The sequence below is a fragment of the Cyprinus carpio genome, chromosome A5, assembly GCF_018340385.1.
Source record: "Cyprinus carpio isolate SPL01 chromosome A5, ASM1834038v1, whole genome shotgun sequence".
NCBI classification, from domain to species: Eukaryota; Metazoa; Chordata; class Actinopteri; order Cypriniformes; family Cyprinidae; genus Cyprinus; species Cyprinus carpio.
Window position 1 is genome coordinate 30,849,214 of NC_056576.1, and position 72,089 is coordinate 30,921,302.

Below are 72,089 nucleotides of genomic sequence, written 5' to 3' on the forward strand. Positions count from 1 at the left end.
TTGTGTTTTTTTATTAAATTGTTGTTTTTTATTGGTGTCATTTTTTTTTAGTAGTGTTTTTTATTGGTGTTGTATGATTATTTGCTTCAAAAATAAAAGTGTTTGTTTACATAATATATATGTGTGTATTGTGTACAGTCATGGCCAAAAGTTTTGGCAGTGATATAAATTTTGTGTTTTGCAACGTTTGCTGCTTCAGTATTTGTAGATTATTTTTCCACGTTTCTATGGTATATTGAAAAACAATGATAAGCATATGATACGTTTTAAAGGCTTTTATTGGCAAAAAAAATAAATAAATATGAATCAATATTTACAGTGTTGACCCTTGTTCTTCATAACCTCTGCAATTCACTCTGGCATGCTGGATATTAACTTCTGGCCCAAATCCTGACTGATGGCGATCCATTTTTGCCTTATTAGTTCTCAGAGATGATCACAGTTTGTGGGCTTCTGCTTGTCCACTCGCCTTTTGAGGACTGACCACAGGTTCTCTATGGGATAGAGATCCAGGGAGTTGCCTGGCCCCGGATCCAAAATTACAATGTAATGATCTTCGAGCCTCTTCTTTATCACTCTTGCTTTGTGACATGGTGCTCCATCACGCTGGAAAATGCACAGATCATTTTTTTTCAAATTGCTCATGGATCATTGGAAGAACTCTCTCTTGCAGGACAAACATGGATGGTCTTAGGATGCGTCACTGTTGGCACGTCACAGGACTCATGGTAGCGTTCACCTTTTCTTCTCCAAACAATCAATTTTCCAGATGTCCCAAACAGTTGGAAGGGAGCTTCATCAGAGAAAATAGCTTTGCACCAGTCTTCTGCCATCCAATCCTTGTACTTCCTGCAGAATTTCAGTCGGTCCTTGATGTTTTATATCAGTTATATAATAATAAAAATTAGAATAAGAATAAAACAGAAGAACTTTATATCAAATAAAATACTTTTATCCGAAAGTCATCCAAGCACCCCTGAACTCCCTGAAGACGCTTTTACCCGAAGGGACTTACATTGCATTCAATCTATATATTTATCAGTATGTGTTCCCTGGGAAATCCTTTTGCATTGCTAACGCATTGTTCTACCAAATGAGCTACAGAAATATAATATACACTGATCTTTCTTATCTGCCTACCACAAAACATAACAGTGTTTACTCACAAGCTGTGGCACTCCAAGAAAAGGAAACTGCTCCATTACTTTAGCTGCAGGCCTCTACATAATCTGTACTCTTTGGAAAAGAGTGTGTTTCATTCGGTTCTTGACCTCAGAGTAACTGGGGTTGCTTTTACGCAACTCCTGGGTGATGGCATTAATGTGTTCCAGGAAACTTGTCTCCAGGGGCGTGTCTAGAGCATTTTAAATGGGGTGGCCAGTCTGGGGCAACGGCTCAAAAGGGGGGGGGGGGGGTCTGGTTATGGTTTGCGGCACGATGTATGAGTGACAGCTTTTTTAGTGGTAATGAGCACTCTTTGCAAGCTTTCTAGTCTATGATCCATTTAAAATGTAGAACTTTGTTTTTCAGCCACATACACGTTGCAAAGTTTCGGGAATGACATCTGCATATTTATGTGGGATTCACTCTCGAAGTAGCAGTGATTGACACAATGATGACCACAGCAATATGGGAGAAAATATGTGAAAATGGACATTAAGACTAGATTTCACACCCACACTAGAATCCACACCCTCACTAGAAGCACCCTCAGTGATTATTTCTGGAATACACTTTTATTGCAGAACTATAAACAAAAACAACAAAATACAAATGCACTTAATAAAACAATTGAATAAATGCATATTTATAAGTTAAGCACCTAACTAAAATAAGTAGGCTATTAATAAAATAAATAACTAAAGAAGGCTGACTATAATCAGCTTGCTTTCATTTAATGAGATAAGCCTACTCCTCATCTGAATTAGAAAAAAGGTGCTTCTAGTCTTCAGTGATGCAAGAACGTTTGAGCATACACGTAATCTCTGAGCAAAAGCAGAGCCAATTCATAGAAGAACAATGTATATTTAAAAGCACACATCCAGTTTTGTGTGAGTGAAGGAAATCCACTTGCGAGTGGAGATTCGTGCTCGCGCATTATATGGATCACGTAACATAATGCGCTCTAGATATCTGTCAAATATCACGCTATAGAAACCGCCTAAAATTAAGTATAAAGAGGAGAAGAAAGCGGCCCTAGGCAGCTACACATGCCAGGATCTGTCACTGCCAGATGCAGTTAGAAATTTACTAAAAACAAGTCTATCGCAAGACATCTGGTGGGGGGTGGGGGGGCACCTGGGGTGGCCAGCCAAATTTCAGGGGGGGCCGGTGCCACCCCTGGCCACCACGTAGACACGCCTCTGCTTGTCTCATCCTCACCAGTTTCTTCCAGGTCCAAAACAATCTGAAGGCGGAAGATAGTATTGTGCAGTATGTACAGTGGTGGGCACAGTTCTTCTGGATTTAGTCTGTCTCAGTTTGTTTCATTCCTTTATGTAATTCCAGACAGACTGGATGATGATGTGATCAGATTTATGTCTGGAGCACTGGCTGTTGTCAGACTCCTTGTGCAAACAAAAATCTGACTGGATTATTACAATTAATAGCAAAATGAATGTTTGTAAATCTAAACTGATATTTCCTACTGACACACTACAGCAAAAGAAAGAAATAACTGATTCAAAACCATTTTTTAGCTGGTGAAAATACTAATTTTTGGCCACCACTGCACATATGAATCAAAGTCACAGAATAAAATATTTAAGATTGAAGCATCAATCTTAAAAACTGATGCATCACTTAAGGAAAACTAAACCAAACACTTCCTTTGAACAAGCAGCATCATTATATGCCATTGTATCCCATGGTTCTCTTCTACATTTTAAAACTCTGAAATAATAAATTATTTATAGTTTCATGTTAAGACAAATGTAATCTGCCTTCGACATAAAATGTATTGAACTGAACTTGCCTTTTGTTGTTGAACAAGTTCTTCAGAGTCTGTTTGTCCAGCACACTTCCTTTTGATTCCATACTTCTCCTTCATTTTTTCAGGATGATTGATAACCTAACCAAGAGAATCCATTCTTTTTTTAAATTTGTTTCTAAGGCATTCCAACAAGGTATACTGTAGACACATTCATATTTTCTTTCAAAATAGACTTTTTTTTTTTTTTTTTTTTTTTTTTGGATTTTTTAATGAGCAATGACCTCAATATGTGCACACTATTAAAAGAGCAGCAATACGTGCATACAGTATCTAACCCTAACCAGAGGAGCTGTCATCCTTCAAAAATGAAAAGCGTGTGATCAAACTCCCCAGAACATCTCCATACATTTTATGATTTGGGTTCCTAAGAAATATAATAAAATATATTACATTAGATTACCCAACAACCAACAAGTTTGACATTTTATAAAAACAATGAAATACAATACTGTACCAGGTGTGCTTGGTGATGCTGTCAAACAACACTTAAATCAGTAATGCATGGATGTGAAACTTGTCCTTCTTCTTAACGCCTGGATCCTTCCTCTGCAAAGCTGCTTGCAATTCAGGGGGAAAGACAGTCAGGTTGTATACTGCTGGCCAAGGTTGGGCAACAACTAAGACACAGGGTTATCATCTGTAAAAATGAATACAATGTTGAAGTCTTTTATACAGTATATTCATTTTACTTGGCACAATACAGTCTTTCTAGACTTCAAAACAGTGATGCATATTGAGTACAAGATATCTGAGGCACTTCAGTTTCCAGGCTGTTTGAAGAAAAATAAAATATAAATTAAGATAAGGACTTTAAGCTTAGTTTGCATAAATTTGTTTTATATTTAACGAAAAATGTTCAATATTTAACAACACAGACTTACTTTTTTAACTTATTAAGCTGAATGTCACCTGATGTTTCATTACAGGTAAAAGTCTTTCCATCATCCTTTCTGTGAGACCCAGCAGAGTCTCCCCATCAATTTGCTGCTCTGTAAAAAAAAAAAAAAAAAAAAAAAAAAATATTACATATTCCAAACAGGAAATAACTGATAAGAGAGAAGACATGCCACAGAAATACAATATATTTACCTAGAAGACTGCACTCTGTGATATAATGCAATGTACTCAGTATCATCATGCACATATGCATCAAGAGGATGCAATTCTTTCCCCTCCCCTGGCTTAACCAGAATCCACTCCTTCTGGTCCTCCAATTTGAAAGCATGGTAACGTCTTTCAAATGTTTTTGGTATCCACAGCTTGCCAAAGTTCATCCAAGCACCCCTGAATCACAAAAAACTTCTCAGTATTTATAAAGATTGGGATGTCCTCCACCACAATATCTATAATTAAGTTGTCTCCCACACAGTATTTCACGTTGTTGCTCATAAGAGAGCTGAACACACCAAGTCTCTCGTCACCCTGAATATCATCTGCCTCACTTCTTCCAGTCACACCTTTCTGTATCTCCAGTGGTAATGCTCGAAAAGGTACTGCCCATTCACCCTCCGTGTAATTGTTCTGACGCAGGGAAGTCAGTTCCCAGGACTTCCTTAACTGGTGCCTCCTGGCAAAGGTGTAGCTGAGATTCTTGAAGTTACACGTGTTGTGGGCTAATCGCTTGAAATATTGGTGCTTCCCCTCGAATCTCAATCACTACAGCTGTTTCAGTGGGCCCAACTTTAGTATCAGTTGAGGATAATGAATGAGATAGTGTAGTTTCAGAGTGAAAGTCTCAGGGAATACAGACTGGAAGGAGGACAGGAATTCACCTATCTGAAGGCTTAGGAAAGGGATGATTTTCCTTTGTATGGTGGGGGACTAAATCACATCTCCTACATCCCTACACTTCAGGTAAATGTCCTAGTGCACCTCACCTTCTGGAATGCAATGTCCAATGAGAAATGGAAAAATCCTGAAGAGGCACCAGACCTGAGCAGCAGACCAAGGTAGTGTGTTTTGCTTTAGCACACTGTGGAAGTTTCTGAGGAAGGTTATCCGGTCATTCCTCCCTATGTTAAATGCATCCAATTCAGCATTTATCTGACTTAGTGAGACAGTGTGCAAAAAATGTAATGCCTGGATAACTTTGGTAATCACAAGAGGCACCACACCCTCCAGAAAATCATTCATTAAGTCATTAAATAATAATAATAACAAAATGTATTCAATTAGCAGATCCTTTTCTCCAATTATTATTATTATTATTATTATTATTTGATTATACTTTCATTTAGCAAATGTGCCATAAATATTTATATAATACAATTTAGCTGAAAGTCTATAATAGTTTATAATGGCAGGTTGTTATCACCAGATCATAAAGCTCAACTTTTCTTTTTTCCTGGCTGATAATGGTAAACATATTCAGTAGTTATTTTCATAGCCAAGGCTTTAAGGTCTGTACCTCTACAGAAATTGACCATAGGAGCCAGAGAGGAAATCAGACAAGAAGCTTGAGTTATAATCAGCTCTCAGATCTCAGCTAGAGCCGAACACTCTGTTATCAGAGCTTGAAGTGTGTCGACTGTCAAAGGTGGAGCGCTTGTCTTTTCTCATACACTGCATGTGTCACCATCACAGAGAAAATCAAGTATTTTTCTGTCTTTTAGTACAGCACAAATCCAGCAACACCCGGCGTGAGGGTTGGCAGGAGCACTCGGGTCCCGCTGAGCTTGGGGATGTTCATCTGGGCACGACGTCTCCTGTTCCAGCGTCACTGACGTGTCTGTCTATTTTAGCACGAGACGGTTTATTTGAAGGGACAGCGATTCTTTCCATTTAGCTTTTACCTCAGTGAAATCTCAATGTGTTCAAGAAGTGGAAGAAATCGGGTGCCACTAAATTCTTTCTTAGCCTTCTTGTCAAACTTTCAAAGTTCTTTTAAAGACTTCAGGAAATAAACAAACAAAAAATATTTGCACTTGATGCCATTTAGAATGTCTGTTAGGTTTATGTATATTCCGGAGCTATCTAAAAACTTTTAGCAGATATACCGATTTAAAAGTCTTCTCAAAGTCTTGCTCTTTCAGGAAAACAGAGCAAAAATATCATAATATAAAGACTCTATATCAAAAATAAAGACTCATCTGTACTCAGGGGCATGTACAATTTTTGTCAAATCAAATGCTCTGAAGACTGAGAAAGCTCCACCCCCAATCCACCTGCCTCTGACAATTACACATGACAAATCATGGTTCACCTTTGTAGCATAATCTGCACTGTATAATGATGCTAATAATAATAATAATAATAATAATAATAATAATAATAAAATTTTTGTCATGATTAAAGAAAAGAAAAAATTTTAATTGGTTAAGCGCCCTTACTATAAATGGTGCAAAAGACTGTAATATATCTAATGGGTAAATTACTGATCATCATATAATTTTCAGTGAAAAACAGTAAAAATACATTCCCAGAATTCCCTGTGTGAAATTTCATATTTGGTTGGTTTCCATTTAAATAACTGTTTCTTCTCTTCTCTTTTTTTATTTTATTTTATTTTTTATTCTCTCTTATCAGGTACATTAGAATTTTATGTTGCATCTTATGTTGTTCAATTAATGATTATTGCATTATATTAGAGTGATGAGTGTTTACATGATGGTGTCTGTGTTTGACACTTCTTCTATATTTTAGAATTTAGGACCATATAATTTTATAAGTGGTATAAGGTTAATATACCTACCTCGACAATCTGCTGTTTACTTTACATTTATTGATAACCACCATAATAATACAGGTGCTTCAATAAAATAAAAAAAAAACACGTGATGAATCAGTTCTTCACCACATGATTTTCATGTAAAGATGATGCACAGGGTCATGTAAACAAAGACAAAACTTCATCTGAGTATCACTTGACACTAAAACCTATCTTCCACTGATTATAAGTAAGGTAGTTGTTAAGTTTAGGTATGAGATCGGTACTTTTTATTCAGGAAGGACACATTAAAGATTTATATATATATTTTTTTAAATGCTGTTCTTTTGAACTTTCTATACATCAAAGAATCCTGAAAAATAAAACGTATCCACAAAAATGTGAAGCAGCACAACTATTTCCTGCTCTGGGGAAGTTGTGGCCTAATGGTTAGAGAGTTTGACTTCTAACCCTAAGGTTGTGAGTTCTAGTCTCAGGCCGGCAATGCCACGACTGAGGTGCCCTTAAGCAAGGCACCGAACCCCAACTGCTCCCTGGGTGCCACAGTATAAATGGCTGCCCACTGCTCTGGGTGTTTGTTCATTGTTCACTACCGGCGCGACTATAAACAGGCACCGGGAGAACACGTCATTCACTTCTTCGTCTGAAGCTTGTGTCCGAAGCATGGCAGGGAGCTAGAGGACGCAGTGTCTCGTTCCCTACTCAAGGAACCATGGTTACATACATAAACTGAGACGTTCCCTTTCAAGGGAACTTCGAACTGCATCCTCTAGGGGTCGCTATGGGGAACAGTATACCCACGCTGCCATGCTGAAGGGAGTGCAGGCCAGAATCATGTCGAACACTAAGTATCAACTCTACCATTTCCATGGGAGTTGCCCCTGGGACGTTTAGACGGCTGTCTGTGACAGTACCCCCTATGGCCAAAGGCCTAAGCTACATACCCAACTTAATTGTTAGGGCCTCGGCCCGGGGTAGAAGGCTTGGAATCACGAAAGATTCCTTTAAAGGGATACGGCTAAGAACCTAGCATTTATATTAAGTCTTGTCTGTCACACAGGGGCTACCGCTTGCAGCATATCCAAGACTTCTGTAACTGCCACCTTCACTTCCCGCTGGATGCGACAGCACAGCTAAGCGGCCAGGAGACCCCCCAGGGTGACCTGGCCAGACATCCATGAAATTCCCTGCAGTGCGGTGCCAGGCCTGATGATCAAGGAGGCTCCCGCAGAAACCTGTGATCTCAGCCGCCTAATACCAGAACCTAAAGCCGGATGGCTGGTGCTGACGAGTGTTTAAACCCTCTGGAGTCTAAGGGTATTTTTGGGGCCTGGAGAAGTTTTGTCATGCCCTGACATTTGTGCTTTTTTCAGTTTCTTATAAATATCTAAATGGCTAAAGTCTAATCTCACTGTAATCAGCACAAACTGGGCTATAATAATATGTGAGCAGCATGTATGTACATGATTGTGTTTTTGAGAAAAAAAATGTTATGCATTGGTTAGTGAAAAACTAAAAATGTTAAATCACTTGAATAAGGCAATAAAACACATACAGAAAATTGGTTCCCAGGAATTTTGAGAACTGGAGCTTGTAGCCTAGAATTTTTTTTTCTAAATGATGTGAAAATCATCTTGTTTAGTCACTTACAGAAAACAATATATTGATTTAAAGTTTCTAAGACACTTTTTGTTGGTAAAAGTCATATGCGAGTAGGCGTCAACTATCATGAATTCACACCTGAGAAGACAAAGACCTGCATAATGAGCTGCATAATGAGCCATTCAGTCAGCTGTGTCACTGAGAGGGGTGAGTTACAAGAAAAGAATGTGAGGACAAAATAAATGTATATCATTTTATGTTTGTAGTTTATTTAGAATATATTTAATTATCCCACAACATAATTTAATATTCACTTGTGAGTGCAGTTAAACAGTTTTATTAGGAAAAAATCAAAGCTGACTTTCAAACTGAATTTTTTTGCATCTTACTCCAGTCACACAATCCTTCAGAAATCCTTTTAACAATCTTATTTTCTACAAAAAAACATTTATTGTTATTATTATCATCATCATTATTATTATTATGATATTATTTTATTATTATTATTAATGTTGAAAAGAGCTGGGAATATTTTTTTTAGTTTTTTTAGGGGGGATAAATTGAAAGAACAGCAATGATTGTTACATTTGTTACAGTTACATTTATTGTTACATTTATATTATTTACATCAAGCTTTTGGATGGTATAGTAGTGTATATTGTTATTGAAACTTCATAATATTTCACTTGATTATACATTTAGTCAGGAATTATAGTTTGGAAAAAGTCTTTGGAAAAAGTCTTTGAAGAAAAAGTCGAACTAGTAAAATGTTTACACGTTATGTGAAAACTAGTACAAGGTATATAAATAAATAAAAAGAGACTTACTCATGTTTATGATCTCTGCTGAATAAAGTGCTTCATTCTTTTTTCTGAGGAAATCCAAATCTCAAATCCTCAACCACATCACATCTTTTTGGGGTGAATTATGTCTTATTCCTCTCATCGAGAAGCAAACAGTAAAATAATAAAAACTTGAAGAACAATCTCGCTGCGTTGTCTTCTGTTGTGTGGGCGTATTCAAAAGACGCGCGCTTCAGTGAAACATTTGAATCTCAAAGGCGCGCTCGGCGCGGAGGCGTGGTCGCATTAGAAGATAATGAAGGGAGACGTGAAAAAACGGACATCGCGTTGTTTTCATATGGATTACTTTATCACAGAATATTTGTTTTCAGCAGCACTTGTTTAGTTTAAAAGTAGACATGTCAGGCTTTCTATAGATATCTCTCTCATGTCTCTTCGTTGAGTATTCACAGAGTTACAGTTCATTTTAATGACGCATTTGTATCTGAAGATCAGCGCAGACAAAGGCTGCAGACAGCACTCCTTGTTTGTTATCTTTATTTTATAAGTGCACAAAGTTTTGTTGTTATATGTCTGTATACAAAAAAAAGTAGACCCTTTACAGATTCGATTGATGTATTGCACTTATCTGTACGATCAAAACTGAAAGTGTAATTTAAGTTCTTTTCGGGGTTATCAGGAGAAAATACCCCAAAACGCGTATACGCGTTAATCGACTCCAGAGGGTTAATAAAAATTGTAACTGAGCACTGCAAAGGAAACTCACAGAGTTTATTAGGAGACACATAACCACCAGCAATTTACACATAAGTATATACAGAAAGGGTTATTCCCACCCTCCTCCACTGGAGCCCCGCTCAAGGGGCGCCTCCTTTTAGTCCGGACCATCAGTAAGGTGGTTGCTATGAACATAGAACCAGCCAAAAACATTATAGGTCCAGCATAGGAGACTGTTATGCGAGAGGTTTCCACCTAACCTTGATCAGGTGAAGAGCTGGTGGTCACAGGGGAATTAGGAAGGGGAGGATAAAAGCAGAAGTTAAAAATCCCTAAAGGGAACGAGTAGATACCTCGGTATCACTATGATTCAGACGACAACGCTGCCTCGTCTGGATCACATCCCTTAGGTTCTGCTTACCTCCTTGTGACCCACAATTTATCTTACCCCTGCCCGCAGGTGGGGGAGGAGCGCGGGTCATGACACTAGCCTTCTGTGCCCGTCTTTGATCCTCAGATCGAGACAGGCCAGGACCCCTATGTTGTTCGGGCTCAGACCTGGACCTTCGTGGAATGAAGGATCTGAAAGCAGCGGAGTGCGCCTTCATCTCCCCGAACTTCTCGATCACCGTCTCAACGGAAATACCGAAAAGTTCAGAAGGCGAAACCTGAGCATCGAGAAGAAAGCCTTTTCTTTCTTCCCAATGTCTGCCAGGTTCATCCACAGAAGTCTCTCAGCTACCACCATGGCCATATAGTCCTGCGCATGGCAGAGGCAGCCTGCTTGGTAGCCTGGAGAGAGATCTGTGGTGCGGCGCAGCTCGGCTACCTGATCAGGAAAAAGGCCTTCGCCTCTATCCAGGTCTCTTAGCAGATCAGTCTGATATGCTTGAAGCACCACCATCGTGTGTAACAAAGCCACAGCCTGACCTGCTGTTGTGTATGCCTTGCCATTTAAGCGAGATGTATTTCTTGAAGGGGCTTAGATGACAAGGAGGGAGATTAAGAGAGGATGTCTCCCCCACAGAAAGAAAGCTCTTTCTACAGGGGACGTCCTCTCATAGCCGTTTTCGTGCATCGCCTCGATGTCGGCAAAACTCTTATGCCAAAACCGATGGATGCGAGAAGAAAACGGCCTCTTTCATTTCGTTTGGATCTCTGGAGATCAGGCAGATATGGAAGGCTCTCCTGAGCTGGAGGGCTATGGTCGGAAAGATAACGCTCATCGAGGCGGTCTCACGGCGTCACCTTGTTAACGTACTTTCATGGCAAGTCCAACTTTGCTGTGGCACAATCCATAACCTCCAACAGCTCTACATACGCAGGGCAGGAGAATTGAGAAGGCTCAGCCTCAGCTTCTTCACCATCCTCAAATATCTCCTGCTTTTCCTGGGTAAAAATCCAGCAGAGCACTAACCTCAGTATCAGAAAGTGTTAAAGATATAACATCATCCTCCCGAGGCTATCTCTCGTCCGCTGCCATTATGAGCCCGAAAGGGAAAGTCCCTCTTTAAACCATTCAGACAGATCCACCTGAAATTCTCACAAGCTCATTCTCCTCCGTGCCTCAGCAGCGGCGGGTCCTGAACCGCGGGAAGCAGATGGCTGCCTTTTTTTTCTCAGAAAGAGAGACGAACGAGAGCGGAGCTTTTTCCTTGAAAAACGCTCACAATGCACGCAGATTGCCTCCTCAAAGACATCGCGTGCGTTCTCTTTACCCAAACAAATGACGCAAAGATCGTGTGTGTCATCGGGTGTAATAATAAATAACGCCGACACGGATGCACACATTGTCTAAACGCTTGCTAGTAGTCGCCATGATAGACAGAGAAAAAGCGCTCTTATTGGTTCTTTCAGATGCACGCTTCAAACAAAACAGTCAGTTTTGAAGACGAAGAAGAGAATGACGTGTTCTCCCAGTGCCTGTTTATAGTCGCGCTGGTAGTGACGTCAGAGGCTGTCGCCGGCCAACTCGTTGGTGTTTTTTCAATGTATGCTTCAGACACGGGTCACGACGAGGTGTTCCCCATAGCGACCCCTAGAGGACGCAGTTCGAAGTTCCCTTGAAAGGGAATTACATTTTACATTACATTCACATATAAAACAGCTATTTGAAATTGTAATAGTATTTCACAACGTTGATTGATTGATTGCAACCTTGGTGAGCAGAAGAGACTTATCTTAAAAACATTAAAACATTTTCGTGACCCCAACATTTTTAATGGTAGTGTACATGAAGAATGTGACACCCATTTGGGATTTCACAGAAAAAAAAAGTTTTTCAGCAAAATACCAGCTAGCTCCTCACAAAATGTCATCATATGAGTTCACAAGTCTCGGAATTTAGAGGCAATTTGCAGGGACCACTTATGATGGAGCTTTTGTTGTCCTTTTTGGTGTTTTTCTTTCCTAGACACTGATGAAAATAAATGGAGAGAAAATGTTTTCTGCTTCTGGTTTCTGAGAAGAATTCTGCTTCTCTTTTGGATTTTCCTGGGAAGAATAAATCTCAACAATATCTCGATTTGCCAATATAACAAAGTCTGCATTCAAATGACAGAGATCTCAAAATAAACTCAAACATTTTTATTACAGTTTACTCAGATATGAGCTGCTCTCCACATTCATTTCATATTCGTCTTTTGTATGCTTCCTTTTTGCTCCCTTCATTATTATAAAAAAATATATATATAAATAAAAAAAAACTTGCTACTCTACTCGTGCAGAATAAACGGACAGATGAGTTGCGGGGAGAAGCATCTGAATGACAACAAACAAGACCAGTCCCTTTAGTGTTTACTAACCTGCCCTTCAACCTATTCAGTCTCGTCTGAGTGACAGTGTGTGTGTGCTCAGCGCGTGAGCCTGAGGCCATTTCATTTGCACATAAAAGCAATCACAGAAGGGATGAATGGAGCACAAGTTGAGTTTAAACGCCACAGGAAGCCAAGCTCTCTGCTGATTTCTTCATTTGCACGCAGAGTGTTGATTATGAGCCTCATCAGCTCTTTCTAAACTTCACAGGTGTCAGTGTGACTAGCAGCCTGAGGACACAGAAACACAGCTTCATCTGTCACTATCACACACATCTACAAAGCAGTCAGATTTCACATCTCAATACTTGCAAACAGAGGTGAAATTTGTTTACTTTAGCTCATGATTTATACGGTCAAAATGTATGTTGTTATCAAGAAGGAAATCATCACATCTATTCAACGTTACTAAAACAACTGGGTTTAGTTTCAGAACTAACTGTACAGTACTTAAGTACTGGGACGATTTTGCGCGAACTGTTACCCAGTACCATTTAAAGGGTTGCATTCGCACCGAGAGTGTGTACTAGGATGTGATGTAAGCCGGTGTTACGGTTTAACTGGTTACTGTGTTATCTGGTGACCAACTTCCTGGTTCAGGTCTCCGTTCCAGATGTGATGGAACGACCGCAGCAGATTCGCCGATTCTGAAAGCACAAACTGACGTGATATTAAGCTGTCTAAGACCATGTTAACTTGTGACCTGTGTTTACCTATTATGAAAATAAACCATAGTAGAATACTGACTACATTTTATGGTTTATGATGGTAAAGAACATTTCATGACGTCTCAGACAACTGTAAATTTGTGGCTACTGTGGTTTAATTATAAACGCTATCGTTAACTTATATTTACCATAGTAAAAACATGGTACATTTTCTTTAGAGACTGTTCATGTCTCATTACATGAATGTAACAACATTTTTTTTTTTTGCACCAAAATTACAATCTGTTATGTCTTTAGGAAGCATTTAGCTAAACTTTACCAGCCGCCCTTTACACAAACCTTGTTACATTAGTTAAAAGTCCAATGCCCATAAAGATACTAAATGATTAGTAATCGTTTATAAACATTTACAAATAATGAATAGTTTCCACTTTAGATTGGCTGCTGCAAAAACATGAACAAATAATTAAAGTGGTCATATGATGCGATTTCAATTTTTCTTTCTCTTTGGAGTATTACAAGCTCTTGGTGCATAAAAACGATCTGTAAAGTTGCAAAGACTAAAGTATCAAATCCAAAGAGATATTCTTTATAAAAATTAAGACTTGTCCACGCCCTCCCAAAACGCCTCGTTTAAACACGCCCCCACGTCTACATCACTGTGTGGGAAGATTTGCATAACACCACCCAAATGTTCACGCAAAGAAAGAAGGTGTAACTTTTATTCTCGCTGTAGTATTGTTGTTGCCGCTGCCGCCATGTTGTGGAAATACTGTATGTTTTATTGTGAAACCAAAACTACTTAGTTTGGCCTTCCAAAAGAGGATGATATCCGCTTCGTCACGCCTAGAGCTGATGCGTGTTGGTCGCTGTGGAAATTCATCAACTTCATGCTGTGGATCGCGGAGTCCAGCCCAGGGTCATCACATGTGGTTGCCACAAGCCCGCCGGCAACTCCTTTGCCGAATACAGCGGCAGTTCCTTTCTCAAGCCCGCCGGCCATTCCTCACTCAAGCCCGCCATGTATGACACTGTGTGTTTCGTTGTGAAAGTGAAACTATTTTATTTTGCCTTCCAAAAGAGGGCACAACTAGAAATCTGTGGTTAAGTTGTATTTACAACACTGTTCCAGAACAGTTCAACCCAGATATTCAGATCTGTGCTGCACATTTTATGGAGGACTATTTCCTGAACTTGCAGAGTAGCCTTCAATGCATCTGTGATCAAAGGCTGTTTCTATAAAGTGGGGCAGTTCCAACCTTGCAAGGACAGTCTGTCACTTCTGACTCAGCCTGTAAGCAAATTTTTTTTATATATATATTTAACGATTTTGACACTGATGATTCAAACGCGAGTTTTGAGAAGTGTAGAGTAATGCTTGTTGTTTGTCGTTTCTCTGATCACAAATGCAGACATGGTTTTATCTTTATGCGAAACAATATGCAACGCGATAGGTAAAAACACAGTATAAGTCATTATAATCAGTAATTATGTCCCCACTGGATGCAACAAATGCCTCGTTTGTAATGGGTTTTATTAGTTATGTCTCGCGGTGCCGGAAGATGGCATCACAGTATGGTGATTGTGTTTAGATTTGCGTGTTGGTTGTTTGGCAGTTTGGTATGCACTGGATAGCTGGCCAATCAGCGCACACCTCACTCTTCAGAATGATGAGCTTTGTAAAAATTGACACGTTTCAGAAAGTCTGGGCATAGAGGAGCAACAATAATGTAAAGTATGTGGAAAATAATGTGTCTTTTGAAACTTAAACTGAATAAACACATTGCATTACACCAAATACACAACATAATGTTCTTTTTAGCAACGTCACAAGACCCCTTTAATAGATTATTTGTTAAGATGTGCAAATAGAGATCTACACTACAAACAAAAACCAACAAAATAAGATCATATGAACTGAAAGTTTACTGACATTTGTACGCATTTCAATTTACATCAAATAACCATAAGTACATCATTAGGTAATATTTAGTCATTTCATTAGTAAACATTAACAAGAACATCATCGCATATTTCTAGCTATGTCAATATATATTAACTAATGATCTGTTAAGCATTATATAATGTTTGTTATTGATTTATAAATGAAAGTTAATAATTTGTTGTTTTTATCCTATTGTTTACTATATTTCTTTGCTTGGTCAGTGCCATTGTGGATTTTGGTTATTTTGATGTTTTAGGCTGTTAAAGATCTTTGAAATAACTGAAATCATCTGGTGAAGTGATGTGGACATATAATGCGGTCTAAGCCTCGCTGGAACAACTTTAGTCGTGTGTTTCCATGAAAACAACAGCACATCTTAGAGCACTCATCAGCCAATCAGATTAAAGCATTCAATAGCCACGTAGTATAAATGTAAATGTGTGTGTGTGTGTTATTTGGTTTTATGCATTAAATTGAAATGTATTATTAATGTTGTTAATTGGTTAACTGTAAGTTATCTTAACATACAGTGAAAATTGTAAAAATTAAACTGTAAAAATCTAAAGTGTTAACAAACTGAATTCTGAGTCTATTTACAGTAAATTTACAAATAATAATAATTACAATAATAATAATAACACCGAAAACAGTAATTGCTGTAAACAAACAATATCATCCAGTATTAGTATAACTGTACACATATGAATAAATTATGTGGTTGCCTTTTTTACCTCTTTTTTAATGAATGAATGAATGAATGAATAAATAAATAAATAAACAAGTAAATACATAAGCACAGAGAACAGAGATTTAAAAATAAATATGCATGGCATGAACGTTTCAAGCTAATTGGACATTAATCACCATAATGACAAATACAGATAAAGCTATTATTATCATGAAAACAACTGCATTAAATAGTGACAAAATATCATTAACGTATGCATTTAGCAGTTCTTTAACTTCTGTGCATCTGTGCAGCCTCAGCATCATCACTGAGGAATCTACATTTCCACCTCAGAATAGAACTAAAAAAAAAAAAAAAAAAATCCTTACTAGCAATTCTCAGTTGATATCTCAAAAAGAAAAGTCAGAATTGCAAGAAGAAAAGTCAGAATTGCAAAATATAACGTTGTAACAGCAGGGGAAAAAGTCAGAATTGTGAGATTCAAAGTCATTTTTCAACTCTGTAGCAATAAATAAATAAATAAACTCAGAAATCAAAAAAAAAAAAAGTTTATTATTATTATTTTAAATTTCATGGCTAAAATGAGAAATCACTGGACATATTTTTTTTCTGACCTTGTTATAAACAGCCCATAGAATCCCCTAGGAAAAAAATCACAGATTTTATATTTCTGATAGAGACAGACGTGCCAAATGCTGCAGTGATCTGAATGATTGACAGCTGTAATCTAGTTCTGATGTACCCTAGTGAGCAGCACTATAGCTCTCCTGTGTCCCTAACCAGCTTCACTCTATCCAGTCTTAAAATACAGAGAGAACAGGTATTTCAATCTGCTGGATACGCGCTGTATGATTGGTACAATCTGTTTCTCATAGCAGTTGTCATCTCATTGTTCTGGAGAGTCAGATAGTTACATAAGCACATTAATATAAGATCCAGATGCCCACTGTCTCTCTGTACGCTGTTATTTTTTCCTTCTCATAATTGGCTCCTGTCAAAGTGTCAGACCAAGCTCATTGTAGGCAATAGGACAGAACAAGTTTGGCCCTTATTAACCAAGTCCTGCCGAGTGGGCTGCAAGATTAGTCAACAGGAGGAGTCGTCTGTTCTCGGAGTGTCTCTTGTTATTTCTCAATAAGCAAGACAGAAATAGAACTAACGAGCTGAATTCGAGCACATGCACAACAGACTGATGCGATGGGGAGTGAAGACACAATGGGACCGGTGTATATGGACACACCTCAGAGACAGAGAACAGAAACGCTTCAGTTGCTTAATGTAAACTCGGTTCCCTGAGATAAGGGAACATGTGTTATGTATGGGAAAACATTTTTTTTTCTCCTTTCTGCTGAAGCCTGATTTGTTCACGTTTGTGTAGCTGCACAAACCAGTGGCGCTTCAGCCCACCAAAAGGGGCAGGGCCGACCGCTATATAAGTCGATCCGTATCGCCATTCATCAGATCATTCGACTGAAGCGATGATCATCGATTCATGCAGCTAGTAGTGCGGCAAGCGACATAACGCTCGTTCCCTTATCTCAGGGAACCAAGGTTACGTTAAGCAACCGAAGCATTCCCTTTCGAATGTTCACTCTTGTTATGTATGGGAACGAATCCAATCACGCCGCACTATGAGCAACAATTGCATGCTGCTCTGTGAGCCCAGTGTTAGAGCACTAATAAGGGCCCCAAGGGACTTAAGCTTAGCTGAGGGCATGAGAAATCACTACCCACATGGGAGGTTTAAACAGATAGAATCCGCGCCTGCAGGCCAGGGATGTCTAAGTTATAGAATCTGGCAAAAGCGGATGGCGACGACTACCCGGCAGCTGCACAGATCTCATTGATAGATATGCCGCTGGACCACACCCATGAGGAGGCCATTCCCCTTGTGGAGTGGGCTCTCACACCAATATGGTATTCCAGTCCTTCTGATGCATAAGCCAGAGCTATTGCATCAACCCTCCAGCAAGACAGTCTTTGCTTGGTAACCGGCATCCTTCTGGCAGACTTCAAAACAACAAACAGTTGTTCAGACTGCCTAAACAGTTTAGAACGTTCCACATAGACTCTCAGAGCCCTAACAGGGCAGAAAGCGTTTGGTCCCTGCTCGCCTTCTGCAGGGGGGGCGCCAATAGGGATATTACTTGCACTCTAAATGGAGTAGAGAGCACTTAGGAACATAGCCGTGTCTCGGTTTCAAAATGACCTTGCAGTCATTGAGCCCAAACTCAAGACACGAGGCGCTGACCACCAGTGCTTGTAAGTCACCCACATGCTTAACCGACGCCAAAGCAAGGAAAAGGGCCGTTTTAAGCAAAAAGGGCTGCAAGTCAGCCGAACTGAGCGGCTCAAATGGAGGCCTTTTTAGGGCCCCTAGGACCATGGATAAGTCCCAACACGGCACAGATCGAGGGTGAGGAGGTTTCAGGGAGCATTTAGTTTCCTTGACTCGCCTGATGATCTGGGGAATCAGGGCGATAGGAGGATGCAGTGCCCAATTGCCCGGGGCTACCTTGCCTCTGGACAGCATGTCCACTCCCAGGTTCATCTTGGCCGGCACATGAACTGCCCTTAGCGAGAGGAGTTCTTTCTGTGCCCAGAGAAGGAGGCGATGAACCAATCTGTATAAGGTGTGAGACCTGAGACTGCCTTGGTGATTGATATAAGACACCACTGTCATGCTGTCTGTATGGACTAGGACGTGGTGGCCTTTGATGGCCGGAAGGAAGGACGCCCATCCTCACTCCTGTCTGAAACAGGCGAGTGGCCCTCCAGGGGACCGCACCTTCGTTACAGCGGCGGTCCACCCTGACCGGAAATATCTTCAACCGCCAAGCGTGGGGCAGGACTCAGGCTTTTAGCCAAATTGGATGGGCCACATGTGGAGCAGGCCCAGCCGAGTTACAGAGGCAGCAGTGGCCATGAGGCCGAGCAGCCTCTGAAAAACCCTCAGGGGGCATGTCGTCCCCGGTTTGAGTGAAGCCATCAATCACTGAATTGTCAGGGACCAATCCGGCAAGATCCACGCCCGCATTAGGGCGGAGTCTAGAACCATTCTTAGAAAGACAGTCCGTTGTCTGGGGATAAAGTTTCTTTTGTGTGGTTTTTTGACATGACCAGGGAGCTCTGAGCAGCTGCTCTTTGTGAGTGTTCAGTTCCTGTTCTGATCTGGCTACAACCAGCCAGTCGTCGAGGTAGTTCAATACATGGATTCCCATCTGCCTGAGAGGGGCAGAGCCGCGTCTATGCACTTCGTAAAAGTCGGATGGAAGGACTGCATACTGATAGATGGGGGGCTATGTGGATGTGAAAGTAAGCATCTTTTAAATCCACGATCAAAAACCAATCCTCGGGGTAAATACGTGCGAGAATTTCTTGACCGTCATCATCTTGAACGACCAGCGCATAAGCGAGCTGTTCAGATGTCTGACATCTAGAATGGGTCTGAGCCCGCCGTCTCTCTTTGGTACGAGGAAATAGCGGCTGAAAAACCCTGAATCGGTGTTTGCTGGGGGCACTATTTCCACAGCGCCTTTTGCAAGCAGTGCTTGCACCTCCTGCCGGAGTACAATAGCTTCGTTGTCCGGGACAAAAGTTTGAACAACGTCTTTGAAGCGGGGCGGTCTGCGAACGAACTGCAGCGAGAAGTTTCTAAAACCCATCTCGAGATTCCCGTAATGGCTGCCCAAGCCGTGTAATGGGAGGCGAGAGGTTTTATTTTCTCGAACGAGAGCTCACCTTGAGAAAGCGGGGAGTCTAAGTTCATATATGTGATTGAGAGAGGATGAGGAATTTTGCTCTTTAAAGCATGTGGGTCCACTATCACAGCGGTAAAATATTCGGGCACGTGCTGCACCTGCAGGACATAACCCGCTGAAAATGAAACTCCATCTCTCAGAGGTGCTCGAAGAGTTGAGGAGTGAAGGCGAGCTGTTTTGGGGGGGCGTTCCAGCCGAGGTGAGAACAGGGCCTTTCTTTTTCCTCTCTAGTGCCTCAGGACTGCTTCGGCGGCTCAGGGTCCAGCACAACTCGTGGGTGGGGATCTTGACGCTTTGGGAAGGGGAAGCGTTTTGCCAGCCTGGATTGCTGTTTCAGCCCAGTCTTCATCTTCCACTGAAGCTGATGCTGCGGTGACTTTGCAGGCTGAGCAGTGGGGCTCTTCTGGCGGCCCGCAGCTGCAATGCCAGGGTGTTTAGGGAGGAAGCGACCAGCACCTGCAACGTCTTCTGAGCCTCCAAAAACCGTTCAGTGAATCCGTGAACAGCGGAGCCGAATAGCCCTTTCGGTGAGACTGGCGAGTAGAGGATGGCCATTTTCTCAGTGTCCCTGATCTCTGTCAGCGTTAGCCAGAGGCTGGCCATGGTCTTGCCGATCGCTTGTGCTGTGGCCTTTGCCTTTGTAGCGTTAGGGGGCATGTTGAGTTTTTTTGGTGTGGGGTGATATTTGTTGGTGTGCTGGTGTTCTTGGTGGCCTCCTGGTGCTCTTAGGAGGAGTTTGTCTAGAAACACTTGAAGGATCGTCATTGTGTGCAGCGCTGAACCGGCCTGTCCGGCTGCTGCATAATCCCTGTTGGCGATAGCCAAGGAGGTCCTGCAGGGCCTTAGATGGATATCCTGCATGGCCCTTTAAGCCGAGGGCAGATGGTGGGCACAGATGTGCGCCAATCGCTTCTTCCAGTGGGGGGAGTTTGGTGTATCCCCTTTTGTCAGCGCCGTCAACGGTGGTGAGAGCTGCTGCAGTAGAGGGGTTCACCCGTGCCGAGTAGGGGGCTCGCCACATCTTGGTGAGTTCATCATGGACGGCTGGCAAGAACAGGGCTGGGCGCTGGCGGAAGGATTGCTGGCGGGACTCTGGCCGGAAACATTCATCCAATAAGCCATAGCCGGTCTGGAACCGACCACTTGAGGCCCAGATCCTCCACAGCCTTTGTGAGGACGCAGATTAACTCGGCGTCTGGCTTTGGCCTCTGCACTTGAGGGGGAGGGGCTGCTTCAGGCTCCTCGCCGGAATCACCCCATTCCTCCGTTTCTGACGCCACCAAGGACACAGAGTCGTTGGTGGTGATGTCATCGATGATGATGTCATCCTAGGAAGTGCTAAAATGAGACCAGTCTGCTCGCAGCTGAAGAGGGGCGCTGGTCCTCATGTGCGAAGCACACTGGCGTGAGAGGACGCAGGGAGGGGTGGGAACGCAGGCGCTGAGCTGACGTGACACTGCCCGGGCACTCTGGAAAAGATCCGCTGCCCACTGTTTTTTCCTCTTAGGGGAGGAAAAAGACAGGAGGGCCTGGTGAGGGGGATCGCCTTGATGAATGAATGAATGAATGAATTATGCATTTATATAGTGCTTTATTGTGTATTGTTGTACACCCAAAGCACTTTACAATCATGTGGTGGGTCTCTCCTCAACCACCACCAGGGTGCAGCATCCAATTGGATGATGCGACGACAGCCACAGGACAACGGTGCCAGTGCGCTCACCACACACCAGCTACAGGTGGAGAGGAGAGGGACAGAGCCAATCAAGTGGTTGGGGATTATTAGGAGGCCATGATTGACAAAGCCCAAGGGGGCAATTTGGCAAGGACACCGGGGTTACACCCCTACTCTTTACGAGAAGTGCCATGGGATTTTTTTTAATGACCACAGAGAGTCAGGACCTCGGTTTAACGTCTCATCCGAAAGACGGTGCTTGTTGACAGTATAGTGTCCCCATCACTACACTGGGGCGCTTTGACAGTATAGTGCCACAGGGTAAGCACCCCCTGCTGGCCTTACTAACACCTCTTCCAACAGCAACCTAGTTTTCCCAGGAGGTCTCCCATCCAGGTACTGACCAGGCTCAGCCCTGCTTAGCTTCAGTGGGCAACCAGTCTTGGGCTGCAGGGTGATATGGCTGTGGCTCATCTTTGATGGAACAAGGCGACCCATGAGCGTAGATGGGAAAGGCTCAAGCTCTCGCAAAAAGAGCACGAGCCATCAGCAAGCGCAGCCTCTGCGTGGGCACGGCCGAGGCAGGTGGCGCACTCGCTGTGCCCGTCTTCATCGTGCAAGAATCCCTTAGACGAACCACACTCGCGGTGCGACATTTGAAGCAACATGCGCTGAAATTTGCTCTTACTCGGATGCCGGATGCCTGCAGTGATGCTTACGTCACTGCTTTTGGCTTCTACCATGGCAGTGAGCAGAGTTGGAGCTTCTTTTATGGCTTCTTCTTGCAGAAGAGTCAGCGAAGAGATGATCCTCGTCGATGAAGGAGAATGATCTGATGAATGGCGCTACGGACCGACTTATATAGCGGTCGGCCCCTACACAAACGTGAACAAATCAGGCTTCAGCAGAAAGGAAAAAAAGGAGTTTTCCCATACATAACAAGAGTGAACATTCGAAAGGGAACACTTTATTTTTAATGTTTCTTGTTATACGTTAATCCTTTGTGAAAAAGAAGTACACTTTAGGTGTGAATTGAATGTAATGTTTTCAAACACTTAATTGGACATTAATTGCAGTAAAATGAAAATGTAATATAGTCTAAAATTGTATTAAATACAATTAGCAGAACTTAATTACGTTAAAAAAACACTCTAAAATATGACTTAAGTACATCTTTATATGTATTTAAAAAAATAATAATTTAATAATTACTTATGTCGTATTTAAATTTACTGCTGAATGTACTGACAAGCATTTATTGTAAATTATATTTTAATATCACTTTAAATACAAATTTGTAATTGTTGCAATTTAATACTTTTATTATATTTTAACTTTAATTGTAATATCAAATAACACACTACAGCTAAATTAAATATTTTAAATGCACTTCAATGCACTTTAATGTTAGTCAACACATCAAAAAGTGCAAAAAGTTCACTTTTTAAAATGTGCCGAAGTGTCTCTTGTTAAGTGGCCTTATCAGTGGTGACTTATTTCATCAATATTATATTGTCTGCAGGTACAGAGGGTGTGTGTGTACAATATATATATATACATGTGCATCTCAATAAATGAGAATGTTGTGGAAAAATTCATTTATTTAAGTAATTCAACTCAAATTGTGAAACTCGTGTATTAAATAAATTCAAGGCACACAGACTGAAGTAGTTTATGTCTTTGGTTCTTTTAATTGTGATGATTTTGCAAAAAACCCACCAATTCAATATCCCAACAAATTAGAATACTTCATAAAACCAATAAAAAAAAACAAATAAAAAAAAAAAAAAAAAAAAAAACATTTTTAGTGAATTGTTGGACTTCTGGAAAGTATGTTCATTTACTGTACATGTACTCAATACTTTGTAGCTCATCTGCATTTTTTGGTCTCTTGTTTCTCATTTTCCTCTTGACAACACCCCATAGATTCTCTATGGAGTTCAGGTCTGGTAAGTTTGCTGGCCAGTCAAGCACACCAACACCATGGTAATTCAACCAAATTTTGGTGATTTTGGCAGTGTGGGCAGGTTCCAAATCCTGCTGGAAAATGAAATCAACATCTCCAAAAGCTGGGCAGCAGAAGGAAGCATGAAGTGCTCCTAAATTTCTTGGTAAACGGGTGCAGTGACTTTGGTTTTCAAAAAATACAATGCCACACTCTAACCTAATTAACACCAGCAGATGCCATTGCACCCCAAATCATCACAGACTGTGGAAACTTAACACTGGACTTCACGCAAAACTTGGGCTATGAGCTTCTCCACCCTTCCTCCCGACTCTAGGACCTTGGTTTCCAAATGAAATACAAAACTGGCTCTCATCTGAAAAGAGGACTTTGGACTACTGGGCAACAGTCCAGTTCTTCTTCTCCTTAGCCCATGTAAGACACTCTGACATTGTCTGTGGTTCAGGAGTGGCTTAATAAGAGGAATACAACAACTGTAGCCAAATTCCTTGACACGTCTGTGTGTGGTGGCTCTTGATGCCTTGACCCCAGCCTCAGACCATTCCTTGTGAAGTTCACTCAAATTCTTGAATGGATTTTGCTTGACAATCCTCATAAGGCTGCGGTTCTCTCGGTTTGGTTGTGCATCTTTTTCTTCCACACTTTTTCCTTCAATTCAACTTTCTGTTAACATGCTTGAATACAGAACTCTGTGAACAGCCACCTTCTTTGGCAATGAATGTTTGTGGCTTACCCTCCTTGTGAAGGGTGTCAATAATTGTCTTCTGGACAACTGTCAGATCAGCAGTCAAGATTTCCCCATTATTTGTGTAGCCTAGTGAACCAAACTGAGAGACCATTCTGAAGGCTTTTGTAATGAATGCTCAGAAAACCTTTGCAGGTGTTTTGAGTCGATTAGCTGATTGGCATGTCACCATATTCTAATTTGTTGATATAGTGAATGTTTGTCTGTGTGTGTGGGTGGTTTTGTGTAAATGTGTGTGAGCCAAAATACCTTTTTTAGGTTTTTGATACCAATGAAAATTAAAAGAACCAAAGACTATTTTTAAACTACTTTCAGTCTGTGTGCACTGAAGTTGGCTGAATCTTATTTTATACACGAGTTTCACAATTTGAGTTGAATTACTGAAATAAATTAACTTTTCCACAACATTCTAACTTATTGAGATGCACCTGTATATATATACTGTATATAACAGACTGTCATCAGACTCCTCCTCTTTAGTAACTTCATCATCCGATCCTTCATCTCTGGATGTGAAATAGTCCAGTATAACATCTTTTAGGGCACTGACATCACCAAGATTAAGCAGACTGAGATGAGCAAGATCATCTAAGTGAGTAGCTTCAGACTGCATTGTTTTCTGGCACTCTGCCATCTCACGGTATAAAAAAAAAGAAAAAAAGAAAAACCTTTGCGTGCCATAGTTCACAAAGGATTGGTGGGTAATGTCCACTGATACCCCTTTATTATATATGTTACGTGGTTTATTTTGATAGGTTAACTGTTTTTGTGGTGTTAAGAGAAAGCACCTCCGCAGCGTGTTCTTAACTTGAGAGAAAGACACAGTCTTTTCTGCTTGTTGCAATAAATCGCTATTTTTCTGCACTAAACAAGTGAATTTTGAGAAGATAGAAAAGATGTTATAGAATAATAATTGAACAGACCCTAATTTTGACAAAAAAAAAAAAAAAAAAACTGACATTCAACCTATTTTTCGAATTTCCTGAGAACGTCCCAGCACGACATCCGAGGGGTTTTTCCAGATTGCTTAACATATGCATATATATATATATATATATATAACTGACATTTAACCTATATATATATATATATATATATATAATATATTGGCTAAACAAAAAAAAAAAAAAAAAAAAAAAAAAACCTTGTCTGGGACGGCCCTCGGGGGTGCTTTGTTGATTATGTGGAGTGCGTGCTGGTATCTTGTGGATTATCACTGAGGGTTGGACTAGCAGACAACAATGCCAAATCCACTCTCAATCCAGTGCCTAGCCAGATACTATCTCACTGTGAGAAGCTGCAGCATAAGCCCAAAGCAGACAACGAGTGCACCTCTGTTGCGATGTTTGTGTCAGCGCCAATGGAAGCAACTGAGCAGAACATTGCCTCGGAGCCTGAACTTCAAGAGTCTGAACAGGTGTTTGAGCTGGGTATATCCTCCATAGCAGTGGCAGTTCTCATGGAGAATGAGGGTATGGAAGTAAGCACCATCCACCCTCCCGCCAGTGAGTATCCACTGGATTTAATGAACAGATGTTTTCGTTTGGAGGAGAGGATTCCCTGCCTCTTTTGATCCCCCCCAAAACAGAATCTTCTTCATCAAACCTCCTGGCCCCTTCCATCCTCCCTCTTCCAGCCTCCTTCTCCCACCCCCTCGCCAAACTACTACTATGCATCTAATGTGTTTTGTCAGTCACTGTGTTTTTCTTCAATCTCTTCTCCAGTTTTCACCCACTCTTGCAATTCAGTCATCAGTCTCAAATCAGCCTCTTAGTTCCACCTCAGCCTCCTCTCAGTGGTGTGGCTACACCTCAGATCTGCTGGGAGCCACCTCTTCCTGGGTGTGAGGAACCTGTGGCTCCACCTCCAGCCTCAAGTGCACTCCGCTCCACCTCGATCCGTCATCCTGGCTCCTACACCTTCCTCCCTCGACTCCAGGAGTAACCATCAGGCATTCGGCCTCGCCGGACTCTCTCAGACCGCTGCCTCCACCTGGGTCAGATAACACCTTACCTCTGCTACGGACTTTTGGGCCATCCGCTGCTCTCCGGCCTTCCACCCTACTGCTCTGGCTAGATCCGCCTCCTCCCTTGGTTGCTCCAGCTCCATCTTTACCCTCCGGAGCCCTGCTTCCATCTTGCTGGTCATGTTGTGGCCGCCAAGGTCTTCATGTTGCTCACCTACTTCAGCTCCCCATCTGTGAGGTGGGCTCCATCTCCAACGTTGCCAATGCTTCCAGTCATCTCCATGGTGGCATCTTCATTCATTCCACCATGGCTCCATCCTCCAGTGATTCCGCAATGGGTTGCAGTTTGGCTGTGTTTTGCCTTATGGTTTTGGCCCTGGATTGCCTTCCATCTATTCCTGCTCAAGGCCATTTTCTGGACCATTTCCTTTTCACACCACCTGCACCACCCTGGATTTATTTATTTATTTATTGGTTGATCCCTCTCCCGGACTCTCATCCTCAGACTCTCAGCCTTTTCCTCCATTTGTCTGACAGTGTGAGGTCATGCCTTTCCAGAAGGGGGCATAATGTCATGTTACCTCTGTTTGGACTTTGTTTGAGGTGCTTCTCCCTGCCTAGTTTGTTGTCATATAGTAACAGATTTGATTTCATCATTTAGTTCAGGTGTTTGTGTCTAATCATCCTTGCTTGCAATTATTATTATTTAAGTTTATGTGTGTTAACCTTTAGTTTGTCACGACTTGTCTATGGTTATGTTGTATCACTTCGCGCTTTTGTACTTGGATTTACTTTTGGATGTTATTAAACACAATTTTCAACCTGAACCTTCTTCTTAATGCTCATAATACTATACAATCTAAGCCATCATACAATATCAACTCAGAAGTCTTGAAATATAGAGTCATATGCATCACTTTACCTTTATTTCTGGTGTTTATTGTCACTTGTTTTAAGCCTGAGATACAGTCTCATGAACTGCTGCTGTATGAAGAAGAATGTTCATTTCTGACTGAACTATTCCTTTAATAAAATATAAATGCCAGTGAAAACTTGAGTGTCCAGGTGGGCAGGTGGTCTGCTGCGCTCTATAAGATGTTATTGGATCAAGCTGTTATGTGTTAGGTGGCAAAAATGCAGATTATGTTGCCTTAAAACAAAACGAATGTGATCCGTGTAGTTAATGTGTGATTCATGTTTCCCAGAATCACATCCTATGAAAGGATTTATTTATTTATTTATTTTTGTTTGTTTATTTGTTTATTTTATTTTTTTTTATTTTTTTATTTTTTTTTTTGTTTGGTTGTAATGTAGGCTGTACTGGACAGAGTGATTATATGTGCAATAAATGTTGCTGGTTAAGACCCCGTGGACTGACTACAGATGGCACTTCAGTTTCAACACCTCCACTCTAATAAATGAGTGCAAAACTAGCAATAATTTTACCTCTCTGTCTCATAGCAGTGCGAAAAGACTTGTGTGATCATGTCTGTGTAAACTGTGCACAACTACAGTGCATACTGAGAAAATAAGGCTCAATGATGACATAAGTGATGGTCAATGGCATGCTTTACCCTTTGTATCCAGTCCTGGGCACTGAAAGTGGGCATCTGTTCTTTTGGACCTGTTCACTGTTGCACAGAATTTGAATACCAGATCTGCAGGAGCGACTGTGGTGAAAGATAATTTGGTACTTTTTGCTATGAAGCCCAAATGTAAAATACATTATAAGAGTATGCTTAAGGCATTATACTGAATGCATATTAAAAACCTATATGTTGTATCATCTCAAGAGTAATCATAACAACAGTTTTAATGAATTATAATATTTACTTATTTGTGGTTATTGCTTTTAATAATGCACAATGAACACAATGCATCAACTTAACTTACAATGGTTTTCCCATTGTATTGTATTATAAGTCTCATATCTTGCCATTGTTAATTTGTTACTTTACTTAAAGCAGACAGACCACTTATAAAAAATACCAAAAAACGACAACAACAATAATAATACAAAATTATCAACAAACTCAGACTCATCAAAATTATGTTTGCAGCTTAAAACATTTAATTAAATCAATAAATTTGACTTTTCAACTTCCAGCCATGCATTTATATAAGTTGTTGCAATAGGACAATGTGGTAATACTGGACAATTAGGAGACCAGTTGACCATTCTGTCCTATCCATGTTATATTCTAGTGACTAATATTAAAATCAGAGACATCAAACCATATGTATATTTGTCAACATCATCACTTAAATCAATTTTAATTAAATTTGGAAAATGTTAAACACACATCAGACTTTGGCACCTGGCTATATATAACTTAAGACAACAGATTACATTTTCATTGATGCTTTCTGAGAATCAATTGCTCATCCTTTTAATAAAACTGACTAAGTCTTCTAATTACTTCTGAACACTCAGGTATGTCTGAGCATCAGACATTTCAAACTTTGGTTACACTTTATTTGGTAATCACTTTATTTTGTCTACTTTAGACTTTCTACTAATTATATAAGTAAATGCAGCTACATGCCAACTAGCAGTAATTAAAGTATTTGCAGACTGTCTGTGTAACATCTGCTATCACTTTATTTTGATGGTCCCCAACACACATGAGTAGATTTGTAATTGCATGTCAGTTTACTCTACTAACCCTAAACCTTACCTTACAGTCTACTAATACTCCAATGACTGCTAGTTAACATGTAGCTGCAAAGCTACTTACAGTTATTTTAATTTCTAAAGTGGAATATAATGAAATAAAGTGGAATATAATGAAATAAAATGTAACAGGCACTTTTTTTTTCTTTTTTTTTACCTGCAAAAAGATGATTCACTTATGTCATCATTATAAATTGTCCTATCACCCAGTCCTAAAACGTATTGTAGTATAAAGCACTAAGGCATTATAAACATAAGAGTAGGACTTTATGTAAAACTGCTTTGAATGATTTATATTATGAAAAGCGCTATATAATAGGTACTGGGGATACCACTTATTTTGTTTTCGATACAATACTGATACTTTTAAAGGCCAGTATTTTCTATATCGATACCGATTCGATACTTCTAAACTGAACTTTTAAATTATGAAATTATTAAATTTCTAAGAATAAAATGGGTAATGATATCTTCTTAACTTCATATGTGAAATGCATTTTAGGATTCAATAAGCTTTAATTGCAACTTATTAGGTTATATTTTTGTTTACACATGGTTAAAATATGTTGTTAATCACGGAAATCTACAAATGCTATAGATGAACTATGGTCACTTCAGTAAAGCCATGCTTCATTTTCATAAGGAACTGCCAGTGACAGGCTGTTGCACGGATAAAATGCAACTTTTTTTTTTTTTTATTCTGACAGTGATTTATACTAACATTACAGAATAGAAAATGATCAATATGAACTTGTAACATCCAGTTTAAATAAATGTCATTTCGCAAACTATGTAGTCTACAATTATTTTAGTTTATTTATTGTGAAATAACTCAAACATGTATGTTTTTTGTTGTTGTTGTTGTTGTTTGTTTGTTTGTTTTTTCTGTCATCTGATAAGCAATGTTCTGGGCAGCCGTTCCCAAAAGCATCAATGGTTTCTTATGATACTTTTGGGAAATGCAGCCCTGTTTGCACTGTCAGAAGTGAGTGAACGCTGTCTGTGATTGATTGGTTCTGTCTTGCAACATTTTCGTGTGTTCAGATGATCAGGAAAATAGCTCTATCCTACACAATTATTCACTAACACAGGTTATTCTTCCAGTTCAGTGTGCATATTGTATACATTAATTTATTGTTAAATAAACAAAATTACTGGTAAATAAAACACCTTAGTATCTATCTATCTATCTATCTCTCTCTCTCTCTCTCTCTCTCTCTCTCTCTCTCTCTCTCTCTCTATATATATATATATATATATATATATATATATATATATTTTTTTTTTATCTATACTTTCACATCAGGATCGATACACCCATCCCTACTATACAAATACATTTGACTTGACTTGATGACTAATATTTAATAATTTCAAAGCTTTTCCTGATGTGTGATGTTTCTCAAATGTGTGTATTTGTTTTTGTTATTTTGACAGAATTTATTTTATTTATTTATTTATTTATGTATTTATTTATTTTCAGGCAGCCACCGGTTACTACTAGTAATATTTGCAAAGTTTCCAACATTGTGTGCCCAAAACAGGTCAGTAATATCTGGAGAGAATGAATCCCATTCCCATTCACCTGCCCCAAAAAAAGGCAGCAGATCAGGAAAACATCAATATCACAAATTAAGAACTCTGCCATTGACGTCACCAGCAATTTTGTATAAAATAAAATATTTGCCATTTATATATTGCCTTTTATGTATTATTTTTGGTTTTTACCAGAATACACTGCTACACAGAAATTGCAAGGTTTTTTGCAAGTCAATTGCACCATTTACACAGTGTTTTATAGCATAGACTGTACTATGGCCATTTGCATTTTACATGAAAATCTCCAATCACACTAAACTAACCAGATTTCCTTGCATTTTGAGATCATTTCAGAGCAAGTGCTTCAACCCCTAAATATAACAAATTTTCATCTGTTAAAGTCAGGTGATTTTATCTCTAAAATTCCTTGTGTCGTGTGCTTTAATTGAAGCAGGAGATACAAGGGAGTATTTATCTTTTTGCATCCGATACCTGTTGATCTCGTTGCCTACAGGTACTATGATGATGAAGACTTGTAACAATTCACTTTATGAAAACCAGAGTTTGCTCAAGCTAAGCTAAACTTAACCAGACAGACACTTATGTAATCCTGGAGGCTAGTATTGGGTCCAAGTCCACCTTGTTAAGTCCTAGGCTTTAACCAATTGAGCTTGAGTGGTAGACGTTTATATTTTTTTATTATTTATTTATTTTTATTTTTTTATGTTACACTTGGTATAGATTCGTCTGTACTAAAAAATTGCTGCGTCCAAAATGACGAAGTTAGTCTGAGTCCAAGTTCATTCACAATTGCAAGTACCACAACTCTACTGGAGGCCTCAGAATTACAACTATCAACAATAGAAAATTTCATATTTTAAATTGTAAAATTTCAAGAAACAGCGGGGGCTGGAGTCACGAAAATCTTCTGTAGATTGGAGATGGGAGATAAGAAAAGTCTTTCAAGAATTGCTATTAGTAACATTCTTATGAACATTTTAGAACATATCTCAAATATTTAAATATATAAAATATTCAATATATCAAATATGATTTTTCTAAAAATTAAATCACATTTTTAATGTGCTATGTATTTTAAATAGTTATTTTTATAGAGCCATTCTCAAGATGTTTCCTTTTTTTCATTAAATTGTACTCCATCTTTGCTGTGCTCTCTCTCTCTCTTTAACGTGTCCATTTGTAAATTGAATGTGTGAGGCTTCCGGTGTCAGTTGTTTTGTACAAAAACAGTCCATTATGCTGCTTGATATTGCAAATTGGTAGTTGTTTTCATGTTATTTAATTTATTATCTTTTTTTATTATTATAATCATAATGTATTGTCATAAACACTGGTTGGAAGCACAAACTGTTTACTGTTGTTCTTCTAGTTATTTACCTACAGCAGCTGAATTTTGAATTTATGGCAGATGGAGTATTCTGACGACGACTTTCATACCTTTTATAGACCTTGACACTGTTATTAACTTGGCAGTCTATGGGGCAGTCTATGGGGCAGTCACAGGCCTCCCGGTTTTCATCCAAAATATCTTAAATTGTGTTCCGAAGAAGAACTAAGCTTTTACAGGTTTGGAACGACATGGGGTTAAGTGATTAATGACAAAATTTTAATTTTGGGGTGGAGTATCCCTTTAAATAACTTGTGCACATCCCTAGTTACAAGTAAAATGTACTGTATAATATGTAACTGTAGTTATGTTGCAATGCTTAATATTTGAAACAAACCAACAAATCAATTAATTAAACAAACAAACTAACAAACTGGAAGGAATACAAATTATTATTTTGTTTTGTCTATATAACAATATTAAGTTTTGGGGAATACAATAGTCTCCACTTTATTCTTAAGTTTATTCTTTATTTATTTATTTATTATTATTATTATTATTTTTTTTTTTTTTTTTATGAATCTGGCCTTGGGTCTCTCCAGTGAAGTGAAAACTAAACTCAGTAACACACACACAACACCTTCTGCCCAAAAGACACAGACCGTCTGTTCTGTATCAAACAGCTGCTTAACCAAACCAGAGCAACACTCTGAAAAACATGAATCTTCTTGTATCCAGGTGCTAATGTCTGAAATCTCTTTAACCCTGTTTCCAGCCTTTCATAATCGCTCATGGGGTGCCATAAGACCGAGTGTGGTTTTGTTTTGTTTAGGTTTTTTTTTTTTTTGTTTATTTTTTATTTTATTTATTTTTTTACTATTTCCTCTGTTTATGCTTTGGGAAATAACTGAGTGAGGTTTTGTTAGTGATCTCATATAGCCCAGGAAGTTTGTTCGACTACTGTTTTTGGAAGAAATTGCTATGGCTGTTGTCGCTACATTCAGAACAGACAAATGTGAATTTGGCAAAGCTGCACAGACACATTAACAAAAAGAAAGGGATTGTGGGCATAACAATCAGCTACAGATGTGCTGCGCTCAATTGGCTCGTGTAGTAGCTCCTCCTACTGATCTGATGCATGATGATGTTTCATTTGGTCTTTGAAAGACAGCCTCTTCTGTGCACTACTTTTTACTACAAACTACACTTGAAGTCATTGCTGTGAGAGCTAGTTTGGTTTTGCTACATGTGGAACCAGATGGGGTAGACCACCCATTGTCCCATTTCTCAAAGAGGTTTAATTGGCCTGAAGCTAATTATAGTACATTTGAGATGGAGGCACTGCCATTGCTGTTGGCACTACAACACTTTTAGTTGCTTTGGCCATGTTTTTTTTTTTTCTTTTTCCTCCCTGACTTCTGTTTGCTTCTGACACTGTTCAACATATAAAGGAACAAAGAAAATGAAACTGTTTGACTACTTTTGCTGTATTGGATTTGCAAAATGTAAAAACTGTACTGTAAACAATCATGCATTGTTGGTATATGTTAGGAATGGGGAGAAAAACTGACAGAAAATATGCATTGTGATTCTTTCCTTAGCCATTCTAATGAATAAAAATTATTATTCAATACATCATGATTTTTCCTCAATGATTCTGAAGAATTTAGGCATGGAAGGAAAAGAAAAAAAAAAAAAACTGACTCCAATGCTTTTCAGTTCTTTCCTTGATACTGATTTGATTATGAAGAATTTTGGCATGGAGGGGAGAAAAAATATTCTCTAATGCATCAGATTTTTTTCCCCCTCAACAATTCTGATTCAATTCTGAATAATTTTGGAATGGGAGTAATAAGTAAAAATGCATAGCAAATATTTTTCAACTATTTTAAGTCAATCATGAAGAACTTTAGAATTCATTCTAAATTTAGATGAAATAACAGCCCTTTACAATGTTGTCACAGTTCTGGTGTGTTCTAGTCACAACACATGAGAAAGTCTTTAAAAAGAAATCCAAAACGCAAATAATGCCTAGTTCACACTAGAGGATTTTAATCCTGATTTAAGCCCAATTTGCAGGTTAAAGAGATTGCTCACAGGTCAGGTGGTTATCGGGGGAAAATCTGCAGGTGATCAGCGCTCAGCAATCTTTATGTGTGACCTACTGAACAACGCATCAAAGAGGCTCGCTGAAGCGTCGCTGATGCCTCACAGATGCCAAATGAATATCTAGCATGCTAAATATCTGGACCGGTCAGTTGACTCAACATCACGTGGTGTCAGGTGTCACGATGAGCTACAACCAGTGAGAGAGCAAGGCATGGGTTGAGGTCAACAGAAGAAAAACAGCAGCAGCAACACCCTTGTGCGGTCTTCGGTCATTTCTGACCTGAATATTTTACGTTTTGAAATGTTAAAAATCACAGCTTCATCGGAATGATATGAAATGCGGTGACCTTCATGGCATTTGGGGTGTGAAACACACAAAAAAAATTGAGGGCATGATTCGAACAGTCTAAGTGGGCGTAAAAAAAATAGTAGGTAACACTCAGGGGTCTTCGGTCAAAAATGACCGGCCATAGGAAATGAATGGGAAATAGACAAAAATACAACAATTCAGAGAATATTTGTGTACACAATCTACAAATCGTTTACAAAACTGAAAAAAAAAAGTGCACAGTAGTGAAGGGATGACACTATAAAACATCAAGAGTGTGATACTGACACATCCAATCACACACAGATGCACACACACACACATACTTACACATAGACACCTATGAAATACTGTGTCTGTAACACAGAGAAAGGTTTGAGAATGTGAAATCCATTCAATAATTCAGTCATAATGCAGAAAAAATCTCACAGAATTGAAGGTATGATGCTCTAAAATGCAAAAATCCAGTTTGCAAGAGACATTCTTTAGTTATCTGTGACCTCTGCAACAGTTAGGCAAGCTGTTATGTAGAGTTAGTATGCAGGTAATATACAGTTATAGTAGTTAGTATACACAGCAGTTACATAGAAGCCTGCATAGGATAAAGTTAGAATAGTATTTATAACTCTTATTTTATTTTATTATTTCTCTTTTTTATTTACGGTTTCATTTTTTAATGCTTCCTGTTATTTGAGCGTGTTTGTTATCGCTGTTTCCTTTTGATTACTATTCCTTCTTTTTGTTAGTGTTCATTGACATTTTACAAAAATAGACATGTTCATTGCAAAATATTTACAAAAACTGTTATGTTTGAATGAATTGCATTTTTAAAATTAAATTCTAAATCAAAAAAGTTTGACAAAATGCTTACTTGTGTTCTCTTTCTAACATAATGTTCAGCTTTGATTGTAATCATAATGCAAAAACTTTAATGCAAATAATGAATGAAATCATTATTTATAACAAAAAAAAATCTAAAACTATACAAAAAGTACTCTTTAGAATGTATTAATATATATATTCAAGTCCACTACTTCATATGAGTCAGCAATTAGTCTAAAATCAATAAAGGAATTCACAAGCCTCTCTATAGATTCCTATACTGGCAATAAGTGGCTGCACCATGCACTTACATGTTTTTCTTTCTTTGCTCTGACCAGGTGGTGCTAAAATTTTTTCAAAAAAAATGTTTTTGAAAGGCCTAGTCTCTGGTTTAATCTGAAATACAACATTAATTTAAAAATAATTTTGAAAAATTCGAAATAAAAATTATGTACTATGTTCTATGAGAAAAAAATTGTTCATAATTATTGCATAAATATTAATTAATACCTTAAAATTTTCTCAAAATACAAAATAAAAAAGAAAAAATTATTATTAAATAAAAATATATTCCATTGATTTTACTGGGGGGCAAAAAAGTTACATTTCAGGTATCCGGTCACTTTTGACCGTGAAGACCCTGAGTGTGACTCCCAAATGAGGAGGGTTAAAAAAAGTTTGTATGAAAAAGTTTGGACACAAAAAATTTAGCTTTTTTTTTTGTCATCGTACAAACAGCTTGCAGCACTTTTTTTATTCCAGATGTTCATTTTCAAATAAACAACTCCTATTTCACTTGTTGTTTCGTGTCATTCCTGTTTAACTTGTGACAAAACATGTTTTGGGGACCTTGTAGAGTCGTTGGATGACAGAGTTGTTGTCAGCTCGTGTAGTGTGTGACTCCCTGTTGTGGATCATTTACATAGTGTGAACACCACAACTTCTTCAAGACAGCTAAAAAGTCCTGTAGTCTGAACAGCACAGCGATCTGCCAAAGTTGTATAGTGTGAACTAGGCATAACAGGAAAAGCCAAATTAGCATGAACACACTCTACATAAAGACAATACAGGACAAAGAACTAATTCAAACTGAGGGCTTATATATACATAAAACTAAGCAATGTATTAAAGGGATACTCCACCCCAAATATTTTGTCATTAATCACTCACCCCCATGTCGTTCCAAACCTGTAAAAGCTTCATTCCTCTTCGGAACACGATTTAAGATATTTTGGATGAAAATCGGGAGGCTTGAGACTGTTTCATAGACTGCCAAGTAATAACAGTGTCAAGCTCCATAAAAGGTATGAAATTCATCGTCAGAATACTCCATCTGCCATCGAACATGCAATCTGGGTTATATGAAGCGACGGGAACACTTTTTGTAAGCGAAGAAAACAAAAATAATGACTTTATTCAACAATTCCTTTGTCAACATTCTCCTCTGTGTCTCTCCATATCACCGTATGCTTCGTATGCTCTTCTGTATCATCCGCACCACAAGTATGCGCTGTTTCTACTTGAATTTAGCTTTGATTTGAAAGAAAACAGTACATCCTTGTGACGCGCCTGAACAAATGGACAAACGAAGAAAGCTTTTACGGGTTTGGAACGATATTGAAAAGTTTATTATCCCTTTATTTTGGGGTGGAGTATCCTTTTATGAGGTCTCTTAATTTGTGAGAAACCATAGAGACAAACAGGCAGGGATCAAAGGAGAGTAGAACCAACCAATTACCAAACTAAAAAGCTGACCACGAGACCATAACAGAAAACAAGGCTAAAAAGCTGACCACGAGACCTGTCCCGCAGTGACGGTTCCCAGAAGCACACGACTTTAGCGGGTCTGAGCGGTCACTGGGACGCTGCTGTCTGCCATAACAGAAAACAAGGAAAAAAAAATGTAAAAAGATTTAAACAAGAACAAACAAACTCAGAGTGTGACAAATGTACAAAACAATGAAGCCACATTAATGTTAATATTAACCCTCATCCGTCCCAAATTATAACAAAAAAAAGTTTCCCTCGCTGGTCAAAATGACCCGAAGGCCAAAAATGACACTAATTTGTTTTTTGGTCCTGAAAGCTTATAATGGTCCATTTTTATTTTCATAAATGGTCCAATTTTTTTTTTTTATTTTTTTTTTTTATTTTTTTAATGTAGGTTTATTATTATTATTATTATTATTATTATTATTATTATTATTATTATTATTAGTGTTTTTGGTGATTTCTATTTTATTCACATTAAATTCTGGAAATTTGAATGAAAATGATAATATTTTTTTTGTTTTTGTTTTTTCTAAATCTTTAAAACTATACCAACTTGAGGCTTCATTAAGCTTTCAGATATATCTCAAGGCTTTCAAATATATATCAAAACATCAAAAAACGTCTCAGGTTACTTATTTAACCATGGTTCCCTGAGTAGTGAAGGAGATACAGCATCCTCTAGGGGTCGCTATGGGGAACACCTTCAGTGTGACCGGTGTCTGAAGCATATATCTAAAAACAACAATAACATTGGCCGGCGACAGCCCATGATGTCACTATCAGTGCAACTATAGTATAAATAGGTGCTGGGAGAACACATCATCCACTTCTTCATCTGAAGCTTGTGTCCAAAGCATGGCAGGAAACCTAGAGGACACAGTGTCTCATTCCCTACTCAGTGAACCATGTTTACATAAGTAACCTGAGACGTCCCCTTATAAGGGAACTTCGAACTGCGTCCTCTAGGGCAGCAGTTCTCTATTCCAGTCCTCGCGACCCCCTGCTCTGCACATTTTGTATGTCTCTCTTTATTTACACACCTGATTCAGATAATCAGCTCATTAGAAGTGAGCTCCGTGCATGAACTGTGTTCTGATTGACCCTACACAATGTTCATTGCTCCCTACTCCCTGAGCAGGGGAAATCTGTTGAAGTTTACCTCACTTCGGAACATTCATTCACGGATTTGCGCTGCACAACATCTTCACACACGGACAAGTGTGACATCATATGTCACAAAATTAAATAAAAAATAATAATTTTTTGTTAATTGCATGCTTTTCCAGTGGTGGGTCAAAATGACCTGGAAGGACACTTTTGGTACTTTTTATATAGCACCAACTTAAACTGCACGAATTCACTCTTTTTTTTTTTTTTTATATATATATTTTTTGTGTGTGTGTGTGTATTCCCAGTTCAAGTGTGACAAAAGTACCAAAGTCTCATACCATCAATGATCAATGCTCAATTAAAAAAAAAAAAAAAAATATTAAATATTGATGGTTTATGGTGTTAGGAATAGTCTTGGAAGGTTGTGGTTTTATGTTCTCTGCAGTGACGGATGAGGGTTAATGTTCTCTGCTGTAGTTTTTTTTGCTAAAAACAACTGATGTTATTATTGTTGCTGAAGATTTTTTTTGTAACAAAATGAGAGCGTGAGTCTGTGGTGTTAAATGAGAGAATTTTAACGCAATATGGTGGTCAATCCACAGTACATGGGGGGTATTTTTATCATGTTTTAAAAAACAAGTGGACCCTAACCATAACGCAATATTGGTCAATCACAGATTCTTATCATGCAAACAATGGAGATAGCGACACACAATCTGACGTCAAACAAAGGAGATAACAGCACTGCAACTGGAGTTTCTGAAATTCTTCACCCTGGCAGGAGTTTTCAAAAAGTTTTGTTTTCAGTGACCTGATACTGCATTTGAGTGTGGATGAATGACCAAACCTCCTAGAAAATGCTGCAGTTTTGAAAATACCCATGTTTGTGTCGACGGGGCCTTCGATAAGGAAATGTCAGATCATTGAATCTTGACTAATCAATCAGAATCAAGTATTCCAGAAGCGAGTTAATGGAGTCATTAAACACTGAGGGGAGGACAGCCAAGTCCTAACTCTTACCAAAATTATTTTGCCAAACAGTTTGCCAATCAGCATTAAAAGAATCCAGATTATTATTATTTTTTTAAAATTGAGGTTTATTTTATTATTTATTGTTTTTTATAAAATTAATTTTACTCCTTTGCCTTTCATTTGGTTTTCTTTTTCAGCTGTTCATTATTTGCCATACATTTTGTACTTGAAAAAAAAAATAAAAATCTGATTGAATAACAGGTATTAAGAGAAAATTATTAACCTCAGAGTGGCCTTCTGGGTTTTTGTGAATTTGTTCTCAGTATGTTGTCAGTATGATTATGCTTATATATATACTGTATATGCATTTCAGTTTACATAATGTGTTTTACATACTTAAAATGACTTGTGAGTGGAATAACATTGAACAGACCCTGCACTAAATGATGAAAGCATGACCCTGAAAATGATTAACATTATTGGCTAGTGGTATGCTGTATGTGAAAAGGAAAAATAAATCTTACTACATGGCTCTACATATATAATTTACCTGATGTTATACAACTTTTTTTTTTTTTTTTTTTTTCTGGCTGTTGACAGCATTTTCTAATTTATGGACTGATACAAAGAGAAATCCAAATTCCCCTCTGTGAAAAATTTAATATTTCAAAAAAAAAAAAAATAAAAAAAAAACAATAATAATAAATAAAATAAATAAATAAAATAAATGAATGAATAAAAAATGAACTAATCTTCAGATTTTCTTTCTAGAAATGTATCTAAATTAGTACATATTTAATTAGATAATGGCTCATGTGCATGTCTAAATATAAAATTTCAGGGAAAAAAATGTGATTCTTAATATAATTAATGAACTGGGAAAGTATGGTCATGTCTATTTTCTTTTTACCCCATTCACTTTGTGTCTTGCCTTAATTTTAAATGTTTCATTTATGTTAAACAGACAAGTTTGATTTATCTTTATTTTCTCTCCACATTAAATTGGTACACCAACTGAAATTACTAACTAGCCTGAAATCAAAATGATTTGAAAGACGTTTGCATGGAAATTTAGAGAAAAATCTTGTTGTCATGCATTTTCAAAGAATCTTGTTTAGGTTTTTTTTTTTTTTTTTTTTTTTTTCACAAAAATAAAGGATCTATTTTTTTTTAAATTTTTATTATTGTTATATGTTTCTTGAGCAGGATATTAGAATGATTCCTGAAGGATCATTTTTGGTGAGCAGAAGAGACTTCTTTCAAAGACAGTATACTGTATTTGAACCAAATTAAGTTTAAAATTAACATGACTTCAGAACGGACTTGTGAACGGTACAGGAAACCTGTTTGATAACAGTAACTGTTTTTGCTGTTTCATGCAAAATTACACACTTAGACAATAAAGTTCACTAGACCAACATGAGCCAGGTTTCTAGCCAAAGTTGTGAATTTAACTTAATGCGCAAAATTGGAAGATCGCACAAAACATTTGCGAACAAGCAGCGTTTCCATTCGAGTCAAAGAGAACAAAATCGCCACTTCCTGATAAACTGGCACTAACTACATCACTAAGAAAAGTAGGAGAAGCTTTTCTTTATAATAAATTACTTGCACCTCATAACGAGCAGACAAAACACTATGAATGTGCTTATTGCTTTCGGAGGTGGATACTGCTGTTTGGGAACGCAGTCGTTTAACAGTTCTGGGAGGCAATTATACAGAAATACCTTGATGACAGACTTTACTCGGGCATTTCCGAATGACCATATAACAACATTTCAGATGCTGTGGTACAAGATCGGTCCGCTGGTTAGTCAGGATTTACCATCCCATAGCGCAAAGTCACATGAGTTTTCTGATGCGCTTGGAGGAATTTATTCACAAAATGCATTTCCATCTCCCATTATTTGCATTAAAGGGATACACCATTCCAAAATAACAATTTTGTCATTATTCAAATACCCCCATGTTTTTCCAAACCTGTAAAAGCCTTGTTAATTTTCATAAAACAATTTAAGATATTTTGGATGGAATGAGGGAGGCTTGAGACTGTCCCATAGACGGTCAAATAAATAACAGTGTCAAGGTCCAGGAAAGTATGAAAAGCATCGTCAGAATACTCCATCTGCCATCAGTGATTCAACTGTAAAGTTATGAAGCGACTGGAATACTTTTTGTACATGAAGAATACAAAAATAATGACTTTATTCAACAATTCCTCTCCTCTGTGTCTCTCCAAATCAGCGTAGCGCCATTTTGACAAATCTGACTAGTACGCAAGCGACGTACTCTCTTCTGTGTCAGTCGTGCCACAAGTATATATTTTTTACATGTATTTACACTTTGGTTTGAAACCATACAGCACATCGGCGCAGCGTGGCTGACACAGAAGAGTGTAAGCCGCCTGCGTACTGCTCAGAATTGCCAAAATGGTGCTACGCTGATTTGGAGAGACACAGAGGAGAGGAATTGTTGAATTAAGTCGTTACTTTTGTTTTCTTCATGTACAGAAAGTATTCTTGTCACTTCATAATGTTACGGTTGGATCACTCATGGCAGATGGACCATTCTGTTGATGCTTTTCATACTTTCCTGGACCTTGACACTGTTATTTATTTGGCAGTCTATGGGACAGTCACAGGCCTCCTGGTTTTCATCCAAAAAAATCTTACATTTTGTTCCGAATACGAACTAAGCTTTTACGGATTTGGAACGACATGGGGGTAAGTGATTAATGACAAAATTTTCATTTTGGGGTGGAGTAACCCTTTAACCCTATTTTCGCACAAGTCAAAAACCACAAGTTAATTTTTTTGCGAATTACGGCATTTTTATTTGAAATTCACGCTTCCATCACTTGATTCTGATGCGATATTTTAAAATGCGAATAAAAGCAGGGTGATGGAAACCCAGCTACAGTCAGTTACAAATTCACTCACCAAGTAACAGCACAAACTGAAGGGTTTGCAGCTATCTTTTTTCATGCAATGAAGTTAATGAATGGAAGTTAATTGACCATCTGTTTGTTGTCTGAATAATTGTCATGGGTTGTCCACTCCCGCTCACTGTTAGCAATCACCATTAGCAGCGTTACATCAAATGTTCAGGATGTTTGATTAGATCTCTGAAGCCAGATGTGAGGAACACAAACCATAACTGCAATCAACAATTTTTCTTGCTGATAATTATTTTCATTTTTCATCCTACTTTTATTGTTTTTGTTTTCCCATATTACATTACCTTGAACAGGCGAAGGTCATTAAACAAATTCCTCAGCCTGGCAACGGCAGCACTCATTTGCTGAGATGAGAATTTGCCATTGGCCACTGGCCCATGTGGTTTTCTCTCTCTCTAATAATTTATGCATGTGACTCAATTTAATCAAGATCATATTTCATACTGCGTCCATCCCTGCGAGTGCAGTGCTGTCGGTGTACTTTAAAAACTTGCAGCGACACACAAAAGCATTGTTTTGAAATCCTCCACACCAACCGTGTCATATTATTTTCTTCTGCTGTATTTCCTTCTGGGTTCAGTGTAACTGTGCACAATCTGTGCGGTGTTCTCAGTTGAGCGCTATAATCTCTCAACGGAATACCTGCTCAGTGAGCTGATCTCCACCATTACTCTTCATTAACAAGCTGCTCTCTCCACTGTCTCAAGCACTGATTCAATTAAATGTGTATACTAGGATTGGGGCTTCGTGCACCCCACTGCAGATGGATTAGATCATAATCTTTCTTCCTCTTTTTCTTTAAACTCCAAACTAAAGCTGTCTGTTGCCCAACGTGCTTAATTTTGTCATTTGGTGGAGTGTGTGATCTGTCTTGAGACCGGATGAAGAACCATCATTAAAGTCTAATAGGGCAAAAATGTTTCCTTTAAAGTGATGTGCTTCCTTATGTGACAATAAGGCTGAATTACAGCACTGGAAACCACTGGTTTCAGAGTTATACCACATCTTCTCAATGAAACACCTTTTATTTATTTATTTATTTATGCATTTATTTACATTCATTCATTATTTTGTCCTTTATTTACATTCATTCATTTATTCTATTTTGTCCTTTATATTCAGTATTTATTATTTTTAATTACAATTCATTCTTTTTTCATTTTTTTTTTTTTTTGTTTTTTTTTTTTTTTTTGTTTATTTTTTTAATCATTCATCACTTGGTCACTTGCTCGCTCGTTCATTAATTTATTTATTCATTCATTCATTACCTAAGATCGAGCAATTATGGTTCTTGGCTTAGCAACATTTAACCCTTGTACGGTGTTGGGATCTATGGGACCTGTTTTCACATTTTCAAAAGAATATATAAACACAATTAATTGTTTTTTTTTTCAAACTCATACTCATTGGCCTTGCCACATTTTCTGTGAAGAACATATATCAGAACAAATTTTCAGTGACCACTCCCCCTACACCCCCCAACACATTTATATAAATACAGGATGTCCGTGTCCAATGGACCCAGGGCTAATAAAGTGCGGACATTTTAGGTCATGTGTACCTTCACTCTGTCCTCCTACTGTCTGGGACTGCTACTAATATGTGTGTGTATGTGCGTGTGTGTGAGAAAGAGCGAGTCTGTGAAAGTGTGAGTGTAAGTATGAGTGAAAAATTTTTGTCTTGGTAATCTGTAATCAAAATCTGAACATTTGCTACCACTCTGGAATGGCATTCCTTCTCTGATGATGTCAGTTTGACGGCTTAGGCCATGGCTTGGGCACTTTTTTTTAGGAACAATTATTATTAGACAGTTTTTAATGTAGAAATTCAACTAACATTATAAGTGAAAAAAGCAGTTTACAACCCCTTTCAAATGGTCTTGCTTGTAAAGGAAACAGCCGTGTGTGATGGAGCAAACACTGGTCATGCAGGTAAATATTAGTTTTGTGTGATGGAATCTCTAACCTTTTTTGTACCTCATACAAAATGTATGATTTCATGGAAATCTGTCATAGAGTGATGGTCTGTTTTTCATATAATGTCCTCATGAAAAGAGCACATTGTGTTTTCTGTGTATGACATTTTACCTTTTGAAAATTTCTTCAGATCAGAAAAAAGTATTTCTCTTATATATCATAAAGGACTCACTGGATTATTAATTTTATATTTTATTTTCAATTAATCAATGCAAAATGATTTTTTTTTTCTTTTTGTTGTTGTTGTTGTTTTCCAGTTTATATTATTTTTAGATTTTCTGTGTTCACACACACACACACACACACACACACACACACACACACACACACACACACACACACATACATACACAGCCAGGACTGTGCTCCATGGTGGAGTCACTGGAGGGAGGAGCCAAGGTGTGATGGGAACAGGAAATCCATCCATACCCTCAAATTCCACAAGAATTCCCTCCGGTACCTGCAGTGTTAAGGCCCCGATATACTGAAAACAAAGTTCGTGATTGTTCTTCGTTTAAGGCTAAAATGAAGATCGAAATACGTGAGAAGTAGTAACTGTTAGCGAACATCCCAACACCGTCCACTCTGATGAAAGCAACGTTTATATGAATATGTACACGCTTTCCTCTCAGTAACAAAAACACAAAAATGTAGAGAACAGAAAGTATGTTTTATAAAAAGCTCTGTAAATTAGCACTCCTGTAAAGTCACCTCATATGTATTTACATAGCACTTTATTCAATATATTGCTTAAAAGCAAGGAGCAGTATTAAACATGAAAACCCTTTCTCATTTCATCAGAATTACAACTTAATTTGCTACTATAAAGCGGCTCTTCGCTGCGTTTACTGTGGACATCTCACCTCCAAGGACTCAACAGACGAAATGAACTGAGAGAAGAGTTCCATGTGAAAGAAGGCGGAGCCTCAGCATACACCTCCTATGATGTAATCGTCACAGACCAATGGTAGTACGAAGGTGTTTTGCAGCTGGAACAAACTTTTCTGGAAAGTTCGCTTTGGCAAGCCATTTCAAACTTTGTTTTGGATGGATTTTGTTCAAAATGACGTGACATCAGTTCGCTTTTCGATTTCTCTTGAAGTATATATGGGCCTTTACTGGCTCAAACACACCTATTCAGACATGGTAATCAGCTCAGGCTCTAGGCTGATGGCAGGATCAGTTGCTTCTTCTCCCGAAGGGCTCTGGCTCTCCATCAATGGTGGGCTCTGACAGACGCTCTGTGACTGGCTGGGCACTGGGTTTGGATTGGGACTGGTAATGTCCTTAATGGTAAAGACTGATCCATGGGAAACCAGCACCCACTCCACATAGTGGGCGAAGCTCCCTTGAGGACCCTCCCCAGACAACTGTGTTGGCGGTGGCGGTGTTCAGTCCAGCGTGCAGGAACGTGCACAGGCAGTCACCCTGGAACGTGGTCTGATTGACGAGACCAAGGAATTCCTCAACATGCTCCTTGAGGGAATGGTTTCCCTGCTCAAAGCAATTAATCATGTGGCAAAGTGATCCATGAAAAAAAAAAAAAGGCAAACAAAAAAATAAACCGTGTAAATCACGCTGCTTAATTCACTTTTTAGGTCGGGTCTTCCGACACACTCAGTGTGGATAAACACACACAAACACGATGATGAATGTCATGTCACTCACTTGTGTCACTTGAAGATAGGCAGTCTTCAATAAATTCACAGAAGGTAAATCCAAACAGAGGGAAGTTTTGCTACACGCGTAACATCAAAGAGATCCAACAACAATGAACAGAAAGCAACTTAAACACACAGACTAGACTAATTAATGACACACAACTGAATGGAATAATACAATAAGCTCAAAGAACAGAAACGGTGCAAAATGAAAACAAACCATGTGACTCAATGTTCATACTATCCATCCTAAATAGCATGTAAGATTAAAATAAGTGTATCCCAAAGCGTAATATGTTGAAAACAGTATACCAGAAGTCTTCGGGTGGTCTGCTATTTCAGGTAGATTTTTGAGGTGTGGTTTCATGCACCCTCCAATGGCTAAAATTGCCCACAATCCATTGTGCTTTGACGAAGGATTCAGTTCAGAACTACAAACATGAATAAAAAGCATTAAAAAACTACAAACATGGTGGATGTGCGCAACCGACAATTAAGTACAGAGGTTTAGACAAATGGGTTTGAGTTACTAATAATCAACATTTAACCTGGTAAAAATATTTATTTAATGTTATCTATGTTGAGGATGTTAACCGTGACGAGATGACTGACATGCTAGTTTACAGTGACAGGGTGCGTTACAGTGACATAACTATGCTAACAGAGCAGTCCATTAAAGACACAATTGAATGAAGTGAAGGTATGTCCTGAAGCTTGCCTACTCTTCTACTCCACACTCAGAAGTGTGTACTTTTTCTTCACCAAAAGAGTACATACGTTAAAGGTGTAGTATAGGTAGGCACACTGGGATACGGCAAAAGTCCAAACTGAGTGATATGGTAACAGTATGTATGTAGTTTTAGTTGAGGATAATAATGGTGGCATCTGTGTTGATTATAGCCATGAAACCAAAACAATTATCATTGTCACCCATTCGGTCATTTAAGGGATTCATTTCCACATCGTCTAGCTTATGTTTTTTTATTGCATAAATAAATGAATGATTTCATTATTTTTATTATTATTATTATTATTATTATTATTATTATTATTATTATTATTAGTTATTAGTTATTAGTATTAATATTAGTATGCATTTTATTGCATCTTGACTGTTACAATAACATTTTGTTGCAGTTCAGGCAACCTTTTACAATCAGTCATTTCTTCATGCACAATAACATTTTGTTGCAGTTCAGGCAAGCTTTTAGTGTTTGTATTTTATTGATTTGATAGGAAATAGAACTGGACTAATAGAAGAGATGCCTGCTGGAAAGGCCACAACCTGAATTATTACTGCAGAGCTTGCTGAGCTTCAAGGATGGTTTTTAGGTCAGGTCTTATGTAAGACTCGAATGCGGAGGCAAGACCATCTTCCCAGGATCTTGATAGCTGCTGTAAGAACGCCACGTTCGGCTGCTGTAGTAGCTGCTCCAATCCTGAATGAGTGTCCAGTATACAGGGAAGGGGATAGGCTACAGTTTTTTAAGGACAGAATCTAGATGAGATCTGAACCAGGTTTTAGAAAGGGGAGCTCTGTTAGAGAGTGAGAATAGGCGTGAGTGATCTGAGGATCTGGTGCGAATTTTAAGGAATCTAATCATAGATGAGAAGGGGCAGAAATTATTGCTAATTTTGGATATTGTTATGGAACACCAGACCCAGAAGAGTCATTTTTAGAGTGTTTAAGAAAAAGTGTAAAGAAGTTAGGAGAGAAGTGTAAGTCGGAGATAGAAAGACCTCTATCTCGCCGTATATCTTTGGGGGGGGGGTCCGTTTTTTTTTTTTTTTTTTAAAAAAAGTGTAAGTCGGAGATAGAAAGACCGCGGACAGGATCAAAATGTTTAGATGCTGAAGTGAATTTGCCTGAGCGCATAAATACTTCTAGCAGAATATTAGAGTATGTGGAAAAAAGGCCATTGCGTAGGGAAAGGATTAATCTTTGCAATAGAGAAGAGAGAAAGGCAACCTTTTGTCGGGGGAATTCGTAGAGGATTTAGCGAAGCCTTTGAGCAGTAAATCGAACAGAAGAATCAGTGAAGAGACTTGGAAAATCGGGAATAAAATATTTTGCATAAAATTGAATTCCAGCGAGCAATCTGCGAATTGAGGAGATTTTTAAATTGTGATTTTCGAAATTAAAACGAGAAACGAGCAAACAGTGGTAACCAGGATAGGAAATAAAGGAATCTGAAGGAAAAGTAAAACATTAGAAAAGAAGACCAAGCGGAAGTGTAAGCTTTGAAAGTTGGGAGATTCGCTTGAAAGTTGGCAACTCCTTTAGACATGTAATGTCTAGCTGATCTTTGCAAATCGTCTAATTTAACATGGTTGCTGATAGGGGAGGGCAGGGTGTTGGTTCCATATTGGCTGAAGGGCAAAGCCGTCTGAACTTCTGAAAACGAATAGGGAGAGCGCATCAGCAATAACGTTGCAGTGCCCGGGTATATGAGCAGCTTTAATAATAAAATTGAAAGTGACTGATTGCCAGATTAAGCGTCTCAAAAAGGCATGATCGTTTGGCACGATGACGTTTCCTTGACCACGCTGAACCCCAGATTACGCTGGCTACAACTAGAGGATAAATCTCGTAGAGCGCAGAAGACACGGAACCTGATTTTTTCTTAGAAAATTCGTTTGGCCATTTCTCTGCGACCATTGCCCTTGAAAAAACCCACCGAAGCCGATAGATGGGGCGGCATCGGTAAAAAGATGTAGGTCTGCGGAGGATTCAAAAGCGTCATTGTAAAAGAAAGAAATACCGTTCCAATTATTAAGCAACTCAGTCCAAAATTTGATATCGGAGAAACATCCATCATCTAACTGGATCGGATCGCTTAATTTTTGGACGGAATAAGCCATAGTTAACAGCTGAGAAATAAATGTTCTGCCTTGTGGTATGATGCTCATAGCGAAATTGAGGTGACCGAGCAGAGAGAGCATATCTCGTTCCGTGACGCAGCGTAGAGTGGAAAAAGATTCCAGAAACGACCTGATCCTTAGGAGTTTCTCTCGTGGAAGGGAAGCTTGCATTTTTACTGTGTCAAGAGAAATGCCTAAGAATTCTAATGAAGTAGAAGGGCCCAATGTTTTTTTTTGTTTGTTTGTTTTTTTTTTGTTTTGTTTTTTTTTGCAAAGAGGGGAACACTGACGTCACTAAAAATTTGTTTAAAAATGCTAAGGATGGGAGATTGTGAAGATGGAAAGTTGCCTAGCAAAAATCGTCTAGTAAATGCAAAACGAAAGGAAGCATACAGACGTTCAGCGGAATCCAAAACAGCTTCGGAGAGACTGTTGAAAATATGCGGGCTACTTCCACAACCGAAAGTGAGCCTCACAGCGAAGTAGAATTTTGAATTCCATTTCACTCCAAAATACGGCCAATCAGAGGGTTGAATTGGCATAGTTTTAAAATCGTCGGTAATGTCAGCTTTGGCTAACCAGGCGCCATGACCAGCTAATTGATTAACTGGATGGCGTTATCCACCATGAAGAGAAAATGAAGGGATGCATTGGAGAAAAAGGTGTTGTCTTGAAGATGAACTGAAAGACGTTTTTTCTTTTTTTTTTTTTTTTTTAACTGCAGAAAGATGAGAAAGGATACCCACCCGATTTTTAACTGAACCCGCCGGTGATTAAATAGTCAACAAATACCGGATCGGGGTGAGAAGAGAGATAGCTTGAAAAGTTGGAAATATTAATAGGAGTAGATGGGTGGTTATTTAATTTTTATTTATTTATTTTTTTTAACTGGGGCTTTCCCTCCGGGTGCAGGTTTGTACCGGCGTGGACAAACATATTTCGGGTGTGGATCCTTGCAAACACTACAATATGAGCAAATTTGCAATTAGGAAAAGAACAAACGGCCTCATTAATTGAAAGCAAAGAGGTATGTTTTTTATTTAATTCGGAGTTGGTTGAGTTATGTATTTTGTTTGAAAAATATTATTTTTTTTAGGACCGTGGACAGCGGCTGGATCATTACTAGCAAAAGCTTTAGGGCAAAATGAAGCCTTGTGACCATGAGCGCTGCAAATGGCGCAAGCTAAGCTTTTTGGCCTCCGAAATGGCGGATGAGCAGTTCGGTGTCGGTAACTGACCAGTCTAGTCTTGAATTAAAAGTGAGATAAAAGAGGCAGATTTCGCTGAAAAGGACTTGTGGTACTCGTAAAATAGAGTTCCCCCGTATCTTTGACTGAAGTCCGCCATCATTGTTAGATAAAGATCTAGCTCTTCCCTTCTCTCGGGGTAGGTTTGACACAGAATGTCTCTGTAAATACTGAATGCAATGACGAATTCGCCAAACGAGAGATTGCGTTGTAAATGGGGATCGGAAGTTTTTAGAAGTACTGCCATGTCACCACAGTCAACCATTTTCCTGTCGGCAGCAGGCGAAGGAAGTAGTAAGGTAGCAAGATTAATGTCCTTACCTTGGATGATATTGTCTCTTAAATGGTTAGACACTGTTGCAGCAGCTGGTGGAACAAAACGCCTACCGAATGCTTGTGCTGGAGTTGCTGTGGAGAGGTTGAAGTTTGAAGAAGCCGGTGGAGCGGAGACATTGGTATGACGGCGTCTTCGAGACTTTAGATGTACTTTCCGAAGACCACTGAGCCCATGGAGAAGACCGGCCCTGTATACGCGAACTTCGGTGAGCGGTAATAGGAGATGGCAGGACGATTTCGTCGTCAGAATCAGAATAATCACAAAGATATTACGAGTCTTGATACATATTTGGTCAGCAACAGAACGCGAGCAACTGAGTGAAGCGTTCAGCATCTGCAAACTCAGACAAGTGTAAGGACAGGTCCTTTATACTTCTATTATTAGAACGTGATTGGACAATTGAGAAGGTAATAAGTGACGCTAACAATTGAGTCTTCCCGGCAGAACTTATGCTAAAGCTTCCATTTTCGCTTTCTCAACAAAACAGCATTACACACCACGGCCTCGAGTGAGCAGAGGCCGGAGGCCTAGAGTGAGCCGAGGTCTAGAGTGAGCCATGGTCTAGAGTGAGCTGCAGTCTAAAGTGAGCCGCAGCCGGCTTGAATGAGCAGAGGCGGGCGGCTTGAGAACGGTGCGGCAGACGGATTCTACGAAGGAGCATACCTTGGTCTTGCAGCAACCACATGTGACGACCCCGGGCTGGACTCCACTTCATCCACGGTGAAAGACGATTCAGCAATCCACAGTATAATGTTGATGTATTTCCTCAGCGACCAGCATGGATCAGCTCCAGGCTAGACGCAGCGTCTATACTACATGCCGGTGGCGGCAACAACAGTACTACAACGAGAATAAAAGGTACGCCTTCTTTCTTTGCGAGAACATCTGGGCAGTGTTATGCAAATCTTCCCACATACTGACGTAGATATGTGGGGGCGTATTAGAACGAGCAATTTCAGGGGGGCGTGGACAAGTGTTAACTTTTATGAAGAATATCTCTTTGGATTTGAGACTTTGAAACTTCACAGATCTTCTTTATTCACCAAGAGCTTGTAACACTCTAAAGAGAAAGGAAAGTTTGAAATCGTATCATATAAAAATAAAGAATAAAGAAATAGTTAATTTAATTTAAGTTTTTATTAGTTTCCAATAAAAATGGAGAGTATTAAAATGTTTTATTTCAAAATATATACTCTGAATATGGTGTTGCTAATGCCATGCTCTAATGTTTGAACTACATGGACACACATGTACTGGCAAATGTAGGAGGTCATCTGGGTGTTTAAACTGAGCAATTGCAATATACAGTGTACACACTATAAGGAATAGTTTGCTAAACATGCAATGAGAAGGAGGACAAACTGATGTCATAACGTGACAGCCTCCAAAAACACTAAATACTAAATAAAGATGGTTATTTTGGGTGAGGACACAATTAAGGTTGAAAGAACAAAAGATCAAGAAAGTGAAAAAAAGAACAGCCTGAAATGTAAATTGCATGGTTCTAAAAACGTATTACTTTCTTTTGACCATGGAACCAAAAATATCGTAACTGGTCTCTTTCTTACAATGAGATCCAGTAACTGGTTGCCAATGGTTGTTAAGCTCCAAAAAGGACAAAAAAAAGCAGAAGATTATCAGAGAACAACGCCTTTAATAGACCTTTAAATTTAGGACTGTTCTTTACACAAATCAATTGCATGGCTTCAGAAAGACTAGAGTATATGTGTGAGCATGGCCATGAACTTTTGTTTGTTTGTTTTTGATTTTTGGAGGGTTTATTTATTTATGTATTTATTTATTTTTTGACCATTCTGAAAGTCAGATGGGTTTAAAATTACATGAGCCAGAGTAAAATTCCTTTAAACATGGACAATGCTTACAATGGCTGTGGCCTCTGCTATGATTGTGTTATTTGTTATAAGGAAAATCAAGGAAACTAAAAAAAAAAAAAAAAAAAAAAAACTACTATGAAGTTTGATGCAGATGGTGATTATTTACCAGAGAGGAAAATGACCGACTGAGTTGTAATGACAGACTTATGTGAAATTATTCTGCATCATTTACCATGCAGTTCTAAAAGTTCCTGTAAATGATGGTTGTGTATCAGCTTGAGTGCATGTCGGAGGAGTCATGTGTAATTAATGCGTATTGCCACCTTGGTAAATGGAGGCGTGTGTTTAATTTGTATTGATTTCCCTGTGAGGGGCTTTTGTGTTGTTCCATTTGAAGGGATCAAAAGAAACCAACAGGATCAATTAGGATGTGCACTTTGAAGTGAGAACATTATTTAAACATGATTCTTTCTGTGAGAACCTTTGAGAGAAGAGACTTTTTCTGTGAATTGAGATATACGCTGGAGTGTAGATTTGTATTACACAGCAGAGCAAAAAGGATGATAAAAAAAAAAAACTTTTTACAATGGTTTCAAAAGTGGAATTTATGGTTTTACATTACTAGTCAAAGGATTGGAATAATTCATTATTATTATAAGTTATTAATTATTATACTTACCAGTAGTAGTATTATTACTTTGGCATTGGTACTCAAATGGTTCAGGTCATACTTAGAAGGGAGAGGTTATTATGTGAGTATAGGAGAGCATAAGTCATAGACCAGGAAGTAGACACCCATCACATGCAGAGTCCCACAAGGCTCAATTCTTGAAATGTGTATTTGCTCAAGGTTAGTTAATTGATGGTAAAGAAATGAGTTGGATATAAATTGTATGTTGTTGATATGTTGATTTTACCCAGATTTACCTAGCCTTACTACAGCCCCATTGACTCCCTCTGCCAATGCATTGATAAAATTAACAGTTGGATGTGCCTGAACTTTCTTCAGTTAAACAAGGAAAAAACTGAATTGTCATTTCATTTGGAAACAAAGATGAAGTTTTCAAGGTGAATGCATACCTTGACTCTAGGGCTCAAACAACTAAAAATCAAGTCAGGAATCTTGGTGTGATTCTGGAGACAGACCTTAGTTTCAGTAGTCATGTCAAAGCAGTAACTAAATCAGCATACTACCATCTAAAAAACATTGCAAGAATTAGATGTTTTGTTTCCAGTGAAGACTTGGAGAAATTTGTTCATGCCTTTATCACCAGCAGGGTGGACTATTGTAATGGTCTCCTCACCGGCCTTCCCAAGAAGACCATTAGACAGCTGCAGCTCATCCAGAACGCTGCTGCCAGGATTCTGACTAGAACCAGAGAATCTGAGCATATCACACCAGTCCTCGGGTCCTTACACTGGCTTCCAGTAACATTTAGGACTGATTTTAAAGTATTTTTACTTGTTTATAAATCACTCAATGACCTAGGGCCAGAATATATTGCAGATATGCTCACTGAATATAACCTAACAGAGCACTCAGATCAGTAGGATCGAGTTAGTTAGAAATACCAAGGGTTCACAAAAAACAAGGGGAGTCTGCTTTTAGTTATGCCACCCGCAGTTGGAAACAGCTTCCAGAAGAGATCAGATGTGCTAAAACATTAGCCACTTTTAAATCTAGACTCAAAACTCATCTGTTTAGCTGTGAATTTATTGAATGAGCACTGTGCGATGTCCGAACTGACTGCACTGTATTTTATGTATTCACTGTGTTTTATGTAAAATCATTTTCTATTTTAACTTTTTCAAATTCATGTTAAATCAATATTTCAATCATTTGTAAAGTTTTTAAAAAATTTTTCATGATTATTTTACTTTATTTTATGCAAAGCACTGTGAATTACCATTGTGTATGAAATGTGCTATATAAATAAACTTGCCTTGACTTGCCTTGCCTATTAGTATTAGTATTAATATTAGTATTAGTATTGTGAAATAGTATTACAATAATAAAAAAAGCTGTTTTCTATGTGAACATGTTTTCAAGTATAATTTATTCCTGTTACCAAAGCTGAATTTTCAGCATCATTACTCCAGTCTTCAGTGTCTATATTCAACTACAAAGCAGTTATTTTAAATTGTTATAATATTTCACAATATTACTGTTTCACCCATGAAATTATGAGAGATCCAACATTATGTGCTTCCAGTCTGCGATGATGCACCCTTCAGCACTTTAGAAAAAGACATCAGCTTGTAGCAAATCCATGCAGTTTCATTTTGACCAAACCCAGAGTTGTTCTGCTGAAAAGTTGGTGTTTGGGAGATGCAAGCTTTTCTTCAGGTGGTGATTATTTACAGATCTTACTGTGGCCATGTACAGCATAGATCCTGTCTCATCAACACACAACATGCCCGGGCGACATGGATGGCAAGAACCACAAAATTCAGAGACATCAGAATGCGGCGGGTGCTGTTTCGTTCTCCTTGTTTTTGCACAGGTTTGTTTGGAGAGCTTTCAGAGGAATTCAGCAATTTATTTCGCGGCTCACCCCCGAATGGCCACACTGTGCAAGTAATGAGTTGCTATGGAGACCGTGTATGACAGCACATGGTCCACTGAGAATGACAATTGGCTAGCATCTTGCAATCTGTTTGTGCAATGAAAGATATGGCATAATGGTGTGGACATGTACTTTAACCTTAAGAGCTTGGGATATCCATATCCAAACCCTCATGAAAGCTATTGTGAGAGTGTGTTCTGGAATCTAGCTTCTAGTCATTTTTCACCAATAAAATCAATAAGCTGGATCCTTTCTGCCGAGCAGCCAATTAAAATTCCCTGCAAAGGCTCATTGAAAAAACGTGCCTCTGGCTACATTTTTGCAAAACTCTAACTATTTTTTATTGATTTTCACGCAAATTATAATTCCTGGGCAGATTACTGATTCTTAAAAACTTAAATTCACATAGTTCATTGCACAATACTGTATTATGAGCTCAAAACACTTGCCAATTTGTAAACTAATTAGGGCCTAATCCACTAGTTGTGCAGGACTTTATTGTTCTTCTAATGATAAGAAAAAAAAAAGAAAAAAAAATTCTAGGTTTTTGCCAGTTTTGGGGCCCTTAACATGCTCAAAACCTCTTGAAACTTTGTTGGAATCTACAACCTGCAGGGCCTGAGCCACAGCCTTTAATAATGACATTTTTGAGGGGCTCTGTAGCACACAAAAAAAATTCATCACGCAAAATTCATACCCACAGTTAGAATTATCAGCCCAAACAATTTTTTTGCTGGGGGGGGGGGGGGGGGACAAGTCACCAAAATTCATAAACATCCGATATCATCAGCACATTTTTGAAAACAACAGGAGCACGAGATAGCTCCTTACGTAGGAAAGTCATAGTTCATTGCACCATAACTGTATTATATGAGCTCAAACAACTTGCCAAATTTGTAAACTAATTAGCACAGTGTGCAGGACCTTTATTGTTCTTCTAATGATAAGAAAAAAAAAAGAAAAAAAAAATTCTAGGTTTTTGCCAGTTTAAAAAAAATTAACATGCTCAAAACCTCTTGAAACTTTGTTGGAATCTACAACCTGCAGGGCCTGAGCCACAGCCTTTAATAATGACATTTTTGAGGGGCTCTGTAGCACACACCGTTTGACCAGTCACCAAAATTCATACACATTTAGATCTCATCAGCCCAAACAATTTTTGTGCTGACAGTCAGCACACTGCCCAACAGGAAGTCTGTTATTCAAGGTTTTGTGAAAAGCGCATGCTCTGGAATTGTGATACTCCTCATCCAATTGCCACCAACATAATGTTACATGCTGTTATAGTATAACCTTTAGTTTTAGCACTACAGTGACCAAACTTGGAGCATATATTGTTCTCATCAAGCCAGACAACTTCCTAATTTACAGTCATTAGTTACGATCAACAGGCAGTTCGCTATTCTGGTTTGAATGTTCAGTCCGTGAATTAATTCAATTAATGCAATTCACAACAAACTTTGTCAACATTATGTCACTATACTAAGGAACCTAGGGCCCTATTTTAACGATCTGAACACAAAGTGTAAAGCGCACAGCGCAGGTACACTCAGGGCGTGTCCAAATCCACTTTTGCTATTTTATTTATTTTTTTTAAAGAAGTGGTTATGGTTGGCGAGGCGAGTGGTATGGTCTGGTTGTGTTTTTTCTATTATTTTGTTGTGTGTTTTTTTTTTTTTTGGCGTGAAGTGAACCAATCAGAGTCTCATCTTCCATTCCCTTTAAGAGCCAGTTGCGCTCGTGCCATGACGGATTTGCTATTTACACGGCGGAATTTGGCAAGCGCAGAGATGGAATGCATCTCCGAGATGAAACAGAGCTGCTCGTGCGAGAGCAAATAGATAGCCTAATTCTGATACATGCGATGACTATCCATTATGACATGTAGGCATTTTTATATTTAATTAACCTACAAAAAATTCTTATGCATTGCAGTCCTTTATTTTTTAATATTTGGCATGTTTGTGTCATTGTGTGCTGCTGTGCATCCCTGTGTGTTTAATAAGTAGCGAGTACACGCGTTGTGGACCCGTATATACTAACACGCTCTTTAAATAACAAAGAAAAAACATTGCGCCAGACTTTAGACCAGGTTTGAGTTGGTCTATGGCGCAGTCTATTTTCAGCTCCTTAATGCATCAACTAACCTGAACTAATAAAGAATAATATGTTATATTAATACATAATGTGAAGTTTTGAACTTAACATTAATTAATAAATACTATATAAATATTGTTCATGTTAACTAATACAGTTTGTTAATGTTAACAAATGAAATCTTATTGTAAAGTGTTACCAAAGTCATATATTGCTCTCTCTCTCTCTCTCTCTCTCTCTCTCTCTCTCTCTCTCTCTCTCTCTCTCTCTCTCTCTCTACACACACACACACACACACACACACACACACACACACACACACACATACACACAATCTTATAATGTAACCCTTTCATTGCTGTTACCCTATCATGTTACCTTATGTTATCCCTTGAATATAATTTTGCAGATATGTCACTACAGTTTTTTCATTGTGCCTAGTTTGAAATTTGCATTCAGTTTATTTTCATTGTTGTTAGTTTGTAATTTTAATTTATTTTATATAATTTCTCTATATCTTAAATGAAGAACATCTTATTGGTCAAAGATACAGCAGTATGAATGGTGATGAATGGCATAAACACAAACATTTATTACAGAATGATGTTTTGAGATAGAATTGTAATCACGAAAGTAAAAGGTGTGCCTGTGGAAGAGTGCTGAAACACAGCAATTCAATTCATTTATTTGTATAGTGTTTTTTTTTTTTTTTTTCACAATACATATGTTTTTTTTTTTTTTTTCACAATACATATGTTTTCAAACCAGCTTTACAGAAAAAGAATGTTTCTACATTACAGTTAAAAGTATGTAATGTGAGTTGACTGTCATAAGTTTTTTTAATAAGGAAGAATTGTTGACATTAAAGCAATGATTGCATGTTGTGATCGTAATGATTACAATATAGGGGAAAATTGTCACATTTGTGTATTTATTCATAGTTTGCATTATCTGAGGTCCTTACAGGGGTTGGCATCATCTCTTCTCCGGTGCTGGGTCATGTGAAAACTTCATAAAAGCCTGTATCCAATCCTGAGACAGAAACAGAAAAGGCAAAAAAAAAAAAAAAAATAAATAAAATATGGTAAAAAAACACCAGCTTTGGTTGCCGGAATTTTACCATAAAAAATATGGTAGCGACATTTTAGGTTTTACGGTTTTAACTTAAATTTACAGTTAAATAACCTTATTTCATTAACCAAAGTCCATCACAAGCAGCTTTTAAATAATAACATACATAGAACATAGTCATTCATACAAACACTAAACACTATCATGGTAACACACGTGAAACTGAAATAATTCATTAAACATTTATTTAACAACATTAGGTGTAACATACAACCCCAATATACAAAACTGATATGAAAAAAAACGAAGAAAAAGTAAAGTTATTTAAAAAAAAAAAAAAAAAAAAAAACATTAAATTTGAAATGTAATGCAGGGAATTCTGGGAATGTCAATTTATGGTTATTCACGTCTTTTTCTCTTCCAAAATCGCTATACTTCCATAAAATTACATGTAATGTCCAATACAGTTTTTCAACATGTATAGCAGGGGAATTTACTGTTAACCATTTAACAGGTTTTTACTGTAGCATTTGTACAGTCTTTTACCGTTAAATTCACCGTCATTTTTTTTTACAGTGATAGCATGGTTGCTGACTAAGCAAAAGATAATCATGTGCATTTAATCAGATATAATTGGAGTACAAGGTTATAAGATGTATTATGTGAATTTTTGGCTAAGGAGATGTGTATTTAATCTTGTTGAGATTTGTATTTAAACAGAAAGAGTGTGTCTGAGCCCCAAACAATATTGAGAATGCTATTCCAGAATAATAAAGCCTGGCAGAGAATACCACAATTTTAGGTTTATGATGCAACATGCAAAGACAAAACGTCCCAGGTTACGTATGTAACCATGGTTCCCCGAATTGAACGAGACGCTGCATCGGAAAACGCTATGGGAACGCCATCAGCGTGACCGGCTCTGAATAACATGTGTAATTAGTCCAATGAAAGGGCGAGACGTCATAGGCGGGTGATGTAGCGACCAGGAAGCTATAAAATCACGTGAGGTGGAATGAGCGTCAGCTTCTAGGAATGAAGGAGGACTGAAGGCCTGTTGCACGATAGGCTGTAGTGTAACAGAGGAGACCTTAGGAGTATACCCCGCACGAGGGTAGAGAAATAATTTTGCCATGACGGGTGCAAAGTCTAAGTAGGAAGGGGCCACTGAGAGGGTCTGAAGATCCCCAACTTCTTCAATATTCTCGAAAGGAGGCTTACAAAGAGCTTCTAACTCCAGCACTGTACCAACTGGGCAGTTAACTGGGTCGAGTTGGGGATCTCCACACCAAGAAGTGAAAAGTTTCCACTTCAAGGCGTACAGTTTCCTTGTTGAGGGAGCTCTGGATTGGAGGATGGTCTTAACCTCGGTTGAGAGACCGGAAGCTACAAGATGATCCCCCTCAGGGACCACACCCATAACTTCCACAGCTCCAGGCGGGGGTGGAATACCCTGCCCTCCGCCTGTGAGAGGAGATCCCTCCTGACGGGAATCTCCCATGGAGCGCCGTCGAGGAGAGAAATCAGGTCCGAGAACCACACTCGGCCCAGCCAGCACAGGGCTGTTAATAGAAGACGGACCCCGTCCTGGCGTACTCTCGCCAGAACTCCCGGGAGCAGAGCAATCGGGGGAAAAGCATACAGACGAAGCCTCGGCCAAGTCTGTACCATGGCATCCAGCCCCAGTGGAGCCGGATGAGTCAGAGAGAACCAAAGGGGACAGTGTAATGTCATCTGAGTCGCAAACAGATCCACCTGAGCCTGACCAAATATTCTCCATATCTGCTTCACCACCTCGGGGTGAAGCCTCCATTCCCTGGGCCTCAGCCCCTGCCCCGACAGGATGTTGGCTCCCATATTCACATGCCCAGGAATATGTACTGCTCTCAGTGAAAGGAGTTTGCCCTGGGACCACACGGATCTGGTACACTATTTTGTACAAACGGCGTGAGTGCAGACCCCCTTGGTGGTTGATATAAGAGACCACCGATGTGTCGTCGGTGCGCACCAACACATGACGATCTCTTAGGTCTGGGAGATTCAATGCACGAAATATGGCTAGCATCTCCAGGCAGTTGATGTGCCACATGAGATGGCGACCACTCCACAGACCACGGGCAGGATGGCCACTCATGATCGCACTCCAATCGGTGAGGGACGTGTCCGTCGCTAGCATTACACAGCGACAAGGAGCTCCCAGCACCGGGCCCTGAGACAAGAACCAAGGCTTCCACCACATGTCCAAGGCACGTAGGCATCGCCGTGTGACCTTGATCATGCAAAGTGGGTTTCCCCTCGGGGAGAAATCCTTGGTCTTGAGCCACCACTGTAGGGGTCTCATGTACAGCAGCCCAAGAGGTATCATGTTGGACGCAGCTGCCATTAACCCCAATAGTTTCTGAAACTGTATTTCTCTTTTAAATCTGACAGGGTCAACCAAAAATGTCTCTCCGCTGCCACCAGAGCTGTCATGGACCGCCCAATCGCGCAGGTGGACTCCTTGGTGTTGCGGAGAGCTAAATCAGCTGTTTTCCTTAATTCTGACACACTGTCTTCTTTAATTTCCTTGCCTTCATCTAGCTCTTTGAACAGGTCAGCCTGGTATGTCTACAACAAAGCCATTGTATGAAGACATGCACCGGCCTGACCTGCTGCCGCGTACCCCTTGCCCACCAGTGCTGAAGTGGTTCACAGCGGCTTGGAGGGCAAGACCGGAGCCTTTAAAGATGATGCCGCTTCGGGAGATAGATAGTTTGCGAGCGTCTGTTCTACCTGGGGCATCGATCTTTAACCGCGTTCACCCAAACCCCGTCACATTGCTGTAATAATCTGAGGCGGGGATGAATAAGCGGGCCGAGAATGGTTTTGCCCATGATCTCAACACCTCGGTGTGGAGATCGGAGAAAAAAGGCAGGCTCCCGCATGGAGTTGGTGGCCGAGATCGTAAAATCCGCTCATCTACTCTTTTGCAGTTCGGATTGTTTCTCGGCGGGCCAATCGATGTTTAACTTGGCTACTGCACGAGTTACCACCTCCAACAACTCCTCATACTAGGGTGACTGAGGGGGAGAATCATCGACGCTCTCCACATCCACCTCCTCAGAGGCAGATAGGTGGAGTGTCACACCCGCTTCCCAGAGGGAAGAAGCACCGGAGCACGCTTCCGATCCCAGAGAGCGGGTGCTGGATCTGGCAGGTGAGGAAGAAGATAGGGACTTGCCAGTCTCCATTCCCTCTACCAGATCCAACTGCGAACCCCACGAGTGCAGCTGCCGCTATGCCTCGGCAGAAGCAGGGCCAACACCGTGAGGAACGCTGGCAAAGGCTCCATCCTCAAAGAGAGCCCTCCGGGAGAGCCGACTCTGCATGCTCCGATCCCAAGCAGACCACGCACAGACTGTGTGTATCTCCGCTCATGATGTAGCGTGGGCAGGGACGAACACACAATCTGTAACATGATCTGCTTTCGCCCATGTGTTTTGTCTTTTTTTTAGCCTTCTTTGACATACTGTGATTGTGTAACTGAGAGACATCAGTAAATAATACTCACAGACACAAATGGTATGACTGACACACACACAGAGCTTCGCTGAATGACAGAAAAGCTGACGTTCGTTCCATCACACGTGCTTTTATAGCTTCCTGGTCGCTACATCATCCGCCTATGACGTCTCGCCCTTTCATTGGACTGATTACAAATGTTATTCAGAGCTGATCACGCTGATGGCATTCCCATAGCGAATTCCGACACAGCTCGAGTTCCTGAAGGGGAACTACATTTCCTGTCATCATCTGTGGCAGAATGAAAATGATCAAATACACAAAATAAGCATCAATTGGACACCTAATCATAATTATGATTCCCAATCTGGTAAGCAGGACTTAAAGGCAGTGTGTTTTCCTATGTAACTTCAAAAACAAAATAATATATTTTAATTTAGATGAAAATACAGATTTTATTACATCAGCAGACAAATTGTGACACAATCTTAAATCATGTCAGGTATTCAGAATCTTTTGGTGTGGTTGTGTTTCTTTTGCAATATGACATTTTCTTTTTGCATGCAGAGATTGTCAATAATATTATTATTTTCATGGGATAAAGGCAGATGAGTCTGATATGGAGTTTGTTTGTTCTTTATAACCTCCCAGTTGGCCTCATAATCTTAATTAAATCTCCTGCAGGCCCAACTGGCATCAACCGCACATTTGAATCTTAATCAGACAGATTTAGATCCGGCATGGAGAAGGTGTCCTGGTTTTGCAGGAACAGTATAGTCTTCCTCATTTATGATTGGTGAAAACTGAATTTCAGTATTTTGTGAGGAGAAAAAAAAATGCTATGTCAAATGCACTTTGTTGTTCATTGTTAGTTCATGTTAATTCACAGTGCATTAACTAATGTTAACAAGCACAACTCTTGATTTTAATAAATTTTGAAATGAACACTAAGATTAATACACGCTGTAGAAGTATTCTTAGTTCATTCTTAGTTTATGTTAACTAAAGTAGTTAGCTAATGTTATCTAATGAAAGTTATTGTAAAGTGTTACCAATAAAACTATTAAAAAAAATTAACTACTCAAAAAATGATCAAAAGTGACAGGTAAGACATTTCTAATGTTACAATAGATTTATATTTGTTCTTTTGAACTTTCAAAGAATCAAGACAAATAAATGTATCATGAGTCTATATGAAGCAGCAGTTTTTGACACTGATAATAGTAAAAAAAAAAAATAATTCTTGACCAGCAAATCAGCATATTAGAATGATTTCTGAAGGATCATTTGAGACAGATGGATCATTATAGAATTAGTGCGAAAGTTGTCGGTTTCACTTAAACATACTGTAACCTTCATTTGTTACTTTCTTAAGCATGGTGTTGATTCAAACACTCTCATTAGGCGAGCATGCTGTTTGAGGCGTCCTCCTGTGCCATCGTGATGTCTGCTGAATGCTGCCCATCTGTTCGCCTCCAGTGCGGAGTCAGCAGAGGTTCTGATGAGACGCTCGGGGGTGATGGGGGTCACACACACCATGACGTGCTGACAAAGCAGATCCAGGACAGACAGCAACAGATGCAATACAACTAATAATGAAAACAGAACTGTCAGTAAATGAGCCACTGTTAACATACACTACAAGTACTCAAAGTTTGCAATAATTAAGAGTTTTTTTTTTTGTTGTTGTTGTTTGTTTTTTGTTTTTTTACATTTTTAAAAGAAGTCTCTTGAAACCGCTTAAAGAAACAGTTGAAAGAATGAGTATAATAATAATAATAATAATAAATAATAATAATAATAATAATAATAATAATAATAATAATAATAATAATAATAATGATAAATCATTTGCTTTCTCTCTCTCTCTCGTTGTTTCAATCCTTCTTCTTCTTCTTCTTCTTCTTCTTCTTCTACTTTTTGTGGAATTTTATATGTTTTTTTTTTATGCAATTACTGAAATAATGGAAGCTTCTATCCTATCCTAGATGACCTATTCCAATGAAAAGCGGTGTATGAACTTTTCCTCCTTACTCACTTTAAGGAGCAGATCTTCAATAAGTAGATCACAGCAGCCCTGCAGTGCCAGTTGAGTGTGAAATGAATTCACTTAAACTTGCAAAAGCTTTCGGGTTCTGTATATGTGGCAACAGTACAACTGCTTACCCTAAAGTAAAAATAAATAAATAAATAAATGCATTAGGTTCAGAGTCAATCTCTCACTCAAATTGATTCAAAACCCTCCTTCCATGTTTACTGAGGCAAACAATAACTCTAAGGAGCAACCCTCAAAGAATTACAATGTATAATCCATGTATTTGATCAAATTGTCATTGATCTTGTGGAATAATTTTTTTGGAATTTTTTATTGGTTTTCTGTTGTTTTTTACTTTAATTTGGGGATTTGCGCTACATTTTGCGTTAAGTGTCTTCTGACAGAGTTTTATACAATTCAATACAATTAAGCACATAAGGGATCACACAGTGTAGTGTAATATAAAAAAAAGAAAAAAAAAATCTCACTATTAACTAGCATGCTTATTACTAGCATATTGGCATATTAGTACTTATAGTTATAATGCACATATTAATGCATGACCATATTTTAGATCTTTTAATCGTACCCAATACTTAAACTTAACAACTACCTTACCAATTATTAATAAGAAGCAAATTAGAAAATTAACAACTACCTTACCAATTATTAATAGTATACACAATTGTGTACCAAAAATTCACTTGGTCTGCTATTGATATACATTTTGCAAATAATCATTGTACAGAATATTTAATATATGTATATATAATATTATATATATATATAGTAATACCCTGTCCGAGAATATATTTAGTGAAGTGTTACTTGTACACTTGACCACAACACTAAATTCATTTTCTCAAGGGAGACTGCAAAAAAAAGGATTATTATATTTGGCGTATTCCAATGTATTTATCCAACTTATGTTTGCCTGCAGCGTCTTCGTTTAGGTCTCCACTTAGCCTTAAACACAAGTCTTACACCTTTTATTGTGAATGCAATTACAATTCAAATACAACAGCCTGCAGCGTCTTCACACACAGTGTAGTGCAATTTTGTAAAAGAATGAAGAGTTTTCTATTATGTAGTGCAATATTGAAAAAAAAAAAAAACCTCACTATTAACATATTAGTATTTTTTTTTCGGTTATCTAGAACTTATAGTTATAACCACCGCGCTGCACATATTAATGCATGACCACATTTTTGATCTCTTAATCCAACCCAATTTACCTACACCAAGCGTCTGCACAACAGATACATACAATTCAATTACTCAACCCAGTGTAGTGTAATATAAAAAACAAAAAAAAAAAATCTCCACTACTTAAATTATTACTAAGAAGCAAAAGTTATTAATAGAAATGCATGACCATGTTAACTACCTTACCAATTATTAATAAGAAGCAAATTAGAAAATTGAGGCAAAAGTTGTAGCTAATTGTTAAAATTGTGTTACCAAAAATTCACTTTGTACTGCTATTGTAATATTCAGACAATTTCTGCCATGTTGTTGTCTTGTCCTGTGAGCTTCAAAGTCATGTTGCCATCACCCTACCTAACATTAAGTAGTAGTTTTTTTTTTGTTGTTGTTTTTTTTTTTTTTTTTTTTTTTTTTTTTTGTATTATCATTTTCAGCATCTGGAATTTTATTGACGGCATTGTCTCCTTTACCTCCTCAAAGAAAACGCTATGAAAAACACAGTCAGTCTGTCAGTAAGTTCATCCCACCCACAGCCGTTCATTGACTGACTGACTGACTGACTGACTGATGTGCTTTGTACAAATTACACTAGAGTTTTCTTAAGCTGGCAAGCTCTATTCTGATTTCTACCAGTGTGACAGGAAACATGTTTACAAGCTAAGTGACAATAAACACTTCTGAGAAAGAACTGGAAACTGGAGTTGAAGTTTGTCAGGTTTTGTTTGAGGCACTTAGTGAATGAGATACAGACAAGCATGACTGAATATTCCGCTCTGTTTAATTAGAAGGACAGAGACTCAGATCTACACATTTATTTTTGATGCTTTATTTATTTATTTCCATTAAGGTATCAATTTAAGATTTACCTATCTATACAATCTCTTCCTGTTGAAGTTTTTGGCCAGGATAAGCTGCAATGGGAACTGGGATTTTATGCTGTGGGTCAGCATGATTTATTTATTTATTTATTTTCAGTAGACTTAAATTTTAGGAGATCTACTTAATTAAGTTTTTTTATTATTAACACAAAGGTTGCATGCATGTTTGATCTCAGAAAAGAGTTTGACCCCGACATATTTTAGAATTGAGCACTTGAGCGTTTAACCCAGGGTCACTCCAGGTGGCTATCATTCTACTTAGGGTGCTTTCACAGACCTTAGTTCATTTAAAGAAGTTGTGTATTTGTGACATACAAAAGTGTTGTTATGTGTGTGGAACACTTTGGTTGTAACGCCAATGGGTCAAATAATAATTAAATAACGTTTAAACTGCTGCTCCTACTATTGTGTGTTTTTAATGCAGCTACAAAATCTTCCACTAGTTCTCACATGAGAATCATGTTGATGATGCAAGCAGTACTGTATTTTGAATCTAAAAATTATAATATACAAATTATATATACCATATATATATATATATATATACTATATCTATATATATATATATATACAGAAAGTATTATATTATATAATATATTAAAGGTCCTTCTCAAAAAAATTAGCATATGTGATAAAAGTTTTATTTTCCATAATGTAATGATAAAAAATTAAACTTTCATATATTTTAGATTCATTGCACACCAACGTGAAATAGTTCAGGGTCTTTTATTGTTTTAATAATGGATGAATTTTGGAATACAGACTCATGAAAACCCCAAAATCCTATCTCAAAAAATTAGCATATCATGAAAAGGTTCTCTAAAACGAGGCTATGAACCTAATCTGACTCACCTAATTAACTCTAAACACCTGCAAAAAAGATGCCTTGAGGCTTCTAAAAACTCCCGTCCGGTTCATTACTCAAAAAAAACCGCAAATCCTGGTTACGACTTGCCGACCTGACTGCGATCAAGAAGGCCATTAATGACACCCTTAAACGGGAGATGCCCAAAAGATTAATGAGGCTTTTTACAACTCCCAGCCTGGTTCATTACTCCAAAACCGCAATATGGGTAAGACTGCGACCGACTGCTGTCAGAAGGCCATCATTGACACCCGCTAGCGAGAGGGTTAAGACACACGAAAGCAATTTGTCTGAACGAATAGGCTGTCCCAGAGTTTGTATCAAGGCACCTCAGTGGGAAGTCTGATGGGGGAAGGAAAAGTGTGGCAAAAATACGTGCACAACGAGAAGAGGTGACGGACCCTGAGGACAGAGTGTGACTGGAGAAGGACCGATGCCTGAAGTCCAGACCCACTGGGGGGGGGTGCCATGTGTCTGCCGGAATCAAGGCAGGGTCACGCAGCTAGTGGAGATGAGCTTCCATCTGTTGGAGCTTTAGAGATGAAGATTTCATTTTCAGCAGGCACTCTGCTCAGCCAAAAACCATCGTGCACATTGGGTAGTGTGCTTTTGGCCTGCCAACTCTCTCTGACCTGAAACATAGAGAATCTGCAGGATATTGTGAAAGAGAAAGTTGAGAGACGCGAAGACCCAACACTCTGGATGAGCTTAAGGCCGCTTATCAAGAACGCATCCTTGGGCCTCTGGAACACCTGCAGTGCTCAGGCTGATTGCCTCTCCATGCCAGCCACGCGCCATTGAAGCAGTCATTTCTGCAAAAGGATTCCCGAAAAGGCAAGCATTGGAGTGCATAACTGTAATATCTGAAGGTTGACTTTTGTTGTATAGAAAAACTTTTTCTTTATTGATGCGGATGGCTAATTATGCCAGTTTTTTGAGCCGGAATTGTCATGAATCTAACGGATTCCTCAAAGTAGTCTTCAACTGTTTATTAACAGGATTTTGCCAGGAGCAGAGAACAGATAAACCAAGGTTTTATCAATAGACAGAGCCGTTTGATCGAAGCAATAGACAAGGTAGCAAGTAGCGCCTGTGATTACTGCAAGGCGATTCACATCTCTCCCCCTCTTAAGCAAATTCCCAATCAGATATTGCGTTTCTAGCTTGTCAATTGACATCTATACCAAACAGGTAAGTCTTGTCTATCTCAAATGCCGTCTCCATTTGAAAGCTAGGTGATGGCGATTTAACTGTCACTGCGCTTCCTATAATCATATCAGAACAAGGCTTTACTGTAACACAATAGATAAACATGAGTACATTTTCAACTTATGTTAGATATATCGCCCAGCCTCCCGCTAAGGTCATTACGGAAAAGTCAACTCGAGGTGCCCGCAGGACACAGGTGGAGAGTAGGAGAGCTGGGGAGGGATGTCTGTGCCAAGGGCAATGCACAAAATGCCTGTCCAGCAGCTCCAGTGTTCAAGTACCCACAGTCAGTGATCCTGCTGGTGGTGCCCATGTCAGTTTGCTGGTGTTGGTCCGGGCTCTTGTTTATCAACTTTTGGCGAGGGGCAATGCAGCCACCCACTAGCTATCAGGAAGATTTGGACCTACTTCAGGCTTCGAGTCTAGGTTGAAAGGGGTTTATGGAGATGAAGAAACGGATTTCGGATTTTCAGCACGACCTGGCACCTGCTCACAGTGCCAAAACCACTGGTAAAAGGTTACTGAACATGGTATTTACTGGCTCAATGGCCTGACCAACTCTCTGACCTGAAAAACCCATTAGAGAATCGTGGGATATTTGAAGAGATAAGTTGAGGAGACGCAAGACCCAACATCTCGGAGAGTGAAGGCCGCTAGCGAAGCATCGGGGCCTCCATAACACCCAGCAGAGGCCACAGGCGATTGCCTCCATTGCCACGCCGCATTGAAGCAGTCATTTCTGCAAAAAGGAGTCACCGGACAAAAGTATGTGAGTGCATAAGCCTGGAACAATAATTATCGGAAGGTTGACTTTTTGTTGTATGAAAAAACACTTTTCTTTTATTGGTCGGATGAAATATGCTAATTTTTTGAGATAGGAATTGTCATGAATTCACGGATTCCTCAAAGTAGTCTTCAACAGTTTATTAACAGGATTTTGCCAGGAGCAGAGAACAGAGGCAATCAAGTGTTTTATCAATAACACAGCTGCTGAAGAGCACGTCATTTGACGTAAGCAGGCATAGCTAAACCAATACAAAAGCCAGTAGCGCCTCCTGTAGGGCTTACTGCAATAATCATTTAAATCACATCACATCTCCCTCTAAGCAAATTCCAATCAGTAGTATTACATTTCTATAAATAATTTTTTGTTTTAACAGTCAATTAAGTATTTATACCAAATAGTGTAAGTACCTTTGTAACTTAGCTGTATCTCAATATATTCAGATTAACAAAGTCTTAAACAAAATACTAACTGTCACTAACGATTTAACTGTCACTTATAAAGTTATAAAGGTTGTATGTTTCCTGCTGCGCTCATCGAGTGGGATCTGCCAAAACCCACTTGATGCTTCCACTGTGGAGAACACTGTTGCGCCTGACAATTTTGGTGCAATATCCTCTAACGTGGGCAGGATAAACCTTTCTCTTTTAACAGCTTTATTCAGTTTTGTAAGATCCACACAGATCCGAGGTTTCTTATTCTTTTTAATCACTGGCACCATAGGAGCACACCAGTCTGTGGCTTCCTTTACTTCTTCTATGATGCCAAGAGACTGCATTCGCTTCAGTTCCTCCTCCACTTGAGGTAGGATTGGAAATGGGATGCGCTGTGGGGTTACAATGCTGTATGGCTCGGCGTCCGCCTAAGCTCTATTTTGACTGGCTCACAGTTTAACAGTCCAGTGTTCCCCAATACATATCATCGAATGACTCAAGTCCATTTTACTCTGCGCACTAGTCCCATTTTGATTGCAGTTTTCTGTCCAAGTAAGTTTGTTGTGAAGGGGCCCTGACATAACATAAATCCAAAATGGGAAAGTCTCTCCATGGTTTTTCACAATGTGTCATAAACTTGCCTTTACACACGAGCTTTCCACCTGGGCTTGTGAAGGTTGATTTTGTCATCACCAGAAGAGGGCGATGTTGCAGGGATAAATATGTTTCCTCAGGAATAAACACGTTACATCCGCGCCTGTATCAATCCGGAACGTAACAGTTGTGCCATTGATTTGTAGGTCTTCATACCATTTGTCCTCATCACATTCACTGCCATCAGCAACAGCCCCGAGAAACCAAGCACTACCCTCATCACTATCACCATCTGTAGTTGCATTCACATTCTTAGTTTTGCACAGTGCTTCAAAATGTCCTGTTTTATTGCATTTGCGGCAGCGTTTACCTGTAGCTGGACATGCACCGTAATCATGCTGTCTCCCACATCTTGTGCACATTTTTCTTGCTTGATGTGTCACTTTCTTGTATTGTTCATCCTTGTTTTTAGCATAGCTTTTGTCGTACTGCCTAGGGTGCTTATACTTGCGTGCATTAACGGCACCCACCTCAACATCTGTTGCTCTGGCGCTGGCGTTTTGTGTTTTAATAAGCCTCGACTGTCGCGCCATACTGATTGCCTTCTCCAATGTCAAGTCCGGTTCGAGTTGTAACTTTTGGGACACTTCTCCATCTGCAATGCCGATTACAATGCGATCCCTAATCTGTTCATCTTTAGTTGCTCCAAAATCGCAGTGCTCTGCAAGCTTGTAAAGCTCTCTGACAAACGCTTCCATGCTCTCCCCATGGAGCTGTGAGCGTCTATGGAAACAGGCACGTTCATGTATCGTATTTCGCTTTGGCACAAAATGTTCGTCAAACTTTTTCAAAACCTCTTCATAATAGTGCTGCACATCATCTGGGAATGTAAACGTGCTAAAGATAGGTTCCGACTCTTTCCCCATTGCATATAACAGCGTATTTACTTGTATATCGTCGTCTTCTTGGTTCAGCTTAGTTGCTATCCGAAAACGGGAAAAACGCTGTCTCCAGATCGGCCACGCCGAAGGCTGGGTGAAGTCAAATGATTCAGGAGACTGAAACTTAGCCATCTCGTTGCTTCAAACTTGTTCACAGGCGAAAGATCCCAGTTCTGACACCATGTCATGAATTCACGGATTCCTCAAAGTAGTCTTCAACAGTTTATTAACAGGATTTTGCCAGAAGCAGAGAACAGTGGCAATCAAGTGTTTTATCAATAACACAGCTGCTGAAGAGCACGTCATTTGACATAAGCAGGCATAGCTAAACCAATACAAAAGCCAGTAGCGCCTCCTGTAGGGCTTACTGCAATAATACTTTAAATCACATCACAGGAATTTGGAGTTTTCATGAGCTGTATGCCAAAATCATCAGTATTAAAACAATAAAAGACCTGAAATATTTCAGTTGGTGTGCAATGAATCTAAAAATATATGAAAGTTTAATTTTTATCATTACATTATGGAAAATAATGAACTTTTATCACAATATGCTAATTTTTTGAGAAGGACCTGTATATATATATATATATATATATAACTGTACTAGCAGATAATATAACATTAATTAAGCAAAAGGCTGCTTAAGTGCACTAAAAGAGATATTGAGAAACGTTCATAACACACTTAAGTACACTTTAAAAAGTTCTGTTTGTAATAATGTCAAAACAAAAGTTCTACATTAAAGTGCATTTTAAATCACGTTTAAGTAATTTGTCAACTTGAAATGCATTTATTTTGATGTGTTGATTAACATAATAAAGCACATGTAAGCACTTGAATATAATTTTAACTATTTTGCTTGTTATTTGATATCACATTTAAAGTTAATATATTTTAAATGTACTAAATTGCAATTTCTTTGCAAATGTGTAATTAGAAATACATTTAAATATATGACATACAAGTTTCAGTAGAAATTACATTAAAGTATATTGTAGTTTAGCATACTTCAAAACTAAGAAATTACATATAAAGATGTATTTAAGTCCCACTTAAGTGGGTCAAAAAGCACTCAAAAGTTCAGCTAATTGCATTTAATATATATATTGAATATAACACATTTTCATTTAATTGCAATTAATAAGTGCTCAAAAAATTCTGTAAATTTTACACTTAAGTATATTATTTTAAAGTATATTATTTATGTAATAAGTACACTTTTTAAAGTACTTCCTTCATCAAAGGTTTTAATGTAGAAAAAAGCATGCAAACTTTATAGCACCTGCAAAAAAAGAAAAAAAAAAGAAAACGAAATATGGAATTACATTTGGTTCAATAAAAATGAACGTAACTTTATAAAACTGAACGTAACTTTTTCAGAAACTATCAAAAATATGCCATTACAAAAGAAGAAAAACACAATGAAAATGAAAAATTTAACAGGCTCTTCAGGCGCTTCATTCTTTGTTAATGTTTTTCAAAGATTTGTTTTCGCTAATCGTGGATTCTGAATGCATTGCCACAGATTTCGCTTACGCTTCGCAGCTTTTTTTGCCTCTCTAATATGCATATTATTGTGTTATATTTGGATATATTTAAATGCTCTCTGGAGAAATGCTTGCAAGCTTTTTCTCCCAGGGTGTTTCAGTGACCTTGAGTCATTATGGGAAATGTTCCTTCCTGTGTTAAGACAGATGTGTTTAGGAGTGGGCTGTCCTTCTGAATCCTGCTTATATAGTTTGGGCTGAGTAGATTGTTCCCCCTCTTGAACAATCTACTCGGTGAACAACCCCTGCTCAGAGTATAGATGTCTGCAAATAGTTATGCTCCAGCACAAACTTACTTTGATCTGGAATATAGCAATCTGACGGAAGTTGTGTTCTAGCCTGGCTCCCCTTGTTAGGGTTTTTAAGTAGTTGTCTACTTGAGCCCCTTCCATAGACTATGCTGTCTCCCCTGTTTGGATTTTAAGTAGATGGCCAATTTTCGTGGTCTGGGCAATCTTCAAACTTATCGGAGGGAACTGCTATTTGAGGATAGTTATGTCCAGTCCTCTAGTGTTATGGCCACTGCTTGCATCAGGCTTTGATCTTGGACTAATGATGTTTTATGTGTTCGCTCTTTAGGAAATAATTTGCTGATGGTCCAGATCTCCCTCTTGTGAGCTTCTAGTCAATAACATGGTAGTTGCTAGCCTCTATGGGACTGACACTGATTGGGGACCTGCATAGTATAGCCATATGAGGATGGTTATATTCCAGTCATTGTTAGGACAGGATGGGCTTACTTAATACAGCTACCTTAGGCTAGCTGTGATTTAGATTGGAGTTACAATGAGTTATTTCCT